Consider the following 72,089-nt stretch of genomic DNA (forward strand, 5'->3'; position numbering starts at 1 on the left):
CGTAGTAAAAGAAAGTCTCAAAAGGAAACTCCGTTAGTCAATATAAAGGATAATATTACCAAGAAGAGCCGTACTAATGAAACTGGTTTTATGTGTGTTCAAGTCTCTTCAAAAAATCCTGAAACTGAGGTAAGAGAGATAAGTAAAGCATGGATGAATAATCTTGATTATTGTCCTGAGGAAATCTATGATTGATCTCTCAGTCTTGTTGCTGAAAATCATTCTCATAGTTCTGTGGATTAGCAAACCTATCCTGATTGTGTATTGAACTCCAAGAGTTTCTCAGAAAAAATCCTACTAAATCGCTCTGTTCAGCTGAGTTCATCTCAGGATCATCTTAGCACATCAATTCAAAAACAGTCCCGTCTGGCTAACCGTTGTATGACGAAAAAGAAAGAAAGTCCTCCCTTCATCAAAAGGCGTTTTCAAAAATGGAGCGGGATTGGAAAAGATCAACAGTCAAGTTTTTTAAAACGGTGATTACATTGTATTGGAAAGTTCTTCATAATTCTCCTTCTCAAATGGATAAGCAGAAACCTAGTAAAATGAGTGGTTTCTCTCTCAACAGGATTTATCCCAGTCCAAACTTGGATTGGAGGCCTTCTGTTCAGTAATCTTGTTGAAAAATGGTTCTTGCGTTTCTTCCTCTTACACAAGAATCATGATATACAAGAGGACTGTGATATAATCTGTGTGTGCTTCTACCAGGTCGTGTTCATAAACGGCTCCATATGTTCAGGTAACTAACTTCTGTTAGGGTTTGGTAAAAAGGGTGTTTCTGGGATTTCTAATCCCTGGTTTCTTTTTAAGCACTACCGCTTCTACGTTCTCATTTCATCTTCTCTACCATGTCCTCCTCTAGTCTTTCAAGTAAGGAAAGTGATGTATTTACGGTTATGTTTTCTTCAAAGAAGATTCGTTTCGACTCTTCTGATAATGAGACACGCTATGACAAACATGTCTCTTCTTCTGATGAGAACCCTACTGTCTCTCATTCTGATAAGCTCTCTTTAACAATGAATCTCGTCTTGGAACAAGTTCGTGCTTTGAAAAATGAACTTGAAGTTTCTTCCAAAAGACTTGAAGAGAAAATGGATAGTCTTGAATCAAGGATTGACCTAATCGAAGATGAGCTTGAAGAATATAGTGAATACGAGAAGAATATTCAAAGTAAGTGAAATGATTTACAAGAGGTTTAGATACCTAGTATGTCTTCTTTTTGGATTAGTTGGAAGAATAACTAGTGCTTTGAATAGCGATGATTGTGACTACACATAGCTATTTTTGTTTCATCTTCTTATGTTTATTTTTTAGGTTTATTTATTTAAATTCTAAAAATATTTGGAGGATGATGATTATTGCAGTATTTTCTTGGTTTGTTATATTGCAAAATTTTTATGGGATATGTATTGTTTGCGTCCGTGAACTCGAAGGTCCCATATTGCGGTCAAAAGTAAATTCATCCATGAATTGGTATTCGTATTGATGAAAGGATGAATGGACTTTTGACATATACAAAAGTTATGCCTATGCAATCATGTAACTGATGGAAAATAGGATTAAATCTTTTGTGTGACAAGGATAAAGTCTATTATGTTGTTATGCATATAATGATGCAAAAATAGAATAGATCCTTGTATGTTAACCACGGTATTGATCTTCATCGATCCATCTTGTTATGTTTTACCGTGAAGGCTCCATTGTGTGTCTTATGTTTAGCACCTTACAACTAAGTCGATTAACCTCGGCTTTGTTGGTTGTTCCGTAAGATGCTATATGTTGAGCATTATGAACTAAATTAATTAACCTTGGTTATTTAGTTAGTACTCCATAAGTTTTCTTTCTTATGTTGAGTACATGTGCGGTTAAGATGGTCATGTTCCATGATAATCTTAGTCGGGGTTCCATAATCTCTTATGTTGAGCCCAAAATAATTAAATTGATTGCTTCGGTGATTAGTTTGGTTGTTTGCTTTTCGATTAGATTAATTATAGGCTCTCTTGTAATTAATCTAGTTGAGTTTTCATATATTCCACAAGCTATTGTGTTGAGTATATGAACGACTACACTATCATGTTCTATTGGTTAATGTAGTCACATATTCCGTAAGGTTTTCCTTATGTCGAGTACTTGAACGGTTAAGTTAGTCACCTCCATATGATTAACATAGTCGTAGCCTGTTGCTCCGTGAGTTTACTTATGTTGAGCACTTTCAATTAAATTGGTCAATTTTGTGGTTTTGATTTAATTGCGTATTCCAATTAGAATATTCATGGGTTCACTTGTGAGTATTTTGGTTGTGTTTTGGATATAAAAAATCATTCTCATGGTTCTTGGTGTCCAAATAAAACTCCTTCTTTTCTTTCGAAATTAAGGTCTCACTTGTTGTTCCTTTGGGAATTACATCAAATGGGGGAGAGTTCTTTTGAACTTGTGCTTAATGGTAATATCTTGCGGGGAGTGCGGATGTGGAATTTTATAGGGGTTATCTTGCGTCTTAAAACTCCTTGATGAATGCTGTTAGCTTCGGATATAAGATTGCATCTAAATTAAGATGATATGTTGTCTTTCTTTTGGTCATGAAATGTATCTTGTGGAAATTTCATTATGAACCCATTCTTGTACCTTTGACAATTTTATTGACAAAATAGGGAAGAAATATTGTAGGTCACACTACAAATACATATGGTTTTCGGATCATTGTGTAAGGGGGAGTGGTTTCCATGATCGAGATGGAGTATTGACTAAGGGGGAGTGATACATATGACCATAGTATTATTATTAAAGTCGTGATGTAATTGGACTTTGATGTTCATAATAATACTATGACACTGTATAATAATGATCGAGAATCTCGATTTCTCTCATTGTTATAGCTACGGATCTTCAACAACGGTGATATTAAACTTACAACCTTTGGGATCATTGGAGTACCTGGAAGGACGAAGATTTCAAGGAACGTTGAAGATTGGATTATGGAATAGGAGTCACAAAAGTTTATCTTTTTTTGTATTCCATATGTATTAATAGTTTTGTCACTAAAATTGACAAAGGGGAGATTGTTAGAGCATAGCTCGGTCAACCTCGCATGCGTTGCTATATCAAGCATGTTTGTCAATGTTAGTGATCAAAACTATAAAGTCTTGATTTCTAGCCTATTAGCTAAGTCTCGGACTAGGATAGGAAAAGTGTAGTTGAGCTCAAGGACTTCATGGTGATTCATCGACAACGACGAAGATCTACACCACGGAACCGTGGAACTTCATCAACAAAAAGGTATGTGAAGACTTGAACTTATCTATCACTCGAAAGTCTATCTATTCTTCTCCTACTTCTTATGAGACAAAAGTCGTATGCTATATAGACTAGATCATATACACTTGATATTTCGAGCTGAGTATTTATTGTTTATCTTTTACTCGAAATCATGTGTTGGTAAAGCGTTTCGCTTTGATCATGTTTATCTTCACCTAGTGACGAAAGTCATGAAAGTTTCAATCACTTTGGAAATTGCTCTGACGAAAGGTCTGTTGTTCTTCACGACTGAATATCGCCCTCTGAGAATGTTTCAATGCTTGAAATGAGAGTTTAGATTATATAACCATGTATTCCTTGAACCGAAGTTTTCGAACTTTGTTGATCAAGAGTAATCGATAGAACTGTGGAATTGGCTTGCCAAGTCCGCGAACCCGGTCCGCAGACTCAGTCCGCGAACTGACGGAAGTTCTCGACCGAGAATTTCTGCTGGGATTTCCAAAACTCGTTTGTGTGCTAAGTCCGCGAACTGGCGGAAGTTCTTGACCCGAGAATTTCTGTTGAGTTTGGAAAACTCAACCGATTAACTTAAGTCCGCGAACTTGTTTATGAACTTAAGAGGTTATGATCTAAAGATGTGCTCTGAACATGAAACATTAATTATTAAAGAATGTTTTATGAAAACCGTGGCAATAATGTTCATGAGCCGATTTTAATCGAATCGAATCATCTTTCTTTCAATTGTGTCTTGTGTAGTTACATAAGATCTCATAGCAATTGAAAAACTCTTAACTAGTTAATTTGAGTCAATTGAACTAGTTATGGTGAAGAAGAACATGATTAATATGAGATGCTCATATGGTTGACCTTTTGGGTTATCATGTTGAACCAACATACGTGTACTCGTTTGGGCATGGTTTTCTCAAACCCAGTAAACGTGTACCCAAGTGTGTGTGTCAAGATATGTCTTTCGATCTAGCGGTTGAGAGATATTGGATTTAATCTAAATCAGGTTTTCATCTAACGGTGGATAGAGTTTTCTTTGTACCTAAGGCAAAACCCTGATTTGAAAGGCTATATATAGGAGACATCTAGCTAGAGAAAAACTTAATCCCTACACGTCTGTGTACTACTAGTGCTCTCGCTAGAGTCGATCTCCATTAACTCTTGAGTTTCTTCTCTAAACTCGAGTTAACGACTTAAAGACTTCATTGGGATTGTGAAGCCAGACCGATACTACTTTTATCGTAGTTGTGTGATCTGATCTTTCCTCTTCTATCGTACGATTAAAATCGATTGATTGGATTGAGATCGTGAGAGTTCTCCGATAGGCAAGATAAAGAAGTCACAAACATCTTCGTCTCACTGTTTGTGATTCATCGACAATCCGCTTGTGTATTCAGGAAGGATTGTAGAGAGGTGATTGATTAATCTAGGCTGTTCTTCGGGAATATAAGTCTGGATTATCAATTGGTTCCTATTACCTTGATTTTATATCTAAAGACGGAACAAAACCTAGGGTTTATCTATGGGAGACAGATTTATCCTTTCGATATACTTTTCTGTGTGAGACAGATTCGTTTATTATCAAGTCTGTGATTTTGGGTTGCAGCAACTCTTAGTTGTGGGCGAGATCAGCTAAGGGAATAAGTACGCAGTGTCCTGCTTGGATCAGAGGCATAGGAGTACAACTTTACCTTGTATCAGTGGGAGATTGGTAGGGGTTCAACTATAGATCAGTCCGAAGTTAGTTTGCAGTAGGCTAGTGTCTGTAGAGGTTTAATACAGTGTGTATTCAATCTGGACTAGGTCCCGGGTTTTTTCTTCATTTGCGGTTTCCTCGTTAACAAAACTTCCGGTATCTGTGTTATTTCTTTTCCGCATTATATTTTATATAATAGAAATAATACAGGTTGTGTGTTCGTGATCATCAATTGGAAATCTAACCTTTCGTTGTTGATTGATACTGATTGATCCTTAGACATTGGTCTTTGGTACCGTCCAAGTTATCTCTCTTTGATAAAGACTCGCAGATGTCTCTTTGATAATAACTCCTTGAGATGCTTTTTATCTTGATTGAGTCTGACTGTCTAGTTGATTCTCTAGCAAAGTATTTCGAAGTTAGTCCATACAAATTGCTAAGCGAAATATTGGGTGGTGTTGTTAGAGCCCCGATTTTTCACTAATATATATAAAGCATATCCAATCCATGGATATACATAACTAAACGTCCTAATTTCACTCCCCCAAGTCCTAGAGTTACTCTAACCTAAGCTCATGATACCAACTGTAACAACCCTACGTTCCACATAACCCCGGCTGATGATTACATAGAAGGTACGTCGTTAATTTTCTGCAACAAGGTACATAACCACAGAAAACTAGAAACACAGTTCCGTTACAATTGTATATGCAGAAGGGAATTTTATTTCTTAACAAAATAATAAAGATGTCTAAAGAATTGAAACACTGTACTAGACTTTAATAATATAATCCACCTTTAAATATGAACTAACAAAAGAAAATTTATAATGAATTCTACCCAAAGTAAGTATCCCCACTGCCTCACAACTACATAACAGAAAATTAAATAAAAGAAGAAGTGCAGATGTCCACCCTCAGTTAGATATCTTCAGAATATCCACCGGAACTGGAATCAATCAAACTCCTTCACGATTCCTAACAACACCTGAAAAATAATCAACGTGAGTTAAACTCCGAGCTAGTTCACTCGATCACTGAGTCATGAAAACATATAAAAATAGTATACAAATATATCGCCAACCCGAATATCATAAGAAATTAATTAAAGTTACAGAAGTCACTGCAAAAACAAACTAAGCCTCCCCGCTTAACAAAAATCCTAACAGTAAAATCCGAAAAGAACTCATTTCTAGTGAAACTTAAACCCCCATGCGATACCTAAACCTATCCGCAATTCACATTATATGGATCCGGGACACATCCACAACGTCTAAAACCCATTTGTATAACTCGTCCGGAACTTATCCGCAATGACTAACAAACATTTTTGTAGCTCGTCCGGGACTAATCCGCAACGACTATCACACATATATATGTACGAGGAACGTATCCATACCCCACCTCTTTATGGGATGAGATCTTTCTCACTTCCTTTAATGGCCTACTCTAAACCACCTAGCTAAGGGTCTGACTACTCAATTGCAATCCCCACTTATGAGTCCTTCAATATTTCAAAATAACAGCAAAATGCTGATGAACACACTAGGAAAAGTCCTTATGTACCATCAGTACCAGTCTCCACTAGCTAACAGCCTAACAATCAAAACTAGTGCTCTCCCTTGCAGTAAGACTTCCTAGAGTTACTCCCAGTTACGCCAACGACATTAATATCCCACTATTACTGTAACTATCTATCTCTACCATTAAGTAATAGTAATCCTTCCTCACTACAGTCCTAAGATACATAGGAATCCCCCTTAACTAAGGGTATGCACTAAGCCAGTGTACTAGTCCCCTGCTGCCAACGATACTACCATTAACGCCACTTCACATACATCCTAAGAGACAACTAATTCTCTCAAGAAATCAGTTTCCTACCGACTAGAAATCTGGCTAGTAACCTTATCACGAGACTTAAATAACTAATCCAATGATTATCCAGGTATTTTTGGAGAAATAAATGCTTACGAAAAAAGTTGTTCGAAAAGTGGTTTTTGGACCCCCGGAGAAAATTACTAAGGACACCCTCATTTTGGGTAAGGGCACCCCCAGGCATCCCAGCTGTTAAAGGCACCCATGTTTTGGATCAGGACACTTCATCCTCTACATTCCAAACATTCAGTTTTGGCGGCAAAACTGGTTGTTTCCTGCAGATTTTTTCTCATCGATTTTGAGAGGAATTTAGCAAGACTCAATGGCTGGATTTTCGTGGGAAGACTTGATTCAATCTAACAGGCGTGTTAGAGTCGTTTGCATCAATCCAGTTTGGCTGGATAATCGAGTTGAAGAAAGCAGGGGAGTACGCGGAAAAGAGAGGATATTCACGGGATTGTACGTGTTTTTATGTGCATGGCGTGAGATGGAAGTGTGATTGACTACATGTGAGGCGTGTACATGACGATTTGGAACTTTCTGGAAGAAGATTAACGCGTGTTGAAGATAAAAATGGAAAAGAAAATATCCTTAGAATATCTTTCTTTACTGCCGAGTTATGAAGATTATTTGGAGTAATGGCGAGGATTTTCTTAGCCCGGTTGAGTATGAATAGACTCTTGGGGTATCACTGAAGAGGGGGGGAGAGATTGGGAGAGTTGCATAGCATCAGAGAGTCGAGATAATCAAGTGGCAGGAAACCACCATTTCTGCTGCTGTGAAGAACACGAAGAACATAAGACCAACATAGACAGTCGTTTACGCTACAGTAATTGCAACACAGCCTGGCAGTCTTAGAAGCTAGAGTAACAACGACAATTACCCGTGGGTCGCAGACTGATAGTTGACAGTCTTATATACTACAGTAACAACGACAGTTTGCATTTATCGTTCTCTGTAACTTTAACCATTCTCATCATTTGTAAACCATTTTTGAGCATAAATGAAATCAACTTTTGAGCGTGTTTTCAAGATGATGATGAGCTAAACACAATCCTTGGGGCGATGGAGGAAGCTGTTGTTTCGGTAAAAGTGACATATCTTATTTAATTAATTATAAGAACTCTATTATGATTTTTGCATTGAACTCAAAATTGATTATATGATTTTATTAGTTAGGTGTATTTTCTCTTGATAGAATATGCTTTCTTTAGTGTTTTGATGTTCTATGCTTGGATTAACATCTATTCTTTTGGAAATATACATGTCTAGGCAATACTATTAGAATCAATTTGAATGTTGAGTTGCATAATTATTGTTTTATTAAATCACTAATATCGACCAATGGTGGAATCCTAGCCACGGTCTCTCTATAATTTTTACAACACTTTTTAATTGAGTTTGTTATTTTTATTTGTAAAAATTAAGTCTAAAAAATCTTCCTTCACAAGTCTCAACGAACCTTTTACTACAACATCATTGAAAATAACCATCAATTTTTGGTGCCGCCGACACGGACTTGTCTTTAGGGTAGAGTTTTTGGATTTTTTTTTGTTTTATTTTATTTGTTCTTCTTTACGTTTTTGAGTTTTTGTCTTTTCCTTACAGAATTTGGAATTGAAGCGAAAGAATATTTTGCCAAAGCTTTTGGTGAATACTTAAAGACTTGTTGTAAAAGGCAAAGCGAAAGGAGCGAAAGAATAAGATTTTTTTTATTTAATAAAAAAAAGAGAGACATTTTTATTTTTCTAGATATTTTTATTTTTTTAGACTTTTCTTTTTCTTTTGCACTTTATTTTTTTGTACTTTGGACTTGGACTTTGGACATTCTTTTTTTTTTAAACCCTACGGAAGGGTAGTATTAAATATTAAACTGTTTGCATAGAAGGACGGCTATTGCGATATCGCCTCGGCCCCTCGGGTTCGTACATGACATAGGAGTCGTGGCCCGAGTCGACTTCAGCGGTTCATCCCCTGTATGGAACGGTAGGTAAGTTTGTCGAAACACTCGCGAATCCCCTGTCAGCGAGTTACTGTCTTCCTTCGTGTGAATATATGTCGAGGAACTGAATACGGCTACTTTAATTTCATAGTAAAGGGCAAGGACTGGCCATACAAGATAAGGGTTCAGATTTCATCACCATTCTCTTCTTTCCCGCCTTAGGAAAACGATACCAAACGCGAACCTAAGCTTAAAATACTGACTAGAACGAGACCTATAGAGTAACGAGCTTAATAGGAAAGTCGTTCGAAAAATATTGGTTACTCTTTTAAGCATACTTCGAAGTTCATGATGGTTTCTGTGAGTTGAATGCGTGACTGCGCCGCCTTGTAATGCGGTGAGGCCTTGGGTATCAAAGCTCCACGCAGCTTCCCTCGCCTCTATTCAACTTACTTTGACTCGGATTGATTCCAGAGGGGTTTTCTTAAATTGTAACGAATTCCCTTTCGAAGGATTAGAAGCTGGTCTAGAAACAATCTAAGTGGAGCCATCATGCTTTTTGTTTGCTAGAAATTAGTAGGTTTGTTGTGGTGAAGTCAGCCTTGTTTGCGTTTGCATAGAACTTCCCTTCCTTTTAGGATTTTTTTTTCTTTTGTTTTTCTAGTGTATGCCCGATGTTATTAGAGAGCGAGCTTGGAAAAGAAACACTCTAGGTCGTTTGATTAGTGATAAACCTAGTAGTTCTTCTTGCGAAGGCGGGGAGCTCGAAGACTCTTCTTTTGAGAACCCCGTTTATGGAAACTTCAGTTTTGAGAATCTGTCTCTCTGTGAAGAAAGTATCCCTAGTACTTCAGCTGTGCCATCAATGACAACTTTGAAAGATTACATGTTCCCAACTAGGACCAATCGAGCTTCGTGCATTAAATTGCCAGCCAATACGGCTAATTTCGAGATAAAACCTAGTATTCTTCATATGATCCCTATATTCTTAGGAAAAGATGATGAGAACCCTTATTTTCATATTAGGGACTTTGAGGAAATTTTTGGGACGGTTAGAATAAAAGACCTTACTGATGAAGTTTTGAAACTTAAGATGTTCCCCTTTTCCTTGAGAGATAAAGCCAAGACCTGGCTGAACAACCTACCATATGAATCCATTGAAACATGGCAGGAACTTATTGCTGCTTTCTATATGAAATTCTACCCTAAGCATAAAACTGCAGCTGTTAGGAAAAAAATTAGTGCTAGTGTGCAACAAGAGGGAGAGTCTCTTTATAGGTTTTTAGAGAGATTCAATGATCTCTTATCCTAGTGTCCTCACCATGGATTTGATAAGATGAAACTTGTAGAAATTATTTATGAGGGTTTAGACTATTCTACCAAATCCATGGTCGAGTCTATGTGCGCTGGTGAGTTCACTAGTAAAAATGCTGATGATGCTTTTACCTTCTTAGGAGTTATTGCTGAAAAATCCCAAAAGTGGGAGTCTTGTGTTGAACCCCCTAAAAGAATCTTGGTTAATAGAAGTAACACCAGTATGGTAGATACAAGTTTTGCGTCAGATGCTAAGGTTGCTGCTTTGTCTAGAAGGTTAGAAGCTTTGGAATTGAATCATGTTGTAGTATTTTTCATGCGAGGTAAATAAGGATTCGTTGCTCGGACTTGTAAAGATGTAAAAATAAATATATATACAGAAAATATGTCACAAGATCAAGAGGAACCAGGACTCAGGATTCCAATGTGTTTCATATTCAAGTGGCTCAGAAATTAATCCTAGGCGATTATAGCTCAAAATAAAACAAATATTAACTCTATCTTTGCCAAATTAGATTCCATAAAATATTACTTGTATATTATAAGCATGGCACATCAAGAATCCCTAGGACTAAGCATGGCACATCAAACAAAATCACAAGTAATTAATTGAAATCATAAATAAATTAAAATCGGTGCAAAAAGTGAATTAAGAATTATTTAAATAACCATATGGATGAAAAACAGCTTCCTCCATCATCCCAGTATTGGGGTTTAACTACTCATAATAATCATGTTCTCAAAATACATACTTGATGCTCAAAATATGATTAAAAGAGTGATAAATATAAAACAGTGAAACTACGACCCACAAAAGGCGTCCATAAATCAACGATAGAAGGCGACTGCTGTAAAACAACGATACTTAGCTGTTGCTGTTAACGCTGCGGAAAATAAGACTGCTCTGTGCAGTCTGTTCTTCGTGTTCTTCAAGGTCCTCTAATGGCAACAACAGGTGGGAATTTCTGTTAATCCTTCTTCATCGCTCCTCTGCATCCCAACCTTCCCCAAACTCTTGATCCCCTTTCTAAGACTCGAACCAACCTTTTTATACCCAGCAAAACCCACAAATCCGAGTTTATGTATGAATATTCTTTTTATTCTCTTCGGTCAACAGTTGAGAGAAAATCTCACTTCAATCCTCTCTGTACGCGTCTTCCGGCCTATTCTAACTCTCCAAACTTCTCCTCTGACTTGAAAAAGACTAGGTACATCTTTATCCAGCGTAAAACTCTCCCAAAATTCTTCACAAAATCTTTGAAAATAAAAAGAAATAATACATATCCCTGTTGAATTTTGATTCACTTCTCCCGGCCATTCTAGCCCAAGTTGATCGGTCCAATTGCTTCTAATGAACTTGTTAAGTCATATCAAGTCCAGCCAAATCAATTTCCGGTGTTGAATCTCTTTAAAACTGCCCAAAGCTTCACGCCCAAAATTTGCCAGGCGCTGCACATAGTTTCTCGCCAAAATTTCTAATTTGAAACGTGAAGAAGGTGGGTGTCCCCCTATCCTGTGCTATTCTCCCTTTAGCAGCTGCCTGGAAATAGGTCACCCCTTAGTAATTAGGTTACCCCTTATCCAAATCGAGGGTCCGTATAGTGATTTTTCTAGGACATTTTCCGCACTTTTGCGGGGTTCCTCCGGGGTATTTCTGGGGATCTTCCGGTACTCTATCAACAGAGGTCCAAACGCCGCATTCTCAGCCAATTTCGCCGCAAAAGCTTATTTCTCCAAAATACCTATAAAGACATAAAATAACCAAAATAAGTACAAAATCGAGCACTAAAAATATATACAATTGAGATCATATTAGACACAAAAATGCGTCTATCAAATCAGCCTAAACATAGGTATCTTGTTGAAACTGATGATAGGATTAGAGCCTCTCAAGTCTCTAGTTGTGGATTAGAACCCAATAACTCGTTTTGGGAAGGTCATGTTAGTGAAGAGCAAGCCCATGTTGTCTATAACAATGCTAGGTTCGAGAACCGTCAGAAGTTTGACCCATACTCAGAGACCTACAACCCTGGTTGGAGAAACCATCCTAATTTTTCTTGGTCCAAGGGCCAGAATCAAGGTCAGCCTAGTAATACTCAGCCTCCGGTTATACTCAGAACCCTTCAGGTCAAACCCAGTTTTAGAACACTTCTGAGAAAAAGATCTCAACCTTAGAAGAAGCTCTTACTATGTTAGTAAAGAACCATGATATATTATCAGCTAACCACCTTAGCTTTCAACAAGAAACCATGCAGAACCATAAGGATAATTCCCAGACTCTTGCTAAATTAGAACTTCAAGTCGGACAAATACCTAAGTACTTAAGTGAGAGAGAAGAAGGTAAGTTTCCTAGTCAAACTCAAGCCAATCCTAGGGGGGTCCATCAAATATCTTTAGTTGGTGAGGAATCATTAAACCATGTGAACTCGATAAAAACCCTCAGGAGCGGTAAAACATCAGACAATAAGGTAGCCATGCCTAGTGAACATACTGTAGTTCCACCCTCTACTTCCCAAGAGGAACCCATAACTGAGGAAACTGAAACAATTTCTAAGGAGTCCAAAGAAATTCCTGATAGGACTATCTTTGTGCCTAGAGCCCCATATCCTCAGTTGTTAACCCCAACAAAGAAGGAGTCAACTTTCAACGAGATAATGGAAATATTTAAGCAGGTGAACATTAACATTCCTTTACTATAAGCAATTAGGCAGATGCCTGCTTATGCCAAGTTCCTTAAAGATCTTTGTACAAGAAAGCGTAAGCTTAATGTTCATAAGAAAGCGTTTTTAGCTGGTCAAGTAAGTTCAATTCTTCTAAACCAAACACGCCCTAAGTATAAGGACCCTGGATGCCCTACCATATCTTGTGCAATTGGTAACCACACTGTCGATAAGGAATTACTTGACTTAGGAGCTAGTGTTGACTTACTCCCGTATCATGTATACACCCAGCTAGGTCTTGGTAAGTTGAAACCGACCAAAATGACACTACAATTAGCTGATAGGTCTGTCAAAGTCCCTCGTGGTGTCATAGAGGATGTTCTGATTGAGGTTGAGAAGTTTATTTATCCAGTGGATTTTTTTGTTTTAGACACCCAGCCAGTTCAGGACCCAAGTGCTCAAATCCCGGTGATTTTAGGTCGCCCATTATTAGCCACAGCTAACGCTGTCATTAACTGTAGAACCAGACTTATGAACATATCCTTTGGTAATATGACCACTGAACTAAATGTCTTTAATGTTATTAGACAACCTTCTGAGAATGATGAATTAGAAGAAGTTAATATGATTAGCACTTTAGTTCAGGATTTAGTTCAGGATAATTGGCATGATACTCTATTGGGAGATTCTTTAGATGAATTTGAGGAAACCATTCTCTTAGACCATATGTGTGATCAATCTTTAGAAGAAACCCTTGAGTATTTTAAAGACTCTATGGACCCTGAAATTAAGGCAATAGTGTTAGGTCTTTCTGAGAGTAATGATAACCATAAGATTGAGGGTGGAGAATTGGAAGAATCTCTTGAGTATTTTAAGGACTCGGAAGATCCGGAAATTCAAGCAATAGTTAGAGGTTTGTCTGTGAGTAGTGAACACCCTAAGTTTGGGGGTAGTGATGGTTCTTATGATTGTCACGTATCCCTAATTAGAGTCCCTAACTTGGAACTCGAGCTTTGTGCATCTGAGATATCACTTGAGTCTAATCAGACTCCGCAACCCGATCCACCTGATACTGTCCAGGAGGTAACTCAGGTATTAGAGACCCATTTTTCGGATGAATCTATTTATCAAGATACACATAAGAAGCTCAATTATGCTACCCAGATAAACCCAGTTGTCTTGACAGAAACCTTAGAAGAGGATGTGCTCCTTCTTTTCATTTTTTTGAACCAGTGTTGTTGTCTCATATTTGTGTTAGCTCTATTTGGTCTCGTGGACCGACAATTGTTTCGACTATTGGTATACGACTTTGGGAGGTGGCAATCCTTTTTGAGGTATTTTATGTATAGCTAGAGACTTTAAATTTAGCATTTAATGGGAGGCACCTGCGCTCATGCGACATGGTAATATCCTTCCTTGTTTCTTTTCCTCAAGCGGTAACAGTTTATCCTTGTTCATGTTTTTAATTTCATTTTTAGAACATTGAGGACAATGTTAGATTTAAGTTTGGGGGTGGGGAAGAAACTTTTTGTTAGCTGCAATAAATAAACTCCAGAGCCTAGAAATTTATGTTTATTAAGGATGGAACTAACCAATCTAAGTGGATGGAAACATTTTGGTTGTAGGAGTTGAGGAACCAATCTGATTAGATGGAAACATCTAGAAGAGTCTATTCATAAAACCACAGAGCTCAGGTGTTAGAAAAAAAGAAAACATGGTAGTTTCACCATATCCTCGTGATGGAAACATCGAAAGAATCCTGATCAGTTCTTTTTTTCTTTTCACCATTGCTAGGGTGAAATAGAGTGACTGATATCAAAAAAAAAAAAAAAATGAGACCAGACCACCAGACCAACCGGAATAAATACAATAAAGTCGACCACTGGTACCCTTGTATATGCCAGCTGAGTTGACCTAGAGTTAGGATTATCGACCACTGGTTCCCTTGTATATGCCGGTGTGTTGATATTAGTCCATACCAGTATCTCAGTCCATTAGGATAGGTTCACCTTAGTTAACATCATCTATGTTTTTCTCTACATCCATCTTCTTAATCTATCCATGTGATTGGTTAACTCCGGTTTATGATGTCCAGAAACTATCTGAGTAGAGCTCTGTCACTTTATATGAATTTTAGTATGCCTGAGTGCAAACTCGTGCACAACAATTGGAATTTCGCATCAGGGCACTTCCTCCTGTAGTCAATAAGTATGCCAACCAATGATATTCTTTAGTGCCTTCCAAGGTTCTGCGTAGATAGCTAGGGTCTGGAGTAATGGTTTTGTGGGTACACCTCTGGTAAACCCGCCCGAGATTAACTCGGTTTTATTTTTTTATTAGTTTTGCTCGAGGACTAGAAAATAATAAGTTTGGGGGTATTTGATAGACGCATTTATGTGTCTAATTTGTCCTCAATGTTTCGTATTGTTAGTACTCGTTTTCGTCCTTATTGTGGTGTTTTTATGTGTGTTTAGGTATTTCTGGAGAAATAAATGCTTATGGAAAAAGTTGCTCGAAAAGTGGTTTTTGGACCCCCGGAGAAATCACTAAGGGCACCCTCGTTTTGGATAAGGGAACCCCCAGGATCCCATCTGTTAAAGGAACCCATGTTTTGGATCAGGGCACTTCATCCTCTACATTTCAAACATTCATTTTTGGCGGGAAAACTGGTTGTTTCCTGCAGATTTTTTCTCATCGATTTTGGGAGGAATTTAGCAAGACTCAATGGCTGGATTTTCGTGGGAAGACTTGATTCAATCTAACAGGCGTGTTAGAGTCGTTTGAATCGATCCAGTTTGGCTGGATAATCGAGTTGAAGAAAGCAGGGCAGTACGCGGAAAAGAGAGGATATTCACGGGATTGTACGTGTTTTTATGTGCATGGCGTGAGATGGAAGTGTGATTGACTACATGTGAGGCGTGTACATGACGATTTGGAACTTTCTGGAAGAAGATTAACGCGTGTTGAAGATAAAAATGGAAAAGAAAATATCCTTAGAATATCTTTCTTTACTGCCGAGTTATGAAGATTATTTGGAGTAATGGCGAGGATTTTCTTAGCCCGGTTGAGTATGAATAGACTCTTGGGGTATCACTGAAGAGGGGGGGAGAGATTGGGAGAGTTGCATAGCATCAGAGAGTCGAGATAATCAAGTGGCAGGAAACCACCATTTCTGCTGCTGTGAAGAACACGAAGAACATAAGACCAACATAGACAGTCGTTTACGCTACAGTAATTGCAACACAGCCTGGCAGTCTTAGAAGCTAGAGTAACAACGACAATTACCCGTGGGTCGCAGACTGATAGTTGACAGTCTTATATACTACAGTAACAGCGACAGTTTGCATTTATCGTTCTTTGTAACTTTAACCATTCTCATCATTTGTAAACCATTTTTGAGCATAAATGAAATCAACTTTTGAGCGTGTTTCCAAGATAATGATGAGCTAAACACAATCCTTGGGGCGATGGAGGAAGCTGATGTTACGGTAAAAGTGACATATCTTTATTTTAATTAATTATAAGAACTCTATTATGATTTTTGCATTGAACTCAAAATTGATTATATGATTTTATTAGTTAGGTGTATTTTCTCTTGATAGAATATGTTTTCTTTAGTGTTTTGATATTCTATGCTTGGATTAACATCTATTCTTTTGAAAATCTACATGTCTAGGCAATACTATTAGAATCAATTTGAATGTTGAGTTGCATAATTATTGTTTTATTAAATCACTAATATCGACCAATGGTGGAATCCTAGCCCCGGTCTCTCTATAATTTTTACAACACTTTTTAATTGAGTTTAATATTTTTATTTATAAAAATTAAGTCTAAAAAATCTTCCTTCACAAGTCTCAACGAACCTTTACTATAACATCATTGAAAATAACCATCAATAATTCCCATCTCAATTCAAGCCATCATCAGTTCAACACCTGCAATATCATCTCAGGCTTAGCACCTTTAGCTCTAAATACCAATGAACTTCATTTCCAGGTACAACTTCACTACAAACCACCTGCAACTTGAATAACACAGCACAATTCTCATTTTCAAGCACGCAAGGATTCAATCACCAAACACAGATTCCTCTTTACTTCGCTGCTTCAGCTGCAATCATGTCTTCACCAGAAACCCATAAAATCATCTACAGTTCAACACAGATCTCCCCTGCAAAAACCCATCTCTTCTTTGAGCTTCAGAAGCAACTTCTTAACTCGCCAATCTCTGAGTCTTCCATTTCTGATCTTCTCGAACATGAATCCAACCAGCATTCACTGAAATCACCAGCAGCTCAAATATTTCATCTCTATTGTTGAACCAAACCCATATCATCACTAACAAAAACCTATTCGATTTCAACTTCAGAAACCCTAAATTTCCTTTCTGAACTTCTCCATATTCACTTCAAACCCTAGCTCTTCAATCAACATAATTTATGAGCATGAGAACTTGAATATGAGTAATACCCATTTGTTATCAGAATCACCTTCAACCTTCCTCTTGATTTCGACCATCAATTTCTTCTCTTACTCTCTGAATCAACATCCCAAAGGCATCCATCAATAGTTTCTTTTCTCTGAATTCTAGATGGGAAATAGGGAAGAGCTAATGATAAGAAGGAATGAATTCTCTGACTTTTAGCATTTGGTAATGGGTAAAAATGATATAGCATCCAACAACCTTATGCACGCCACCAAAATGGCAGCTCCTATGGTTAGTCATGAGCAACTTTCCCCTTATCCTCCACTGTGCTCCGGTAGTGATTGCAATGAATTGACGCTTTCGCTTTTCTTGCTCCAAATATACGATTTCTTCTTGTTTTGCTCTAAATGACTCCAATGCACCTAAGAAACTCAAAAGTAAACATAAGTACATAATTTAAAAGAAAACTAGCATAGAAATCATAAAAAACAAATATAAATCTAGGTGTTTTATAACACCTATTAGCACCTTAGGCCAAATGAACCCCTCTTAGCTAATATGAGGAGTTTTGTAAGCCTAAGTTAGCCAATTTTTTGTGTAGAATATTAGGGGTACAAACATCTCCCCCTATTAATCCATAACCTGTTATGGATTAAGAAGTTCGGGTTCCCCTCTGAATTTGCATTTTTTTAGAGTGTTACATAACTCGCCCCCCAAACGCGTTGTTCGGAGTGTTATGCAACTCACACCTAGGGATGTAATGATTGCGCTGGAGTGTTATAAATCTCTCCCCCAAATGGTTGAGGTGACATATAACTCGCCCCCAGTATGTCGTGGTGTCATGTTGCTCAATGCTCACGCAAGGGTGCACTTCCCTGCTGCATTTTTCTCGCGCATGAACTGAAAAGTTGAGTTTTTCTGATATCTTGAATTCGCGCATGGGACCAATCCTACTATTCAAGATGCGCGCAGAGTCGAGATGTGTACATTTTTCACATGCCTGGACAGGTGAAAATGTTCGCCACATTTGTTGAAGTCCCGTATGATGTAGATACAATTGGAATAGGGTAAAAATGCTCGAACTGTGCATTCACCAAATCTGCGAGGTGTCAGAGAAGTTGCTGAGAGTAGACTTGAACTGTACTGTTTTTCCATTTAGGGCTGACTGCGGGTTTGAATGTCCTCTACAGCTTATAATTAAACACGGACAATTTTGATAAACTGTGGAATACCAAAATAATGCTGAATTAAATTTCTGAACGGAAATAACAAGATAAATACCTACTGCTCGACAACAGCTTCCTCATTAAAACCTTTGCGTGGAAAACCCAGTGGGATAAAACCATCATAAAGGAAAAAGAGTGCAGCACAACAGGATTTGAAATTACTCTTAATGATAAAACTTCTTCAAGTGGAACGAATTCCATGGTTTCCATGGTTTTGAATGTTGAGAACCATCGAGATTCCTTAGGTAGTATGAACCACGAGACGCTGGCCTGTCCACTATGTATGGACCTTCCCAGTTTCCTCCGAGCTTTCCACAGTTCGGTTCCATTGTGGCTTCTCGGGTTTTCTTCAAGACATATTCCCTTGGTTTGAATGACTGTTCTCCGACTTTACGATCATAGCTCAGCTTGATTGCCTGCTGGTATCGGATCAACTGCTGTAAGGATATTTCTCTTTGTTCTTCTAGCAACTTTATATCCAAAGCTAGTATGTTGTCATTTGTCCCAGATTTGACAGCGCGAGTTTTGGTAGTCTTGAGATGTACCTCAGTAGGTATGACTGCCTCTGTCCCATAAGCCAGTGTAAATGGGGAAAATCCAGTTGACCTTTTCGGGGTCGTTTGATAGGACCATAAGACTCCAGGTAATTCTTTTGTCCATTTTCCTTTCGTTTTCTCCAGCATTTTCTTGAGATTTTCCATAATAACACGATTGGTTGCTTCCGCCTGCCTGTTGCTCTGAGTATAATAAGGAGATGAGAAATTTTTGCGAATATTCAGGTTCTTGCAGAAATCTTTGATCACCCCAGAATCGAACTGCTTCCCATTGTCTGATACTAACTCGCTTGGGATTCCAAATCTGCATACGATATTCTCCCATATGAACCTTTTCACATCATTTCTGGTAACATGTACCAATGCCACTGCTTCGATCCATTTGGTGAAATAATCAGTAGCGGCTAGTACGAATTTCACTCCTCCAGGAGCTTTGGGGAGTGGTCCGACGATGTCTATCCCCCACTTACCGGACAGTCAGGGACTAAAAACTGGATGCAATTCGTTGGCGGGCCTTTTAGGAATTGGAGCGTGGTCTTGGCATGGCACACATTTCAACGCGTATTCTTTAGCATCTTTCTGCATGTATGACCAGAAATACCCTTGAGTAAGTATCATGTGCGCTAGACTGTGCCCTCCAGAATGGTTGTCACATATTCCTTCATGAGCCTTCACCAATATCTGTTGACCTTCTTCGGCTGATATGCATTGCAAAAATGGCTCCAAAGCTACAGGTTTGCGGTATAACAGTCCCTCGATCATTGAATATCTCCATGCATTGTTTTTTACCTTTGAAGCAAGTTTCTCATCTTCTGGTAGTTTACTGGTTGTTAAATACCGGATATAAGGATGACGCCAGTCTGAGGCGTTTTCAGCAGGATTGTCTGAATCATCTATCACTGGACTGTCAACATGCATATTGTTGTTGATGTTCTCGGTATCTCCCTGTGCTGGTGTAGCTGCCCTCTCGCTCCCACTAGCGTGTTCGAGAGACAGAACAAAGTGGTTGTCGGAGATGCTAGGTAACTCTTGGAAATCTACTACAACGAAACTGGTGGTATCAGTTTCGACCGCGGAAGAAAGATATGCTAAAGCATCTGCGTGCCTGTTTTCCAACCGCGGTCGCTGCCCAATAGAGAACTGGTCGAACTCATTTTCCATCTCTCTCATATGATCCAAATATAGGGCCATCCTCTCTTCCTTGGCTCTGTAGTTCCCCAGAAACTGGTTAACTACTATCATGGAATCAGTTATACCATCTTCACGTTCTTCCCATCTAACTGTATGACAGCCTTTAAACCGATAATTGCTGCTTCGTATTCAGCTTCATTGTTTGATGCTTGAAAACCCAATCTGGTTGCTTTCTCGATCCTCGAACCTTCGAGAGTAAGGATGACACATCCAACTCCAACTCCACCAACATTTGATGACCCATCAGTAAACACGGTCCATAATGGTTAAGGTGTATCGACCTCCAGTACGGACTCACCCCCAGTTTGATCAGTGGCTGACTCTATGGGTTTTAACAACTCTTCTTCTTCTCCGGCAACCGTTTTTATGTCGTCCACAGGGAAATCTGCTAGCAATGCAGCCAGGGCGTGTCCTTTCTCTGCAGTTCTGGTTTCGTACTTGATTTCATATGCCCCCAGAAAATTTGACCAGATGGCTAGTTGGTTGGAATCATCAGCACATTCCAGGATTCTCTTCAGCGGGTATTCTGAGTAGACTACGATATACCTCCCTTGGAAATAAGGCTTGAGGCGACGAGATGCATGCAAAAGTGCAAGCGCTATCTTGTCAATTTTCTTGTACCGTGTTTCCTCCCTCGTCAAAGATTCACTGATGAAGTAAACATGCTTTTCATGTGGATCCGTAACAAACATCACTACACTTACAACGTTCTCGTTACAGCATTAAACTCTGATAGGTTGTCCAGTCTTTGGACTCACCAAAACTAGGGGTTTGACAAATACTGTTTGATCTCATCGAAAGCTTTCTCGCACTCATCCGTCCAACCAAAATTCACTGCTTTCTTCAAAACATCAAAGAATGGTTTGAATCGATCCGACGAGCGTGAAATGAACCGATTTAACGCTGCTAATCGTCCCGCTAGCTTTTGGACCTCCTTCTTTGTTCTTGGGGATGGCATCTCTCCGATGGCTCTAATTTGCTCCGGATTCGCCTCGATTCCTCTGTGCTTCATCAAGTATCCAAGGAACTTTCCCGAGGATATCCCGAACGAACATTTTGCTGGATTGAGTTTCATACGATATTGCCTCAAGATATCAAACGTCTTCTATAGATCAAGAAAATGTAACTGCTTTTGCTCAGATTTCACTACCATATCGTCGATGTATACTTCCATCGTATTCCAAGTCAGATCCTTGAACATATGGTTTAACAAATTCTGGTAGGTCGCCCCTGCGTTCTTTATCCCGAACGGCATTACAGTATAGCAGTAAACTCCTCTGTCAGTCACAAATGCAGTATACTCTTGATCTTCCTCGAACAAAGGTATTTGGTTATACCCTGAAAAACCATCCATGAATGGCAATCTCCCGAACCCATAGGTTACATCCACCAAATCTATTATCTTCCGTATCGGTTATGGATCACTCGCACATGCTTTATTCAAATCAGTAAAATCGATACAGACACGAATTTTACCATTCTTCTTTGGAACAGGTACCACATTAGACAGCCAGTGTGGATACTGCACTAGTCGAATAAAGCCTGCTTCCAAAAGCTTTTCGACTTCTGCAGTAACTCCATCTTTTTTGATTTGTGCCATATTCCTCATTTTCTGACGAACTGGATGGAACTTCTCATCGATATTTAGCCTGTGGCAGGCTACATTCGGATCTATCCCAGGCATCTCAGCAAAATTCCATGCGAAAATGTCAGCGTTTCCCGTTCGTGTTGCAGGAAGATCTGCCCCTACGAACGTTGTTTTGTGCTTCTCATCTCCAATCAGGACCTCGATCAGTTTCTCAACTATTGGACATTCAACTGCGTCCTCTCCCATATATGATTCTGGAGGGACAGGATTCTGTAATTGTTATTTCTGATCGACTCGCATGATTTGGTTCCCGCTAACTTCTAACTTCTTGTACTCATCCATAGCACTCTCGTGACACTTGTGGGCGGCCATCTGGTCTCTTCTAACTTTCACGAATCCTTCAGGGGTAATAAACTTCAGACATTGATGATATGAGGATGTGACTACACCGATCTCATGCTGTCAGTCTCGTCCTACAATCACATTGTATAGAGCTCGACAATCAAGCAACAAGAAACTGCCTAAAACGTACTTGTCAGCCACTGTTATAGGTATCTTCACTTTTCCGATCGCCTTTGTAACTTCGCCACTAAAATGTATAATTGGATTTTCATCCTCTTCGATCAGGTCGTGTGAGAGATTCATAGAGGAATAGGCTCCTGAAAACAGCACGCTCACTGAGCTTCCTGTATCCACTAGAATCCGGTGTACATGAAACATGCCAATCCAAGCAGTTATAACGATAACATCATTGTGTGGAGCATATACACCTATCATGTCTGCTTCAGAGAACTCGATATTTGTGCACCCAAGCTCCCGAATTTCTGCTCTGTTTCTACTGACAAAATCAATATGATTTGTCAAGTACCATTCTTTTAAATTCCTGAGATTTCTCCTGGTCTCATCTTCCGATGCTCGTCTGATCATTGAATGGATCCTGCGTGACTGACGTTAATCACATGTGTTGTGCCAAATTGTCAAGGACCTTTCCCGAAATTATTTTTCACGTACTCTTGTAGTTTTCCAGCGTCTATCATTCGCTGGACCTCGATCTGTAAAGAGCGGCAATTCTCAGTCTTCTGACCATGGTCCTTGTGAAAGTTGCAGTATTTGCTCTTATCATGTTTATCGCGTTTCTCCGCTGGCACAGGACGAGGGGGGCTTAAATCCTTGCTTATTTTCTCATACAACTCTGTAAGCCGTATGTTCAACGGTGTCATCTTCCAATTATGATATTTCTGATATCCAGTTTCCATTCGTTCACCTTGGTTTTTCTCTCGAACCTCACCTCGATCATTTTGCTGCCCGCTCGAACGGTTCTTCGACTTGTCTTTCCTCCCATCATTTGGATGATTGGACGATCTGTTAACTTCTCTTGTATCTCGAGCTTTGGAATCATCCTGCACTCGAGCGTATTCTTCAGCTCGATCATACAATTCTTCAGCTCGATCATACAATTCTTCAAGAGTTTTGGGTGGTCTCTTGACCAAGGAACCGTACACACCTCTTTCATCATATTGGTATGCCTGTTTGTAAGCTTCTATGACGACTTGGTCGTTGGCACCATCTACATCGGTCAATTCTTGCTTGAAGAGCCGAGTAAATTGTCTGATACTTTCCTCCTTCCGAATTACTAAAAGGAAAAATGTGTGGCATCCCTTCCGATCACGTCTGTTATACTTGTAATGAGAGCAGAATTCTCCAACCAGCTCATGGTAAGTATTAATTGACTGTGCCGGGAGTTGATTGAACCACTTTATTGCTCCACCATCCAGTGACTGTGGAAACATTTTGCACATCAATTCATCGCTAAACTTCCACAGAGTCATGGCAGTTTCATAGTGTAAAACATGCTGATCTGGATCATCTGTTTTCTCATCGAATTCTGGCAGCTTTGGAACTTGAAAATTCATTGGCGGTAGGAATTCTCTGATGTTCAGCTTGAAAGGAGCTCTTGCGTTTCGATGTAACTTGTCTATCCTTTCTTCTCTAGAACGCTTTTCCGACATTACTTTCTCGATCATCTTTCATAGGCGAGCATCTGTTATTGCGTTCACGTCGCCATCAGAGGAACTGTCTTCCTGCTCATAATCTGGGTCCTCTGGAATATGAGATGTAGATTTCATTCTTTTCCTTCGGGGTCCAGTGGGTTCTCTTCCATCTCTGCCTTGCTCCGAACGAGCATAGTAATCGTGCAAAAATTCTCTCTCATCGTGTCGATGTTGAACCTCATCTTCGTCATTCCTGGGACGTTTTGAATAGGTGGTAGTTCTGGCCGCACTCTGCTGAGTTGCAGCTGGCCGGGTCCCTACTCGCCGCAGGCATACACACCTTCGTTTAGGTAAATCTCTAGCGACCAACAGATTTCCCTCTGGTCGATCAAGATCGATCACTTCTCTATTTGAGTTTGCATCTTGTTGGCCAATTCGACTTCCAAGGCGTTTCCATACAGGCCGACTCCTATGGTTCCTCTGGTTGTTCAGATTACCAGACCTAGGTCGAGGCTGGTTTTCGCATTCTAATCTCAGGAGAGCGTTCTCCTTCTCCAACTCGTTCAGCCGATTGAGTAACAGTTCTTCCTCTGTACTAGGAGTCGCGGTGCGTCCATCTTGCAGGTCCTGTCGATCGTCATTCCTCCTAGACGGGATGCCGAACACATGTCCTATGTTTCCTCGAACTTGTTTGTTGTCCCCATCAACATACATTCCTTCGTTATCGATCATTGGTTGTTTTTCCCTTCTCCGATTCAGATCTAGAGTTCTGTCACGGAAACGATCTCGATCTCGTCTACGATCCAGGGATCTGTTATGAGCATGATCTCGATCTCGATCACGATCTAAGGCTTTGTCATCAACACGATTTTGACCCTGCCTGATTCCAGTGGGTACTGCTGGAGCTGACTAAACCTCAATTTCGTGCCTTTCAGATCTTCGTGCAGTCTGTCTGACCACTGCCATAACTCAATTTGGTAAAACACGATTATCTTTCCTCGAAAACCTTGGTCGGAGCCAATGTTTGTATGGTAAAATTACTTCTACCCCAAACACGAATTTGATGATGATTTTGTCGAAAATCGATCCACTGCTTGAATCTCCAATTGAAAAGTGTAGGGGGGTACCTTCAAAATACCCTCCGATGCTTAAGTTAGCTTAGATTTTTGACAGATAATTTTTATAAGGAATATTGCATACTTTTTGGGTTGTGAACCCCTCTATTTATATGATGCGAATTAAAATCTCTTCACATGCCCTGCATGCCTACTGGCATAAATTACATTGATTTTCCATGCATGCCTCCTCAACATAAATTATATTTATTCTCCCTGAATGCCTCCTCAACATAAAGTCTATTGATTTTCCCTGCATGCCTCCTCAACATATTCTGGAATCTTCCAGAACATTCCTCTAGACTATGGAACTAGCCAAGCTAAAATGGCGTAAAAGGTTGGCCCAAACAAATAGGTGTATATATTAAGCCCAAGAGCAATAATTCACTTAAGCCCACAGTGGGGCATAAAAATCCGTTAGGAAAATAGCATGGAGAGGAGAAATCCAGGGCTATGGAATTAAACTATAGATGCGCTGAATCAGGGCTATGTGATTAAGTTGTACCGCGCTGCACTGAAACAGAACTATGGCATTAAGTTACGTCGCGCTGCACTATAACAGAACCAACTGGCCGCCAGAACTGCCGTCGGACCCTGCCGCCGACCGCTGCAGCCGGTCCCTGCCGCCGGCCACTGCCTCCGATCCCTGCCGCCGACCACTGCCGGCTAGAACTTCCTCCAGCCACTACCTCCGGCCGCTGCCGCCGACCAATACCGCCGACCGATGCTGCCGGTCACTACCGCCAGGTTGCCGATGCCAGAGAAGATGACTGGGCCTGGGACAGTGACGTCACACTCACGTCACTCTTTGCTGACGTCATGATGACGTTGCTGTTTGACTGGGCAGTTGACTGTGTATTTCTTGCATGCGTGCACTAGTACAAAAATGATGTTAGGTAACAGTTAGAAACCGTTACAGTAGCACTTCTGTAACAGTTTTGATTTTTTCCATGGTGTTACCAAAGCCCCTGTTACGGAAAGCTTATAAAAACTGTTACAAAATATCACTTCAGAAATGTTACATAACGACTAAAACTGTCATTGTTCGTGGTCTTTCGTAGCAGTTTACCAAAAATATTTTTACTGAATCAGCACTAACGTAACATAATCTTCACAAAACTATCACCGTTCACATTTTATGGTAGAATATTTGGAAATAAACTGTTGCTACTATTAGAGCAGAAGTAACAGTTTTTAGTTAAATTGTATCATAATCCTGGGTTATAGTAACATATTATTATTAAAGTGTCATTAGATTTCCCTTTCAAGCTACCTAGAGTAACAGTTCCCTCACAAAACTATCACCATAAGCCACTTGTGGTAACATATTTAACCACTGAGTTATCAACGATACGAAGCTAAAATGAACCTAAAATGAAAAATCAGTGGTAAAAAACATTAAAAGGATGGAACATCAACATTCTATTAAATCTTTAGTTCAATTACAGTACAACCTGAACTCAGTTGACATATAAAATTACTTGCACCTCCTAAGTTAATTCAAAAGTTCAAATCACTATAATTTTCAAATATTCACAGACAAGTTTAATTCTTCAAAACAAATAAACTGAACCGGAGTTGCATTTTCTGAAACGACACCTGCACATGGTACTCTTTTTGGATCACATAGATAAACAATAAAACACCAATATCTACATAATAAACTTCCATGTCGGCAACCCTGGCCACAAAGATGTCCTTTAGTCTCCAAAGCCGATTAAATTTTGCAGAAGTTACAAAGAAGCATCTAGCCTCCTTGAAAATTAAAGAAATGAAAAGAACCTTCACTATGAAGAAAAAAAAAACTAAATGTAAAAATCAAATATATATGTACCGAAAGCACGAGCATCTGCAGTTAATCAAGCAAAGAGATTTACTTGACTGGAGGAATTAATTTGACTAGAGAAACCACTGTAGTAAAGGACTTTCATGTACCATAATCCCGAATACGAATTTAATAACTTACATATAAGAAATATTTATTACTACATTAACTTCTTCCAAGGTTTTGCATCCCTTTAACCAACTTCTTGGATCCAGTAATATAATAAAATACTTCAAAAAGTTTCAAACAAGTTATATGCTAAAACCAGGTTAAGCAAAAAGTTTGCAAACAATAAATATATAAGATGTTTCCAGGACACACATAGTTGCATACATATACTTTTAGTAAACTAGAACACTAAGAAGTGAGGATTTATCCATGATATGATATGATTTCCCTTAGGTTGCCAAATCTCATTAGAATCCACCCATATGAAGTGCAAAAACACAAACACGTGCAAAAGTATGCACATGTTTCGGTTTAGATATAAAAGTGATAAATGTTTTTATCTCCTCAACTAAGATACTCCTGAAATGAAAGGAAGTAGACTTACTTGTACAGGAACGTCAGGATTTTAAAGCTTAATTTGAAAAGCCTTGGAGTCTCAATTTATAGAGTATTCTTTGGAAATATCAGGCATTATATGCAACTTCTTATCAGCTATGTGGGGGGTTCGATGATAATTTTTCCTTGAACTGATCACCAAGTAAAATTAAATCATTGGTTTAGTATTAGAAGCTTAATTTATTAAACAAAGAAGCATGACTTGTATTAAAAAATGTACAGTTGCTCATCATCTCCTGATTCGCAAAGGGTTCAACAACATTCTTATATCTGTCATTGCTTGAGCTACGTAATTCTGGCAAATATATGAATCTTTCCACAGCAACCCCAGAGAGACACAACCTCTGACTTCTTGCGGACACATTGCAAAAAAGGTATAGTCTTCAAAATCGCATTCATGGGTCACATGAAAGGGGCAAAAATTAAGAAAACTAACATCAAATAGACGCTATGTACAGAATATATCAAGTCAGGTCTATAAACCAGAGTTCAGAGCCTAAACTTAATAATTGAAAAATGAGAAAAGAAGTTTAGGAACCAATTATAAAAATGGAAGTTGCACCAGCGTTCACTTAGATTAAGATGATTGGAATGACGAATACAGTACCTTTGCTTTAGCATTACCGAATGGTTCCTGAGATACTCCAGCATAATTGTTCTACAAAATCGTTAACTAAGAGACCTTCAGCTTGTTAAAAAAGAGAGCAAACCAACCTCAATAGAGAAAATAAGATAAAACCAAATTATAAATTAGGGATTTCACTAAAAAACCCAAAATCACGTACCTAGTAGTATATGAGAATCACATGTTTTAAATCCTTGGAAATCAGGTGACGGAGGACCATAATTTTCCCTCAGAGGAAGAAATCAAGGAAAATAAAGATGAAGTTCATGTGGTTTATAATTTGCACAGAGTGAAGGCTTTGAACAAGAACAAAATCGAAAAAATTATGGTGTGTGATCCAGAGCAATTGAAAACAAAAGATGAACCCTTTATCGAATCCAAATCAAAAAATCTCAGAGAAAGAGAGATAGTGAGTGATCGAGATCCCTATGTCGAACCAAAAATAAAGACCTAGAATTTTCTAAGAGAGCGAAGCGTAAAATTAAAGAGATGGGATCTTCCTGTAGATAGATTGGTTTTTTTATTTAACGAGAATAGAAACATGGGTGATGAAATTGAGAGATTGGGTTACAGGTTCTTCTGGAGCTTTCAGCGGAGCTGAGAGGTGAAGCCGAGAGGTTAGGGAGAACTGTATTTTTTACGGATTCCCTTGACATACATATCGATTCTCATTTAAATCATAACCGCACAGTAAATGGACGGCCGTAATTATAAGAACAGCTCCTAATTAGATAACAGGTTTATATAAAACCTGTTACAATATCCCGAGAATAGTAACAGTTTGCAACTGTTATCATACACCGAGATATAGTAACAGGTTTCTTCAAAACCTGTCATTGTACGGCTGTTCAATAACGGTTGAAAACGGTTACAGTTGTTGGTCATTAACGATGACAGTTTTGATAATAAACTGTTACATATGCTTTACCACTAACTATTTTTTAACAGTTCATTTGTGAACTGTCATCGTTTTTTATACTGAAGTGTTACCAAATCCCATTTTTGTACTAGTGGTGGCAGGTACGGATTGGTGGACCTGTTTGACATGGCAGTGCTGATGTGGAGCTTTCTTGCTACTAGGCTTGGAGTTCCTTTCACATGGGCTTGTACAAGGAGTGTTTTGCTAGTGAGGCATAGTTATCCATATTTGGCTAATCAAGGGAAGCACCTTAGTCCCAATGAACCCCTCTTAGCTAATAGGAGGAGTTTTGTAGGTCTAAGTTATCCCATTTTTTGTGTAGAATATTAGGGGTACAAAAAATAGGCTATGACCGGCTACACCACAACTCTCAACAAAAATTAAGATTAATTCATCTTATCTGAAATAGCTTGTAATCGGTTACACCTTGCTTCCAAAACGTAGCTTGTGAACAGTTACACCTTGCGGGTAAGATTCCATCGGAATATTGCCAGAAACCTTAAGCACAAAGAATTTTGTGAACTTCGAGAAAGAAACTGGCTTCGAGATCAAAACCTGGCCATGAGGGGACTACTAGAAGTCTGAGAGTTCACAAAAACGATGAATCCAACCATTCATAACATACGCTATGACCGGCCATACCACAACTCTCAACAAAAGTTAAGATTAGTTCAGCTAAACCGAAATAGCTTGTAATCGGTCACACCTTGATTTCAAAGCGTAGCTTGTGAACGGTTAAACCTTGTGGGTAAGATTCCTTGGGAATATTGCCATAAACATTAAACTCACACAAGTTCATGAACTTCGAGAAAGAAACTGGCTCCGAGATCGAAACCTGGCCATGAGCGGACTACTACAAGTCTGAGAGTTTGCAAAAACGATGAATGCAACCATTCATAACATAGGCTATGACAGGTCATACCACAACTTTCAACAAAAGTTAAGATTAGATCAGTTTAACCGCAATAGCTTGTAATCGGTTACACCTTGCTTCCAAAACGTAGCTTGTGAACGGTTACACCTTGCGGGTAAGTTTACATGGGAATATTGCCAGAAACCTTAAATACACACAAGTTTGTGAACTTCGAGAAAGAAAATGGCTCCGAGATCGAAACCTGGCCATGAACGGAATACAAGAAGTCTGGGAGTTCACAAAAACGATGAATCCAACCATTCATAACATAGAATATGACCGGTTATACCACAAATCTCGACAAAAGTTAAGATTAGTTAAGCTTAACCGAAATAGCTTGTAATCGGTTACACCTTGCTTCCAAAACGTAACTTGTGAATGGTTACACCTTGCGGGTAACACTCCATGGGAATATTGCCAGAAACCTTAAACACACACAAGTTTGTGAACTTCGAGAAAGAAACTGGCTCAGAGATAGAAACCTGGCCATGAGCGGACTACTAGAAGTCTGAGAGTTCGCAAAAACCGATGAATCCAACCATTCATAACATAGGCTATGACCGGTTATACCACAACTCTCAACAAAAGTTAAGATAGTTTATCTTAGCCGATATAACTTGTAATCGGTTACACCTTTCTTCCAAAACGTAGCTTGTGAATGGTTACACCTTCCGGGGAATATTCCATGGGAAAGTTGCCAGAAACCTAAAACACACACAAGTTCGTGAACTTCGAGAAAGAAACTGTCTTCGAGATCGAAACCTGGCCATGGGACTACTAAAAGTATGAGAGTTTGCAAAAATGACGAATCCAACCGTTCATAACATAGGCTTTGACCGGTTATACCAGAACTCTTAAAAAAAGTTAAGATTAGTTTAGCTTAACCAAAATAGCTTGTAATTGGTTACACCTTTCTTCCAAAACAAAGCTTGTGAACGGTTACACTTTACGTGTAAGATTCCATGTGAATAATGCCAGAAACCTTAAACACACACAAGTTGGTGAACTTCGAGAAAGAAACTGGCTCCGAGATCGAAACCTGTCCATGAGCGGACTACTAAAATTCTGAGAGTTCGAAAAAACGACAAATCCAACCATTCATAACATAGGCTATGACCTGTTATACCACAACTCTCAACAAAAGTTAAGATTAATTCAGCTTAACTGAAATAGCTTGTAATCGGTTACACCTTGCTTCCAAAACGTAGCTTGTGAACAGTTACACCTTGCGGGTAAGATTCCATGGGAATATTGCCAGAAACATTAAACACACACAAGTTCATGAACTTAGAGAAAGAAACTGGCTCCAAGATCGAAAACTAGCCATGAGCTGACTAATAGAAGTCTGAGAGTTCGCAAAAATGATGAATCCAACCATTCATAACATTGGCTATGACAGGTTATACCACAACTCTCAACAAAAGTTAAGATTAGTTCAGCTTAACCGAAATAGCTTGTAATCGGCTACACCTTGCTTCCAAAATATATCTTGTGAACGGTTACACCTTGCGGGTAAGATTCCATGGGAATATTGCCAGAAACCTTAAAAACACACAAGTTCGTGAACTTAGAGAAAGAAACTGGCTCCGAGATCGAAACTCGTCCATGAGCGGACTACTAGAAGTCTGAGAGTTCGCAAAAATGATGAATCCAACCACTCATAACATAGGCTATGACTGGTTATACCAAAACTCTTAACAAAAGTTAAGATTAGTTCAGCTTAATCGAAATAGCTTGTAATCGGTTACACCTTGCTTTCAAAACGTAGCTTGTGAACAGTTACACCTTGCGCGAAAGATTCCATGGGAATATTGCCAGAAACCTTAAACACACACAAGTTTGTGAACTTCGAGAAAGAAAATGGCTCCGAGATCGAAACCTGGCCATGAGCGGACTACTAGAAGTCTGAGAGTTCGCAAAAACAATGAATCCAACCACATAACATAAGCTATGACCGGTTATTCCACAACTCTCAACAAAAGTTAAGATTAATTCAGCTTAACCAAAATAGCGTGTAATCGGATACACGTTGCTTCCAAAACGTAGCTTGTGAACGGTTACACCTTTCTCTAACACTTCTAGATTAAATATGATGATCAGTCAATCATGAAAGATAATCAAATGAATCTGATTTTGTTTCAAACTTTGCATTAAGCCACGGTTTTCAAACTTTGCATTCCTTAGATCATAAATGTTTTAGTTCATGAGTATGAACATCATACAATACCGATTCTAGAACTTAACCACTGTGTTCGCATACTAGGTACGCAAACAAGAGTTTGGGACCTTATCAGCTAATTCTCCCAAACCTTAAACAAACCCATTTCCGTCAACTTCGAGGCATAAACCTGGATCCGAGATCGAAACTTTGCGGTAAGTGGACTACTAGCTATAAGTAGAAAACTTTGTAAGAACGATGAATCCAACTATACATAGGAAAGATTCCTTTGGAATATTCCCCAAACCATTTTGAAATTTCAAACATGTAATGCCACGTGTTACATGTGCAGAGTTGGATTAGACGAAGAAAACATATGCGCGTGCTAACGTACAACATACAATGAACATGCTTATGAAAGTTTCTAAATTGGTGTCCAATCGTACGGGAAGAAGTGACACCTGAGAAAGAGTTAGCGTATCATAGAGTCTTAGGGGTATTTTAGGAATAATACGTAATATTTGTTCTGATTTGAGTAATCCAACAAAGAGAGGGAAAACAAAACGTAGGGTAAAATTTTACATAACTAGACTCCAAAAGTGATTTTTTTTAGCAGAATTGAGAAATCTGTTGCAGAAATGAGTAAATTTTTTCGTATCCCTACAACAATCTTTCTTAAGAGTTGTGGAAGGGGGTTGTAGAAAAATTTCACCATAACCATCCATTTCCATCTAAAGCCGTCCATTTAATTTATTTATTTTCCTTAATTTATTTCTAATAATCCTATTTTTTAATATAACCATCATAACATCATAACCATCCATTCAATTATTCCTTAATACCTTCTAATAATCCTATTTCCTCTTCAACCGTCCATTTATTTTCTTTTTTTCCCTTAACATCATTCCTTCCATATCCATTCCTTCCTTATCCTTTTTTCCCCTCTTAACTTCATCGTCTTGAACAGAGCAGCGTCTTCATCTCTCCCTTCATCGATCTCGGCTTTATCTTCTCATGATATTTATTCACCAAATTCATCGTCATCAACAAGTAATCTTACACAAAGTTGAAGGCTGAGGATGAAATCCCCCCAACCTCATTTTCCAACACATTATAATTTTACTTCAACAACTCTTATAAGTGTTGTTATACGTGTTTATTAAAAAAAAACACAAAAAATCAAAAATTATGAACTGTAAGGATGGTTGATGAGCTATACTTCCATGCATTAGGTTCATGTTCGAATCTTCCCTTTAATATTATTTTTCATCATCTTGTTTTGGTGTTATTCAACAACTCTTGTAAAAATTGTGATAGCCTTAGTCACTACATTTATGGAACAGAGTTGTTATAGCTAAATGTCGTCACAACTCTTTTTCTTAAGGAGTTGTCGTTTGTTTTCTTAGCGCAACCCATTGGTCCTAAGGGTTGGAAGTGATAATATACGACAATTCTTCATTTGAAACCAGTTATAAAACATAAGACTTTCTACGATATTTAGCAAAGAGTTGTATATTTTTTCTGTAGCGATCAGCACCAAAACCACTTTCGCCGCCAGCAAACGCAATTTCTATCAGCAGCAACAACACCACTTCCACCACCGTCGCCAAAGAATAAAATTTTTGTATCTGGACGAACATGATGATCTTTAGAACGAACGAACAAGATGATCTTTAGAATTCTTCGTTTCTCCACCAAGTCTTACAAACAACAACGGAAACAAACAATTAAATCAAGAAAACAGAAAAGAGGAAAAAAATGATGAGAAAAAAGAAAAGAGTTAGAGATAAATCACCTTGAAATAAACATGTTCATCACAAAACAAAACCAAATATTTTTTTGAAACAAACCAAATAATAGCCACCACCACCTCCAAATAATCCTTATTTGCGACCGTTACTAGAGACTGTGGTGGATACGGCGGAGTGGTGTTCACAGTGGAATATAAAATCTACAGAGATAAGAATGTGGTGCTTTTCGTTTTTTTTTATAAAAGAAAAATTTATTGATCAGGTTGCAAAAGAATTTTAGTCTCTTGATAAGAGTTCACAAAATTCAACTGGAAAACTATCAAGACAGCTAATATTGGATGTTGTTACTCTGATAGACTTAGCTACAATATCCGCCACTTGATTATCATCTCTACTAACGAAAGAAAACTTACAATAATCAAAACTATGACTTAGATGTTTAATCTCTTTAAGAAGATTTCTATTATCCCATTGTATTAGAAGAGAATTTTCCAATAAGGACTGAATGACAAGCTTAGCGTCTGCTTCAATATGGGTACGACTTAGCTTTAGTTCCTTGGCCCAGATTAAATCTTATCGAATCGCCCTACATTCTCCATTTTCAGGACTTAGTGCTCCATCTGAGTATTGCCCTTGTATTCCTTGACAGGTACCTACAAAATTCTGAAGAACAATCCCCGTACCCAATCGTTTAGAATCATGACAAAATGAAGCATCAATATTCAGTTTAAAGGTGTCTTGTCTAGGAGGTTTCCATCATGGCACAACAATTAATGAGGTACTAGAGTCATGCATGGAGATAGGGTTATGCATGGTACTAGTGCTTAAATAAGAGGATAAATAGTAGTTGATTTTGTGCACAGTGTTGAGAGGATTGAGAGATACTCCCTGGAAAACAGCATCACACCTATTCTTCCAAAGGACCCAAGTTTCAATCATGAGAGAAAGAAATTTTCTTTCATTAGTAGAGCTAAGATTACTAGAGAACCAGTTTTCGACCTATTCTGAAATACTATCAAATTTGTTTCGTTCTTCCTCTATGTTGATATTAAGGTTCTTCCACAAAATTTTTGAGAAATTTCATTCTATCAGTAAGTGTTCAATGGTTTCATAATGGGAACCACACAACCCACATTGAGTATCTAAAAGAATCCTGTAGGACAGCCAACTTAGCTTTGGTTGAGAGAATACCATGAATGCTCTTCCAAGTAAAAAGTTTGATTCTGTGAGCTGCACTGCATTGCCAAAGAGATTTCCAAACTGAGGTATGAATAAGCCGACCATTAATTTAGATGTCTGCATTAGTCATAGTGAGAAGCTTCTAAGCACTTTTGACTGTGAATTTACCATCTCTACATGGGCTCCAGATCATAACATCCTCTTTAATTAAATCCATGAAAATTCCTTGTATTTGCTGAGAACTAGTTTGATCAAACAACTTTTTAAGAAGATCCACATTCCAAGAGTTTAAGTTAGGCAGAAGTAACTCTTTTACATCTTGATAAAATCTGTGAAGGTCATTCATTGGAATTGGGGGGTTGAGGATTACCTGGAATCCATCCAGCCATATCTTAGTCTTTTTCCCGTTATTGACTTCCATGAAGTAATGTTGTTGAATAATAGCTAGACCATTAGTAATCCTATTCCAGATACAAGAACCATTTTTTGCTTCAATCTTTTGATGCAAAATATTGTTCTTTTTGAAGTACTTGTTTTCCATTATTTGAGTATAGAGAGCATTCTTTTCATTAAGTAATCTCCATGCAAGTTTTGTAAGTAGAGCCAAGTTTAGCTTCTCCAAATATCTGAAAGCCATACCACCTAATTCCTTAGGTTTACAAACTTTGTTCCATCCAATGGGGTTTAAGCCTCTGTTGGATTTGTATCCCCAAAAAAATTTCCTTTGAATGGAAGTAAGCTTGTTGAGAACCTGTGTAGGTATCTTGAAAGTGCTCATTTGATAAATTGGGATAGAGTTGAGTACATACTTCATCATAGTCCCCCTGCCTGCTTGAGTAAGAGAAGTAGAAGACCAAGAAGTGTATTTGTTTTGAAAGTTCTCTTCAATACCTTTAAAGGATTCTTGTTTAGAATGACCAAGGTTCACTACAAAAATATCGACTTTTAGCCACAGGCATCTTTCCATGGATTCGCGTTAGTCGTGGCTATTGATGGTATATTTCCACGACTTAGTCTAGGGCGTGGCAGTAGATCGTTCATCTTCCACGGCTCGTACAGTATTTGCTTCGGGATGAAAGTAGACTCATATTTGTATGCCGTGAACGCGTTTATAGAATTTTAGTCACGGCATAGTAGGCTGTGGTAACTGGTGGGCTTTAGCTATGTTAGGAAGGAAATGCCCATATCTCGCCGAATGAAAACTCCTCCCACAATCTTAATTGGAAAAACCTAAGTAAACCTACCCACTTCTCCTTCTTCTTCTCCTCTCAGCCCCCATTATCATTCTCACAAATCGTATAAACCAACTTAACCATACACTACAAAATAGAAGGCCTCTAAGGACGGCCAAAAAGCGTCCCAAGAAGCCCTAAAACCGTCCCAAGAAGCATTTGTGACGGTTTTGTGTTCGTCCCCTATTCTACCGTCACTAATACTTTTTTGTCATACTTTCTTTTAGGGACGGCCTAAAAATAGCCTTAAATTAATTATCTCGTGATCCATAGGGACGGCCAGACCATGAACGTCCCAAATAACCATCTCTAGGGACGGTTTTGAAAAAATGGCCGTCCCTAGAAGCCACCTGTTTTGTAGTGATAATTACCATTAAAATCAAATCAAAACTAAACCAATTGTTCCGAGTTTTCTTTCTTCTTTTCTTCTTCTTCAACGACAACATGGATAATGAGAAGATCGTGTTACAAACCCTAGGTACTGAAATATCTCAGGATAAAGGATATCTCCTTCTCTGTTTGCTTCTCTCGAAAACCAATTTTATGTCTGGGTACTTCCATGTTTATTATGATTTTGTAATTCAATTTTGAAATCTAATCTGTATTACATGGGGTTAGTCGTGGGAGAGTTTGAGATATTTTAATGGAGTTAGCAAATCCCCTGTTAGTCGTGAGAGAGTTTGTCAAAATCTTTTAAAATCTGTGTTAGTGGTGAGAGATTTATAGGGGGTTTCTAAAACTACCTCAAAATCCCTTAAACTCCCTGTTAGTAGAGATTTGATTAGACTCTTTTAAACTCCCTGTTAGTCGTAAAACACTAGAGTCATAGGGAGTTTATAATTTGGGGGAGTTTGAGGGAGTTTCATGATGTTTTTGTGCTTGGACAAAATCTCTCAAAAAACAAGAGATTTCTGAGGAGTTTGGGTTAAACCCCCCAAATTGCCTAAACTCTCTCACACTCCCTCTAAATCCCTAGAGATTTAAATACATTAAAATCCCTAAAGATTTAAATACATTAAAATCTCTCAAACTCTCCCACGACTAACCCCCTGTTAGTTTAATTTTTCTAATTTATAGATATGATATTTCGTAATTGATGGAATTGATGATTAAAGGGAGCATAGGGGAAAAGGGAAAAGAAAGTAAGAGAGAAGTTCAATAGAAGTGGTGGTGGTGGTTTTTCTTTTAACTTCATCAGAAAAAGATGAATATCCCAAAGATTGGTAGGATTTTCTAGAAAGATTACTGGCATGGGTTTTCATTTGTGTTATTCTATATTGATGGGTTGTTCTTATGATTTATGCTGATCTTGTGTGTTGTGTTTACTGATAGAACATAGACACTGTTTGAATCTAGATACGAATCTTGTTTGTTGTTTGTTGTTCTTATGATTTATGCAGTGTAACTAGATTTGAATCTACTGAGGTTATATATAGAAAGTTTCTAGGTAATGTATTCTTAAACGAATTTGTTTTTACGATTATTAATATTCATATGGTTCATTGTCGTATATTCGTGTAAAAGCATTTTAGATCTATTCTTATCAAGGGGATTATATCTCCCCAGTGAGATCGAAGGACAATCACATTGGAATTCATGTATTCTCTTAATAACTCTTAACAAGCTCGTCTTATAGTTGATCAAAATTTGCAGATGCTCGTAGGAATGGGATAAGAACGATTTTACTAAGCAAGGAAATGATTGCAGGCATGAACTGTTTCAGTTTGGAAATGAGTTTCAAACATTCCATAACTCTTTATGAATGCTGTTGATGCTTCCAACTTCTCGTGTTGCAGGTTTTGGTCGAATCAGTGACTTAGTGAGTTTGGAAAATTGGTGTGGCTGATCCAAAAACCAATGAACTTCTGCACTTCATGGACTTTTCTATGTACAAGCCCCTAAAATTAGCTGACTTTTTCGATCATATTTAAGTGACATGGTGTTTCATATTCAAGTGGTTGGTTCTGTTTCTCTTTATAACATATTTTAATGGGCAGATGTACTTACTCATTGCAGTATGATTTTGAATTAGATCATGTTCTGAAACACATAATAATCTGGTCTTACTCATCTCTAATTTTTATTTTCATATTTACAGCTAATCTTCGACGTATATCCAGTTTTCTCTTTAGTCCGCAACAAAGTAAGGTTTTTTCTGCTTCTCGACTTTCATTTCTAAACATCTTCGTTTTGATCATGTTAGTACTTGTATTTTTTTAGTAATGGTGTATCACTTTGCATGTATCAATTGCTTACTTTTGTAAGCTTACATTACTCGTTAATCAGGGTTCTTTTTTTCCCCCTTTTTTGGGACTGCATTTGTTATTTTTTTCTAAATCTTTTACATGATTATGATGTCAGGTATATGTAAAAATAGTTGTATGATTAATCTTCCTTATTATTACTGTAGAAAGAGATAGAAGGACTTTATGCTGTTATAATCATCATCATACATAGGAGACAAACTTGAACTAGATTTAAATATATGCCTGAATTTTAGGATCCCATGGATATATTAAATTTTCTTTACGATGATACTAATGGCTAGTAAAATTAGGTTTCCCAACGGGAACACATCCTTGTCTCATATCAGAGTGGTAGACCTGGTCCTGAAATTGTAGTACCTAAGTACCTTGATTCTCCCCATGTGAAGGGTGCTGTGGGTAACTAAATGGTGTTGCTCACTGAACTAGCAGGACCGGAGGTCAGTTATCCTACCATCAATTTTCAGGTCCAGTTAGTAGCTTATTACTTTGGATAACTAGGTTATCCATCATGTAGCCTTGGTCATCATATTAACAGCAAAAATATGTGCGCTACATCTTGCTAGTTAAGGCGATCAGAATGGTTACTGTTACAATTTGAGATTTACGTCATCAACATCGACATAATTGTATTGTTGTTAGATTTCAAACTCTAGTTCCTACATGCAAAATTCTCGTGTTCAATGAGACACAACAAAAAGCAATGTTTATAGGGACATGGCTCATGTACTTTAGTGTATATAAAACCTTAAAATTCTCTGTGTAGTTAGTTATGACCTATGTTTATGTAAGAGCAGATCATTCTCATAAGATTGGTTGCTTTGGAATTGTATCATTTTATAACTAGTGATGGTGCCCTAGTAAGTTGTATGCCTAATTAAACGTCGAATGAATGTATTGTTTACATGTGCAAAACTGTATCGTACTCTGTAAAAGATATTTGATCATGATTTTTAGATCATCTAATGCTAATTGATTTACCTTGATTTCCTCATTATCGACGATCTTTTTGTAATGTTCCGATGTTTTACTTTTTCTTTTTAATTATTGTTTTGCGTCGCAAGTTTGTCATATCTCAGTCTGCAAGGAGAAACCAAAGGAATCTGATTGCCCTGCCATCGAGGATTTCATTATTACGCTTTAGATCTTATGGTTCTGATCTTAATTATCTGTGCATATGTTTATGTTCATCTTTAATCTTCATTTCATCACCTCCTGGGGTTGAAGAAGGTTTTCATATTTACAGCTAATCATGGACGTTTATCCACCTTTTTGTTCAGTCTGCAACAAAGTAAGGTTATTTCTGCTTCTCAACTTTCATTTCTAAACATCTTCACTTTGATGAACATAGTACCTTTATTTTTTCGTAATGGTGTATCACTTTGAGTTTTGTAAAAATCTTAGCTCTAAATCTATGGAATGACTAATGAGTCATGTTTATTTTACAGGTCATTCCCTACTGATTTTCTAAGACTGAATGAAGATATCATGTCACCTCTTGCCGGGAAGACAAGTAACTTTATACTTAAGAGAAGCTATATTTTTGGGAACACATCAAACTCCTTAGTAGGCCAATCTGCAAGTAAAAGAATGTCACATCATCCATCTGTTTTACTCGTTTTAATTTTATTTTTAACGTCCAACAATTGTTTGTTGAAAACTAGGTACTCGTATTGAATTTCTGCTGTGTTTAGATTTTCTTTGTGTTGCTTCCAGTTGCTTGAATGTAATAAATTTTGACCCTGTAATTCTTTTTTGAATGAATAAACCTTATTGTTTGAATGATTGCAGCGTGATAGATCTTATTTTCATTTCAGTTTGAGACTATTAAGTAGCAAATATTATAGCTGAAATGCTCTTCTGTAACAACATAATGGTAGCAAATAGTTGAACCAACATCCACATGCTGGTAATATTCGTGGCAAATTACCACAAACGTGTGCATCCTAGTTTTTAATTAGTCACGGTGGGATCCGTAGCAAATGGTCTTGTACTAATAGAGACGGGACCGAAACCGTGGCTGCCGTCGTGGCAAATAGTATTAGCCACTGGACTATTTGTTACGAGGAGCTTGCCGTGGCGAATTATCTTTTGCCACGGATATTGGATCAACTGCCACGATCTTTTGGCGTGACTAAAACTCAGTATTTTTGTAGTGGATGAGAGGTGAACCTAAGTATCTTTCTTTGGATGACATTGTCTTAACACCAAGAATTTGAGTAAGTGTTTCAGCAACTTCTGGCTTAGTGCTTTTACTGAAGTAAACTGATGATTTCTCAAAATTTATAAGCTGACCTGATTAAGAGCTAAAGTCATTAAGAAGCTCAAGGAGATGATTAACTGATGAAAAATTTGCCTGACTGAAAATCAAGCAGTCATCTGCAAAGAGCAGATGATTGATGGCTAGTGAATGAGCAGCCACTTTAATGCCTTTGATGGTGTTGTTCAGCTGAGATTGTATGAATTGTCTTGACAGAAATTCCATTGCTAGAATGAACAGATAAGGTGACATTGGATCAACTTGTCTAACTCCCCTTGTAGGATGAAACTCTTCACATGGTGAGCCATTTAGAATGACAGAGAGTGAAGTAGTGCTATGCATTGATGAACTAGAGTGCAAAAATATCACAGAAGCCAAAATACCTCAAAACTTTGATGAGAAAATGCCATTCAAGCCTGTCAAAGGCTTTGGACATGTCTAGTTTGAGTGCAAACCAACCTATTTGTCCCCTTTTTTCTTCATTGAATGAATTATCTCTCCTGTGCAATAACTTTATTATCACTTATAAGCCTACCAGAAACATAGGTTGCTTCATAAGGAGAAATGATTTTTCCAATTAAGGGTTTCATTATGCTTACTAAGATCTTTGAAATGATCTTGTAGGAGGTATTACATAGACCAATTGGTCTATAATCAGCTGCACAAGTAGTTTTCTTCTTATTGGGAATTAAGGAGATGTAAGTTTTGTTGATTTTCTTCAAAATATATTGTCTCAAAGAATCTTTTAACTATTCTGCATACATCTTCTCCCACTATGTTCTATTGGCTCTTATAAAATCCATCCTGAAAACCTTCTGGTCCTGGTGCACTCCAATTTTCCATAGATTTGAGAGTACTATGGATATCTTGAGTGGAAGGAATTCTTGTTAAAAGAGCATTATGTTCATCAGTAATCAATGTAGGAATAACTAAGAATAATCTCTCCTCCAGAACAGGATTGGTGGTGGTGCTGATGGACTTGAAATAATCGGTAAGATGCAAAGAAATTTCTTCTATGGAATGTAACCAGTTGTTGTTGTGATCTCTGATAGAATCTATGTTGTTCCTTGCCTTCTTTCTGTTTGCTTTGATATGGAAGTATTTGATGTTGGTATCCATGTCTTTAATGAAATGATCCCTGGATTTTTGCTGATAGAATTCACTCTTCATTCTGTGATGACCTTCTAGTTCTTTATTGATGTAGAAGATTTTATCATGAGTCTCAGCAGTGAAAGGTTGCTCCTGGAGAGTATTGAGTTCTTTTTGCAGTTTGTCTACCTTCTGGTTAATGTCACCAAAGTGTGCTCTATTCCAAATAGATAAATCTCTTCTTGTTGTTTGTAGTTTTTGAGTAAGCCGAAATCCTGGTGAGCCAGTAACAGTAGTGCTCCATGCTTTTTCAATTAACAGGAATACAAGTATTATCATTTAACCAAGTTAAAAAGAACTTAAATGTTTTCCAGCACTTGGGGATATTATCATCTGTGATTAGTAATATTGGGTTGTGGTCACTACCTACTTGAGTAAGATGAAGTAATTTAGAGTTTGGATAATAAGTACTCCAATCTCCATTACCTAATGCTAAATCTATTCTAGATCTTTTAGCACCAGTTCCTAGATTATTACTAGTCTAAGTGTAATCCTTTCCTACAAAACCAATATCTTCTAGACCAATAGATCTAACAATATTGTTGACAAAACCGTCTGAAGAAGAAGAAGAAGGACTCTCAATATTTTCCAGTAAGTGAAAATTCAGATCACCTAGAACAATCCAAGGGGTGTTGATTTCTTCACCTATCTTTTGAATAAAATCCCACTGCTCTTTCTTTTTGTTGTAATTAGAGAACCCATACATACAAGTAAGAACGAACTCAGGTTTACTTTGGTCATATTGAATGACTAAATTGAACATGTTGAGACTAGAGTAAACTAAGTCACATGTGAATCCATTTTTCCAAAGAATCACTAGGCCACCTGAAAGTCCTATCGGTTTTATAAATGCCTGATTTGGGAACTGATGATGGGAAAGAAGGGGTTTTCTTTTTAGTTGACTGATTTTGGTTTCACTTGGGAAAATGATGGCAGGGTTTTGGGTTCTCATTAAATCACTCAGATGGTTTCTGGTGGTAGAGGATTTGAAACCTTGAACATTCCAAAAGAGTATTCTCATATTGACTAAGTGAGTTTTGATTAGATAAGTGGTAAAGGAATGGGTTTGATGGGCATCTAAAAGAAGAAAAACTATGAAAAACTTGTTTATGAGGAAACAAACTTTTAATTGCATGCAAGAATAATGATAAACGTGAAAAGGATTCAGACAATCTAAATGAACTAAATAAACAACTAGAGAAATAACATGGGAATAAATGCGGGTGGTGAGGTTCAGAATTTTATGTAAACTAAGACCAAAAATTAGAAAAAGCAATAAATAAGCATGGAAATTAATGAAATGAGAGATTAAAAGCAGTACGAAAGTGTGGGAAAAAAAGAGAAATAAGAGTTACCTGACTCTCCACCGATGCATTTCCAGCTTGTGTTTCTTGAGTTGTGTACATGTGAGCTATTTGGTTCACTGTGAGGTTATCGTTGTTGGCATTGGTGGGCAAGACTGTACCATCAGTAGAGTTCGAAGATCCCTCATCAGAGGTTCTAATTCTTTTACCTAGTCTCATAGCTTCTTCATTGTTGATCTCCTTATCTTTGAGAAAGTTATTCAAATTTAAGGGGTGCGACAAAAATGGTATTCTTAGCGAACTTCTTTTGAGTTTTCCTTGAGACTGGAGAATTCATATTAGTGCTCGAGGTGATAGTTTTCCTCAAGTTACTAACCTTTCCAAAAAAGTAAGGCTTGTCATGCACCTTTACTAGGAAATTGTCAGCTTCATTACAGGCGACCTTACAGTGCTTGATGACGTAACAGTTGGTGCAAATACCACTTGGTTTCCTTTCATAGTAGAACTTAATCCATTTCGATAGTCCTGCATTGGTAATTTCCTTCACCCCTCTTCTTAAAGGATCAGTAAGGTCAATATTGACACATACCTTGACAGGATCACTCCCATTGGGAATGGCATCCTTTGGTTCAATGGAAACTACTTCTACCATGATTTCACCGATTTTAGTGAAAGATGCAACGTTTATATGTCCCGGCAAGAGAAACTTCAATTGAATACAAAACTATTGAAATTCCCAATGCTTTTCAGTGTACACCATACTTGGTTTATAATCATGAGCCACCAAAAGCTTTTTGTTGATGTGCCAAGGTCGTTTATTATTAACAGTATTGAGTAAATCCCAATTATTAAACTTGAAGATGAAAATATTAGGTCCAATCTCAACAATTCGAAGGCTTTCTTCAGCAATGAATGACCAAGTAAATTTGATGTACTTTTGGACCAGATCGTGATTCATTCTTCCTTCAATAATGACCTTCCCAATCGCAGAGGCTTCCCATTCTTTCTCTCCTTCTTCTTTATTTCAGAGTTATTGTTATTTTGAACAACAATCATTTCTTCAGTATTACCAAGAGCAAGTGTAGCCTGCTTGATTTATTAACCAGTGAACCAACTTCATTGTTTGCTTCGTTCTCCATTGATAACCAAGATAGAGTTTTAGGTTTTTTAGGATTTTGGCTGAGGAACTTTTCTAGAGATGAGATATGAGGTATCTTGATTTTAAATCTAGGAAGGTCAAAGTTCTTGTTTCCTTTTTCTTGGATATTCTCAGTAAAGATAGCATTATTCTTAACAGAACTAACAAGGAAATAACAGTTGGGAATAGATATTCCGGGAATAATGAGAAGCCATAAATCACGGCTGACTTGGTGATAATGGTTTTTGAATTTTTTTGAATGGCAACAAGGGCGGGATGAAACCCTAAGTAGGGAAACTGAGTTGAATTGGTGAACAATTTTCGTATACCAAACGCCATTGATAACCTCACAGATCTTCCATACTGTCAAACGATCGAGAAAAACAAGCTCGGCAAACACCTTGAACACAACCATACAGAAGGCAAACGCCATTAGAGAAACTACAAGCTGCATAAACATTTTTGGATAGAACAAAAAACGTTTAGTTAGCCATGAAAAAAATAAAGAAAAACAAGAATATGTAAACCAATAATCAAAGTAGCAAATTAACAAGAAGAAGTTAGGCAGATAAAGTCATTAGAGAAACAAAACCACAAGGAAATGAAAAAAGATTAGTGAAAATGGCTAAAAGATTGATCGGTAGAGAGAAATGTATGCAACTGAGTTAGACTAGCATTTTTCGCCCGATTTATGTGGTGTTTTTCGTTGTTAACAGTAAATTATGACCTAACTCCAACTCTTGGAATTTTGCATCGTAGAATTTAAGTCGGCTGTCATTAACACAACAAGGAAGTAAAGATGATTGCATGTAGCCCAAGGTGGTTGCTATATGGAACGGACACATAAGATAGGAACTTCTTCTTTTCTTCTCCCCTCTCTCCTAACAAAAAAGTGAAAAAAACAATTCTAGAACTTCTTTTACTTCTTGTTCAGATTTAGTCCTCTTATGTTAAATCTGAGCAAGGATTCTTAGTTTTTATGAATAAAAGTAGATTAGTTTGTAGTTTTAGTTTTGTTTTTGTAGTTTTTGGTGTTTATGGACACATTTCTTCGCTAATTGGGCGATCTTTTCGTCATCTTTAAGACGATTTTCTCTTCGCTCTAATAGCGATTCTCTCAAATCTCCATGGTGTTTCTTGGATTTCTATTCTCGATTCATCAAGGACATCAGTGATTCTGCTCGGATTCTCTTTGGATTCATCTTCAACAAGAGGGATTTAGGGCATCCGGATTCGTTTGGATCTATAAGATTTTGGAAAAATTACTCCATTTTACTCGGAGCATCTCTTATTGAAGAAGATAATTTCAAATGGTCGGAGTTGATTTCGGTTCACACCATCATTCGTCAATACTGCTGGGTACAAAAATTGGTTATTTTTGAAGTGCATGGCTCTTTCTCTTCGCGGTGTATTTGCAATTAATGTCGTCATTTATATTTGGTTTTTGATTATCTTGTATTTTGGTGTTTTTGATAATCTTGTAAGCAATCATGCAATCATTATTTTGATTTGAATAAATTGAAATGTGATTTCCTTAGAAAAGAAGATAGGAACCTGACTTCTTCAATATTCCTTTGAATTTGGTCAAATGTGAATTTTAGGGAATAAATAAAGCTACCACTAAAAAATGAAGCTACCACCCCACCTGCAAGTTCGCCTAAACAAATTAAAAAAATTCCAAGTAAAATCAAATACAACGTAGTTGTAAAATTTCGTCAATAATGTAGTTCCTTCACGGTTGCCACCACCAGCACCCCATTATCGTAAAAATATCCTTTCAAAATGGTAATTTTTCCAATAATTTTGTGCCACTATGGCACTGGTTCTCCCAAATTTTCTTTCACAATCTCACTACAGTGGTGTTTTGTTTTTTTCGGTCATCCCACCCCACCATGGCAGCCGTGTCCTAGTATTTTACCTTCGGTAATAAATTTTGTTTCGGTTGCTTCTATACAAGATTGATGATTATTAGTACATATAACATTGATGATTAGTACATATGACATGACACGTGCGCACGACAGACATATGTACTCATTTTTACCAAGATGTAAACTTCACTCCTGAGACTTGCATTATGCTATTTATCCACCATCAAGTTACACATATCATTTTCAATGATTTAATTAACAATGAAATGCAAATCTTTTACATCCAGTAGCATAATTCTCTGGGCCGATGATGAATTTAGGCCCCTGCTAGCCACTTGTTTCATTAGTATGAATGACTAATACGCCGAAAGTATGGTAATAATCAGGTTGGGCAATTTTTCCTCGAAAATTCTAACATATATATCGGTGAAAACACCCAAGTTAGAATGTAGCCCATTACAACCTAGTTTAGTACTACTGTAGCTTTTAGAAAAATGATCTTTTTGTTGTTCTGTGTTGTGCTGTAGAAAAATAGCAAGTAGTTGTTTGGGAAATTCTGATCTTGAAAAGTATTGTGATTTTAAAAACTAATAAAATTATGTTTGGTAAATTGTTATAGGGAAAATTGGGAATACGTCCCATTTTCACTAATTCGTTTGGGGATCTATCACATAATACCAAATGATAAACACACTTGTCAGTGTATTTAGTAATATTTATGTGATTATAACAGAGTGCACAACCTACGTACCCATGCTCTCAATGGTCTCCTCTCAAACAACTTTGGGACTGACATTCAATATGTCATTCATATTCCTTATGACCTGAACCACACTCCACAGGAGTTTGGTTTCACCATAAGGATATGCACTATACAGAACCCTGAGACTTGCAAATTTTTCTCTGCACTAACTTTTGGATGCTGCAGGAAACAACATTGATAGCAGAGGATACCCAGGCCACTCTGGAGGATGGGAAGCAACAGGAGGTGCAAACCTAGCTTTCAGATGGGCCAAGGAAAAGCAACACATGAACATTGAAGTACATGCTGAATCAAAAGGAAATTCTACTCAGATTTCACTATCTATATCATCAAGAAATTCAAGAAAGATTTAATCCCAGTTACTATGATCATCTAAGAAACAATGTTGAAGATTATAGCTCAAGAATCAAGCCTATCACTTTTGTGTTAAGTAGTCTTAAGTTAATCCACAGACTTTATAATTTGGAAGCACTTAATTTAGCTATCTTATGTAAAAACAATGAAAGCAGGCTTATCATAAGCACTGCTACCCCTTTGTATGGTCCTTAGTTTCTTTTTCTAAGGTTTTTCTGGCAAAAAAAAATAAAAAAAATTATGGAATCTATCCTAGTGAGAGAAGAAAACTGTTAACTAGTTAATATTCCACGTGCGCGGGATAACAAGTGTTGTGACTTTACATTTCTGCCCTTATTGTTCAGACAATTAAATGATAAGACCATGACTTAGAGGTATAATCTCGCATGAACTGCAAATAAATTGGGATTTTGTGCTCCAGTGCGGATACATAGAAGCACCAAGACGACACTACGACAAAGAAATTGGTATTGCAACATAATTAAACATCTGTAACTATATAGTTGGAATTCGACTAGTCATTGGATTGATTCCAGGCGCGATACATGTCCGGAAACGGGACAAAATTTGATTCTATGAAATTAAATGAATGTGATAGGCGGATTTTCTAGGGAAACAATCGAAAGTGGGCATATTTTCTGTAGAACTATGTATTACAAATTTACAATCAATCAATATCAGTACTTTCAACCCAATCAAAGGATTAAGGTTGTTGATCCCTAATCTTAGTCTCAATCACGGGCATATAAGAAGAACACCATACTGTTCTGGGGATTAATAATCACATCAGGGAGAAGATGGTTTTTATCAGCTGATGATCGTGGTTAGTATTGTTGTAATAGTCTTGCAAAGAAGATGGTAAGAATCGTGGTTACACCATACTGTTTTGGGGTTTTATAATCAAATCAGGGAGAAGATGATTTTATTATCAGATCGTGGTTAGTATTGTTGTAATAGTCTTCCAAAGAAGACGGTAAAAATCGAGGTTACACCAACCTGTTACTTGCTTGGATGCCATCAATAAACTCAACTCACTGTTGGGTGACCGATAAGGACAGAACTGTAACATCACAACACTTGTTGTTCCACACATGTGGGATATTACCTGGTTAACAGTTTTCTTCTCTCGCTAGGATAGATTTCTTAATTTTATAAATTTCTTAACTTTTTTCATCATGGGATAGATCCCCAAACGAATTAGTGAATTAGTGAAAGTGGGACAAATTCCAAATTTTCCAATTGTTTTATGATGTATTGTTCATATAACTAATGACAAAAGTAGACAGCCCAAAATTTTGTACTTTCATATGCATCCCAAAATCATCAATAAAAGTAATATTTTATAAGATAAATCCAAATAATTTCTAGTAATTTCATTGCCTTAAAAGAAAAATCTATTTAAAAATTAGATATTAGTACAGTACTAATTTATTTTAAACAAGAAGGATAATTACGCATTCATCGAACTTTCAGCGATTTGATCTCTCAAAATTTCCATTTTTTTGATTCGGGGCTATTAGTACTGGAGTCATGATTATTTTCATCTTCTTCTTCAGTAACATTATCATACTCCATGTGCAGCATCTTTGAAATGTCTATCACCAATAGCGGGTCTTTATGTAGTTGTTAGTGTGACCTACTAGAGGCATGTCTGTGGTTGTGACCAACTCTTTCTTTTTTAGAAACTATTTCGAGGGGTACTTATGTACTTTGCTAGGAACCCTAAATAGGGTTGATTTCTTTCTTGTATTATTAATTAATAAGACAAGACCCAAATTCTTTTTCCCAGTTTTTCTCCCACAGCCGTACACTTCATTCCCCTTCGATTTTCTTCCAACGCATAAAACCAATGGTAAATAGTATGTTGGTTGAGAAATTCCATTTGATTCTAAGATTTATACGCAAAAAATTGAAAGCAAGCTGACGGTGGTGATATCTTTTCATATTGCATATCACATGTAACCTTACTGCTTGATCTTATAAAGTTGTAAGTATAATGCACATCTAATGTACATATGACTTGATGTTTCTTTACGTCGTGAGTTTTGTGTACATATCGTCATATCCGTACTTTAGTTTGAGAACTCATAGTGTAGATCTTGTTTTCTCTTTGTCGATTTACATTGTACCTTACAGCCATGTGACTTATGATTTTTTTTTTCCTTCTAATTAACACGTTAATGAGCCTACTCTCATGGTCTTTTTTTTTTTTGATCGGTTCTCTCAGCCTGGTCTTAGAAATTTCTATTGTGAGATGAACTTTATCATCTGATCTTAGATCCAACTCCCAGGTTGAACACCATAGATCCTCTATTCCGAAATAGTACTAAGAAATAAAAAACAGAAAATATAAGAATGAAAAATCCTTGACATAATTTTTATAAACTTTATCTTAGAATAAATGGTTCGACAACTAATCATCCTACGGAATTATATATTATGGTATTATCAATGGGCTATTTCGTAGTCAAGCTCAAATCAAAGAGCCTCTCGCATAAACTCGAGTCCCTCACTACTATGAAAGAGATCTATCGAATTAAAGAAAATCGAAGGAACTATAATCTCTTTTACTAATAATCCAGATACACCTTTAATCTCTGTCACTCATTCTGGTGGTGTGCGGCAGCCTCCTGCTGCTCTGCCAACTCTGTCTGCTGAGCTGTCAACTATGTCTGCTGATCTGTCTGTCTCCTGAAGTGTCAGACGATCCTGATAACGTGTCAAATCAGCCAGCTGTCGTGTAAGACTAGACTGCTGAAGTCTCAGGCCTTCCAGCACCCGCTGGTGTCTCAGCTCTGCCATCTGACGTCGCCCTGCCAGCTCTTCCTGCTGACGTGCCAGCTCTGCTGACTCCTGCTGTTGTGCCAGATGCTCCTGCTGACGCGTCAGGTTTGCCTCCTCCTGCTGACGTGCCAGGTCAGCCGCATCCTGTCGACGTGTCAGATCTTCCTGCCTATGTGTCAGATCTGCCTGTTGTAGCGTCAAGTGTTCCTGCCGACGTTGCCAAACTGCATGCCGTCGTGTCCATCAGTCCTGCCGATCTTTCAACACCGCCTGCTGACTTGTTAACTTTGCTTGCCGACGCGCCAGGTTTGCTTCTAGACGCGCCTCCATTTCATCCCTATGAATCTGAGCTTCGATACGGATCATGGACCACAGAAATCTCCTCACTGTTTCTGTAAGTGTCAACCCTAACATGATCCATGGGCTGGTAAATGTGTGGGGAGATTGTCGGGCGGTCCAGCCGATCCGTCCAACGAAATCCAAGGCCACAAAGGCGTAATACCACAGCACAATGTAAATGTAATTAAATTTAGACAAAATAACTCTAATCTTTTTTATTAACATGTTATACTGTATATGAATTTGGGTATTAGTTTCGGTTCTTACCCATTTCTGATTAACTATTATACATGAAGCGACATTTGGTGCACCATTCAACCAAGTCCAATTCCTGAAAATATTTGAATAAATGACAAATAAGTAAATGGAAGAAAAAATATTCTAAGGTACTGATTATTATAGGACAGAAATGCATAGACATTAAATACTTCGTTAAAACAAGTAGTAGTATGTTGTTTCAAGGTTGCTATTAGCGGTCGTGTACTAGAGAGCCATGTCAAGGGTTAATGCTATTGTTCCAATCGTTTAATTGCGTGTCTGACCGCTTTTCCGCCTTCCTCCTTTTCTCCGCAACCACAAACTTTTCTCTTTCTTCTCCATTATTAACTCTTCTTTTCTCTATTTTTTTTTATACCAACAAAATTTTTATTGATTAAACTCTTCCAGACACTTAACAATGTCTGGAGTAAAATTTGAAACAAAAGAGAGACTTCTAGCTTTTCTTGCTAACTCTTTTTTTCTCTATGAAAACAGATATTTTTCCATGTCGAAGAATCATTAGATCTTATCTTAGTGTCTCCCTTAAAATCCTTATTGAAATTTAAGGCAAAATCAAATTAAAGTAATTGAAAGCTCATTAATCCAAGAAATTGAAAACCTGTAAGAACTTGTTTTTATTCTGTGCACCAAAAGATTATTATCCCTCCGATTTGATTTTCCATGATAAATAAGCTTTTGACTAGTGGCTTGGTATTCACTGATTTTGTTGGAAAATAAGAAATCAAAGCTCGGTTCTTGAGTATTTCACGGTACAACCAGTTCAAATCGACAGATTAATGAGATTTGTTAATTCTGGATCTTGTTCTTTCTCTAGATACTATTTGATCAACTCTCTATGATTGGGGGATCCTTAATTATGTTACTGGTTCTATTTGGGGTTTGTACTGCTTCAAATCTGATGTCCTTGTTAAACGATACATAGAATAATACAGAGATTAGTAGAGATCTTTTTCACAAAGCAGAAGTAGAAGAAGACAGAGAACATCGAAAATTTAAGAGATCAAATTTCTTTTTTGAATTAATCAGAGATTGAGAAACATTATGCGAGAATTGGTATGTTAACTAGATCTTGCTCTCATAGCCATCTGTCCGCTGATTTAGAGAATTTTATGAAAAATCAACACCATTTTCGATGTTTAGTGAATTTCTGTTCTTCATTGTTCTTGGGCTGTTCTTAAAGTTTTAGAAAATTTTGGTTTTTCGATCTGTAAAATTTGGTGGTGTTTAGACAGTTTGTTGTGAGGGTGATTTGGATACTAATAACACCAGACATACTAAGGGGCAGCCTCATTTAATTCAGTGTAACCGTGTGGCTTACTCCTCCGATTCAGAGGGTCTGGTACAGTATACTCCCGTGTCTATTACAATACCTAATACCTATAATAATTACCATTTAAAAAATAACTTAAATAGTACTCCCTCCGTTCTTTTTTAATAGGCCAGTTTCTATAAATAAAAGTTTCAAAAAAATAGGCAAGTTTCCTAATTGGGAAAATCAAATGTTATTTTAATTTTTGGGACCACTTTTCTCTTAACTTCTTTTGATGACAAGTGTCATGTGGACCACTTCACTTTACTTCTTTTGCTAATAAGTGTCATGGGGACCATTTCACTTCACTTCTCTTATTGACAAGTGTCATGAGGACCACTTTCAATGATTAGTTCTTTTAATTTCCTTAAATTTCACTAAAAACAAAACTGGCCTATTAAAAAATAACGGAGGGAGTAATAGTTTATTTTGAGTAGTAAATAAACTTACCTTGCATCCCAGTCGACTGCGAGGTCCCATGCGAAGCACAAAGCAGTGTTCGCAAGTGCAAAGTAAAACCACCATGTACCAAATTGTGCTCTCCAATTCTTCTCCTCCTTTATCAAAAATTTCATTGATGAAAGGCTAGTTACCACAATAGTGAGCCCATGTTTGAATGCTGTAAGATATGTAACACAACCAATGTTACTCCAATAGTAAATATTTAGCGGGTAAAATACATGATTAAATTAGAATATAAAGTATACAAACCATTGAGAAACTGAAGCCGTTGATTTTCCCTACTATAGCCAACCATCAAGCTCTGAATGAGTCGATATCCAAATGGAACACAAGTCACGACTAGGCAAAGAATAAGGCGTAAATGTGATTTGGGTCCAAAAAGTGATGCTTTACCACCAAGAAGGTACACAATGGTGAAGATGGCGGCCAACATGTCCGACAGCACCTAAAGATCTCATCATACAGTTAAACTTGTTCCATAGAAAAACTTTCATGTTTCAACGATACTAAAGCTTTACTTCTGTGAGACTGTGATAACATGCATCAAAAAAATTATATGGGCTACAAACTCGATAACTAAACTTGGGCTTAATACAGTTTTTTCATATTGGGCCGTGAACATGGAGAAAAGATTGGACCTTTTAGAAGAGATAAAACTATACCACAAGAAATTTCATAAGAAATGTTAAACTTTAATGGGAAAATTGTTTTCCATGGGACTTCCCAATCAAAATCAAATCTTGCATTAATAATACTTTAAAATTTGTATGGAAATTAATAATACTTTAAAATTTGATAAACCAATTATACCTTTCTAAAGAGCAAGACATCCCACATTGTTTGACATTGAGTTGTAAGAGAGGTTTTGTTCGTGACATACATTATTACCACATATACAAGTGGTAGAATGTAAGCGGCTATCTGGAAAAAAAAATTCCAATACATATTGTTAACAATCATTTTACAATTACATATATTAAAAGTAAAATTTGAAATCATCGAAATTCTAGAGTCATACCACCACAGGAATTGATCTATTTTACAAGAAATGCCAAGCCAACAAACCAACATCACAAACGACCATCACTATCGCCAAGATCAAACTACGAAGTGGTGTGAGAACCTGATCATCGCCAAGACCCAACGCTTGACGGTAATTCACATTGTAAGTCTGAAGAACCCACAACAGCACAGTCCATCCAACAACTCCTAGTGTCTAAAGACAAAAGTATAAAACATGATAAGTGACAAATTCTTGTGATCAGAGTGTATTCTTGATCCAATTATAACTAACTTTGTAATTGCAGGAAATCCTACACTACACTCCTCACAAGATTTCAATAACATTCAACTCATTTTAGATTAACAATCTTAATTTTATTGATGAATCTTTGAACAATCTTACAAGAAAAGATAAAGGAATCAAGAATAACCACTGCTCTAGATTTTCTCTCTCCTATTTACTTGCTTCTCATTCAGAAAAGATATTTCCATTTCCTTTACAACTGAGCGGCTATTTATATGGAATTACATAGTGGATGACAGCTAATATGTCCTTTATTTTCGGATATGGTTTGCGACATTCTCTCGAGCTTACAAATGTTAATCTCGCAAACTCTCTAATTTTCGCAGGACCGTCACATTTTTCTCATGACTTAGTTGACGTCATTTATTATGTCATTTCTGAAATTGTTCTGCGACGTTGTTGTGTTGTGTTGTTGATAATTTCGCTAAGGCATTATTGCTGCGAGATTCTGATCCTACATCTTGCCTCTTCTCATATCTTCTCTGCGAAGTAGAGAACGATGTGAGAAATACCGCAGCTGTCCATCTCTTCATATTCTGCATTTATCACACGTATCCTTTCTTCCATCTATTTCTTGACACGTCTTCTGTAACCGCTGCTTTTCAACCGCTTACGTCTTTTCGCATTAATGGTATTTATTTCTTCGAGTAAAAAAAAAATCTTCTTTATATTCTTCTTACTCTTCTTTCCATTTTCTTTTTACTTTCTCTCCTCTTTTTACTTTCTTATCTCTGCAACTCTATTTTTCTTCCGTAAGTTCTGCTACTGTAATTCTTCCCTCTTCAATCTTCAATCCTTTTATCCATTCCCATACTCTATATTCAGAAATGCCTCCAAGTTGCCTTAAACATGAGAAAAACTTAAAAGACATTCAAAAAGATCTTGTTAAGAAAGGTTTCACACTTTCTACCATTCCTGATGAAAGTGCCAAGTCAATTCTTTCTATCAAACTTTTCTCTGATCAACATTGTGATGATTAATCAATCATAATTTTGCGAGGTCAAATTCTCGCAGGTCTCCCCATTCCTCTTTATGACCCAGATATTCCTCTGTTCTATGAAATTCTCGCTCACTCGGGATTTTCGCGAGCTACCTTCCAATTGAGTGGGGATTGCATCCGTATGATGCTGGAGTTCGCTAACCGTGGTGCTGGTAAAGGATCTCCTTACTCCAAAGAACTTAGGGATCCTAAATTCGCAGACTTGGAGATAATTGCTGAAAAAGACACAGTAGCGAGTTTCTTTGAAAATTATGAATTGATCTCCATGAAGAAAGAGAATACTCGCTGGGGTATTCGCTTGAAAAGGAAAGATAATATTTATGAAGCTAAAATACTCATGCAAGACATTGATTGGCACTCTGGTAAGAACACAACTCCTCGCCAATCCAAAGATGATAAATGGTGTGTTTTTCCCTTGATGCTGAAAGGACCTTACATTGCTGGGTCAAATGTTCTTCCTGAGAATCTCACTTCCTATCAACCTTGGCTATTCTCTTGGCCCGAGAAGGAGAAAGAGGTATATCTCTTCCAGTTTCACCCACTTTACATTTCTTTATTTATCTTTATTTTATTTTTTTTGTTCGCTGATTCTTGCGAAATCCTACAGATACAGAAACTGAAAGATAGCTATCACAGGACTGGGAAGGCTAGTACCTTGTTAGCTCTTCGCTCATACACAAATGAGGTAAGAAATATTCTCTTATGATTTTAAACAGTATATTTTTGCCTCTATTTCTTATTTCTATCTGTGTGTGAAGATTATTGCTGAAATAGAAGAGTCTGCCAATGTTGCGAAGACTGGTGATAAAGGTAAAGGTGCTCTTCGCAGGGAAAAACCAATTGCTACTCCTTCAAAGAAGAGAAAAACCCGTTATTCCTCTCCTTCAAATATTCCTTCTCATGAAAATTCCTAGAGTGATGAGGATGATGAGGATAATGATGACCTTGCTACAAATGAAGATTTTCCATCTGAATCTTCTATGGCTAAGCTCTCTGGCCTCTTTTCTGATTCTTTGCAAGGAATGGGAGATAGTAAATTCGCTAATACCTGCAAATCTCTCACTACAATTTGCGATGTTCCTTTACTGGATGGTGATAATTCTCTTCGCGGAGTTTCTAGATCGATTACTCCTAACTTCCTGCATTCTCTCAATAGTCTGGTATGCTTTCGTATTTTTACTTCTTCATTACTGTGACTCAAAATCTCTTTCTATTTTAATATTTTTTACATTTTATCGCAGGCTGGAAAAGCTTCTTTCATTGTTGCCTCAGATCTGGAGAGGAGATGCGAAATTCTTGAAAAGAAGAATCTTCAATTTCGTGCAAAGAATGAGGAATTGGAAATTGAAGTCAAAGATCTCCGCGAGAAGAACAAACAACTAGAAATTGATTCTTCTTCGTACAAGAATAAAATCTCTAGTCTTCAGCAAGCTAATAATCAACTCTATGGTATGTTACTTTTCTCCTTTCCCTTCATTCATTCATCCTATTATTTTATCTTATTTAATTGATCCATTTTGCAGACATTTATGGTCTTTCTGACGAAGCTACCATTCTTCGTTAATTTCCTAATGCCTTGGATAATGATACTCTTCTTGAGCTTAATAAATCTTTAAATAGTTTCTCAAATGATAAATTTCATCTCTTTCTCTGAATGAACTGAGATCCAAATTTCGCCTCTTAGAGATTGACCATAGATCTAGTTTAGGCTTAGCCAACCGATTTAAGCGTCTCTTTCTTAATTCTAAAGAGAAAATCAATGAGCTAAGAACCAAAATTAGCGGTCTCGATGATAAGGATCGCATCTCTGATCAAGGTGCTAAGGCTTTGGCGAAATTCCAAGAGACCCTTCTTGAAGTTCAACTTGAACGAGATGAAGCTAACCGCAAGAATACCGAGCTCTGCGAAAGAGAAAACCAAATTCGTTCTCGTCTCTTTATAAATAATGAGGATGAATTCGCTTGGGCTGAAAATCTTAGACGATGAGAAAAGATTTAGGTGTAAATGTTAGTCTCCAAGTTGAGCATACAGCCTTGATTAGAGATATGATTTCTGACAGAGAAGGTTATTAACTGTTCTTCTTCACTAATCTTTTGTTTCTTATGAATTTTCATCAAGTTATTAATTGATTGCCTTTTGCTCGCAGATTCTGAAAGTAGATATCGCGAAAGAATTGAGGAACTTGAAGCTGAAAAAGAGGAACTCGCAAAGAATCTTTCTTCTCGCAACGACAAGTATTCTAGATTAAAGAATCAAATCAAGATCACTGTTGCGAACTTTAAGAACGATGCTCTGCATTTTCGCAATCAAACTATTCAAATGGTTTGTGATGACCATAGTATTCCTCATCTGATTATCCTTGTCTCTTGGAGGAGATCCCAAAGAACATTCCTAGTCTGACTATCTGATAGCGAAGCTGATGATGAAGAATCTGATGGTGATGAAGGTTCTGATGGAGATAAAGTTCTGATGCAGAAAAGGGAACAAGTCTGATGAAGATGATGAAGGATCAACTAAGAAGTAGTCTTTGTTTCTTTCTTTAATCTTCTGTAATACTTGTACATTTATTCCTCCTTTCTGTATATTTGCGAATTCTTTTGGTTCTTCATATTCCTTAATATATGAATTTCTTTCATTTTGACCTGCATTCATTAAAACAATTCTTCCTTGCAATATAGTTAATCAATATAATCATTAATTTTTTAATTTTTGCATAAATCTATCTTGTGGAGACAAATAACATTTTCTAATTTCATTCATTCCCATACTTGCCTCTGTTATTTGTATCCAAATGAGAGATTTTTCTTATTTTGTGCCTCAACTTCGCAGTTGTTTATGTTTAATTTCGCAATCATATGCAAAGTGAATTTTGATTCTTTTCAAAATTTCATCCCTGTGTTGTCTTATTTTGCCTTCCTAGTTAAAGGTCTTATTATGCCACATCTTGTCATTGCGACAAAATCGCAGGACGTCCTTGCACTTTCATGCAAAAACCCATTGATTTTTCCTTAAATTTTTTCTTTTGTATTATGGCCTCTTCAGGAATGTTACGACAATATAACAGGCCTAAATATTCTTGCGAAAATAAAGGCCCATTACATTGTCGTCTTGCGACGAAATCGCAGGACGTCTTCGTACTTTCATGCGAAAACCCATTGATCTCGTCTTATTTTTTTCTTTAGTATTATTGCCTCTTCAGGATTGTTGCAAAAATATGACAAGCCTTAATACCTTTGCGAGTAAAAAGCCTCATGACATTTGCGTCTTAAGACACTTATCAGCTCCCTAATGGAGGGTGCCGCCCTTATCTCCCCCTGGTTTCCCCTTCAAGGAGGCGTACTTCTACCATACAAGGTTAGATCCTCCCATCCAGTCTTAAAAACAACCAGTCGTTTTCGCAGCCTCTTATCCCTTTTACCTATATGGTTTATGGTTACGAGACTGCGCCCTAAGTGGGGTTTTCTTCGGGCCGAGTGCAGTATAATCCAAGACTTGTCAAGAATGGCAAGGTACGCTCCAGACGCCACTGGCACTATTGACTCAACCGTGTACCTCGGCGCCCTGATAAGATTCTGCACTCCTTGGGAGAGTTCTTATTACCTTAGTCGCCCAACCTAAGTCATATGCTTAAGCTGAGAATCCAAGGTGCCTCTCCCAGAAGGGCTTTATTGACCCCAAATCTCTATGACTTAGGTTCCGGTGGCGGTGTAGCCTTTCCCTGAGCCATGCAACAGGTACCCCCTTATATGACGTACTTTAGGTCTTATATTTTCCTCTTGCGAAATTGTATTCGCGAACTAGGGTGTGCGCCATAAAGGTTCGCCCCTTTCTCTTTTGTCATTGTTCTCTGATTGTCTTTTGTAGAATTCATTATCTCTGCGAGATTCTTGCACATCATCATATTGTACTTGCATTTCGCAATCTCAATTTTTTCATTCAATAAAATGTATTTTTAAGAATTTTATTTATTGCGAGAGTGTCGCAACAAATCAATCATTCATACATTACCTTTGCTATCCTCCGCTTCTTTGTTATTTTCTTCTATTGCTTCCTTAGTAGTGGTATGTTCACCATTTTTTATTCTGAGCTAACATTAGTTTCGCAACATCTCTTCTTCTTTTCTTTTGATTGCATCCACCACCAACCTCTCACTCCAGTGTGTCTCTTTGATTTTGTGTCGCCAACTTTCCTTCTTATTTGCTCTTCCTTCGCAGGATTCTACCTCAGTTTCATAACACCTCTTTCCTTCAACCCAATCTCCCTTTATGATTCTTATACCGCTGGAGTGAGGGAATTTGATGCACTGGTGGAAAGTTGAAGCTACACCTAGAATCCCATGTATCCAAGGTCGACCAATTAATGCATTGTAGGGTGATTCTACATCAACGACACAGAATAGGATTTCAGAAGATATTCCCTTCAACGGAATTCGCATAGTAACCTCCCCTTTAGGCTTGTTGGCAGTACCATTAAAACCATATATCTTATATGTTGATGGTATAAGATCATCATCTCTTCCTCCCATAGTTTTATAAGTATGATAAAATAAGATGTTCACAGAGCTTCTAGTATCGATTAGAATCCTATTAATTTCCCATGGATCTTCAGCTTCATCATCCTCATCTTCTTTCGGTTTTGGATTAATTTATAATTTTACCACAAATGGATTTTCATGTACCTCTACACCTTCGGGGACTTCTTCTGCGGTAAAATAAATAGTCTGTTTCTGCCATTCCTCTAGTGGCGAGATTTTCGCAATATTCATAATTTCTCTTCCATCATTATCTCTTGCGAACACTCTACTCAAAACATTGTCATGAAAATCTTCAATTGTCTTGTATGAATGTACGATAGAGTGACAGAATAGATTCTTTGCTTTTGCACCAACTTCTATGAAGAATGTTTCCTTCTTTTTCATCGTGTTTACTTTGTGATGCTCTGGTGGTGGTGGAAATGGTTTAGATTGTGGGTTCCCTACCAAAAAGTGGTTTAGTTTTCCTTGATATATCATTCTCAGAATAATTCTTTTTACATTTATGCAATCATTTGTAGTATGTCCATGAAAATGATGATAAGAACAGAATTCATGACTTCTGTGGTTTGGAGGTGGTTCTGTTCCCATGTTCCATGGTGTTGGTATATTCTCCATCAAAATTATAGTTTCCCATATTTTCTCCACACTTGCATTTAGAGGTGGCATCTTTATTTCTTCCCATACTACCTTGTGACCTCCTTGTCCTCTATTATAGTTTTGTCTTTGACCTCCATAAGTTTCTTGCGGCTGATCGAGTATTTGAATTTTGTTATTTCCACCATGATTGTAGAAATTTCTTTCTCTTTCATACTCCTATTGATCTTGACTTCCCATAGCCACCAGTTTCTGTTGATTGTTTCCCATCACCTTTTCTTGTTGTACTTGCGAAGTGCTCGCCACCGTGTTTATTAGTTTGGGTAATAAGCTTGCATTTGTTGTTTGTGAACTGGTGTTCGCAACCGAATATGATCCCATTTCATTTTGCCTTTCCTCTAGAGCAATATATTCTTCCTGAAGTTCTAACAATTCAGTCATTGTGATTGTATTCTTGACTCTGAAAAATTTGGATATACAATAGGTTGGTTGCAAACATAGCATTGATAAATGATAAGATAAGATATCTCTCATCTACACGGCCAGACATTTCGCTACACATAGTCCTCCATCTTTTAGTTAGGTGCTTCAAACTTTCGCCCATCCTATGTTTTAATCAAACACGTCTTCAATACCAGGTCGCGAAGAATTATTACTTATATATGCCCCAAGGAATGTAGTCTGCAAATGATTAAAGGATGTTATTGTATTCTTTGGTAGACCTTCGAACCATTTTAACGCCTCCCCTGTTAAGCTGGATGCGAAATACTTGTATAATACGGCATCATGATTTTCCCATTGCAATATGCACCTCACGTAGGGTTTAATGTGTTGAATTGCACAAGTTGTTCCATCAAAAATGCTGGTTAATGCGGGAAAATTGCATTTCGGAGGTATTACTCCTAGTTGTACTTCCCTTGTAAATGAGGTTTTCGCAGCTTCTTCTATAGCTTCATCTAACTGTCTTCTTCCTACTTCTCCTCTATTATTTAGCATTCCTCTCATTTCTTGTAATTCTTTTAAGATTTGTCTATTTACATCTGAATTTTGATCCGTTGGTCTTTTTAATTTCGCCTTCCTTCTTCTGCGTTCATATCTTTCTTCTCTCGCGAAATTTTGCATTTCTTCTTCATCTCGTCTTCTTCTGCGATTCTCCTCCTCATCTCTATCTTGAATTCTCATATGATGATGTCTCTCACTTTCCTCTTCATGATTTTGCTCATTTCTTATTAATTCCATTCGCTGTCTTTCATCCATCTTCTGTACTCTATCATACTCTTCATTGATATTATCGTTATTCCGGTTTTCTGTACGCCTTCTTTCTCGATTGTCGTGATTGTTCTGGCGAATTGTCTCCTGAAGCTCTTGTTCTTCCATTTCCGCACTCAATCTTTCACGTTCGCAAATTAAATGTGCTTGTTCAGCATAATGTCTTTCAATTTCTTCTTCCATCGTTTGTTGGTTTCTTTGAGCTTCTCTCTCATGTAAAATTCTTCTTCCTTCCTCTTGATTCCCTTCGCCATCTTGATTATTTCGTCCCTGACGGTGTCCATTCTCTTGATTTCTTTCATTTTGCCTATCATCAAAAGTTTCATTTTGTGGAATGTAACGATCATCAGTTCTTTCTCTATTTTCGCGATGTTCTTCATTAGGATTTGATATTTCTTCTTGAATATTATTTTCGGCATTAATTATGGGTGAGTTTCGCCTCATCTCTCTTCTATTCGATCTTGAATATGATTTTGTAATACTTCTCGATCTTCTACTTTGTAGTCTCATATTTTTCATCCTCAATTCGTGATTTTCTTTGTTAGATTCGCACGTTCTTCTGCCCCAGCTCTTCTTTCTTCATGTATTCTTCGTCTCAACGTTTCTAACGCTCTAATTTCCTCATCTCCATGAATTATTCCTTCATCTGCTTCTTGATTTCTCTCTACCTGTCTATGGTTTCTGTTTTGCTGCTCTTCTTCTACTTCTTCTGCTGAATTTGATTGCCAAGTGTGTATACTCAGCCTATCATAATCTGTATTCCTTCCTTGTATTAGTGTTTGTTGAACTGGTGGTTGAATTTTATTTTCTCCATTATTTCTCATTCTATTAGATTCTCCCATTTCACTTCTTTCCCTTCCAGCAATTCTCTTGCTTCTTCTAACAGTAGTTGGTTGTTCTGATGTATTTCTTCTTCTAGCCATTTCTTCAATATTAATGAATTGCAAGAGATTATGTAAAATTCTTAATCGATCACCCCAAATTTTCATAAATCTCAATATTAATCTTCAATTTTTTCTAGAATAATCTTCAATCTTCAATCCTCCCTGTTTCTAGCGCCATTATGTAGTTGCAGGAAATCCTACACTACACCCCTCACAAGATTTCAATAACATTCAACTCATTTTAGATTAACAATCTTAATTTTATTGATGAATCTTTGAACAATCTTACAAGAAAAGATAAAGGAATCAAGAATAACCACTGGTCTAGATTTTCTCTCTCCTATTTACTTGCTTCTCATTCAGAAAAGATCTCTCCATTTCCTTTACAAACTGAGCGGCTATTTATATGGAATTACATAGTGGATGACAGCTAATATGTCCTTTATTTTCGGATATGGTTTGCGACATTCTCTCGACCTTACAAATGTTAATCTCGCAAACCCTCTAATTTTCGCAGGACCGTCACATTTTTCTCATGATTTAGTTGACGTCATTTATTATGTCATTTCTGAAATTGTTCTGCGACGCTGTTGTGTTACTGATAATTTCGCTAAGGCATTATTGCGAGATTCTGATCCTACAAACTTAAAATGATAAATGAAAGAACATTTACTGTGGCAAGGGGCGGATAGAAAAGGTCATATGTCTCCCGACCTGCTTTCATGGCCTAGAAAATTTTAACAATTTAATTAGCTATTGTTGTACTTGTTATCACTAAGATTTGAACCAACTATGCTCATGGACAACAAAAGCGTTTGCACAAACAACAGAAGCTCAGGAGGTCAGGCCCAACAAACAATGTGCCCTGCCATACAATTCTCATATCTTGTACTTACTGCTTTACCAGTAGATATAGGTCCCTGCTTCGTAAAAAGTAATATATGTCCCAATTAAGTGATTGCTCCAAAATCAAACACTACATCGATAGTGTCAATTAAATAATAATGTCAGATCTATTGGTTCAGGATTCAGAGTTCAAACATTGCAGTGACTAAAGGGAAAAAAAAAGGAAGAAAATCAAATCCATTGACCCTCTCTATCTCTTTAATACGAAATTCAACTTTAGTACGAGATTCAAAGAAAGAGAAAGAAATCAAACAGCAGTCACTGCTCCTCCAAAATGAATTAAGAACACCCATTCATGTTTGATTTCGATATACTGTACAACGGTATCTTGGTTACCTACCTAAAAGTCATCCCCTCCCTACCAATTAAAAAATCATACCACCAAACACTTGTTTGGCTTTTCTAACTTTTATGGTCTCGACAGATTTGTTCGACTTTTTCAAGCAAAGGACATAAATTATCATACAATTAAAAAAAGCATTAAATTGACAAAACGGAACCGTCAAAAGCACACACGAAAACGGAATTAAATCTCATTAGACAAAGATAATCATTACCCTGTCCCTTTCAATTGATTGGATCCATAAAACAACAAACCCCTTATTGTATCCCTTGACAACGACTACTGAGAAGCACCTTTTTCAAGCTGCTGTAAACGGAACATCCATATCAGATCAATTTGTTTAATAGAGTATAAAATAAACAGTACCCTAGCATTAAACTTACTCCCATTGATGACACTTGAGAAGAAAAAACTAGAGCTGAAGTTGGTATCATCATCAACAAAATCAGCTATGAAAGGAAGGAATGAACTCTTACTATGTAATGATGATTAAAATGTTTCAAATCCTTGGACCAAATTCTGATTATACTTGAATGGATTTAATGGTAGTAGAGAGAGGATTATGGAGAAGAAGAAGAAACGATTGCTAGAGCATTTTTGCTTTTCAAAAGAAACATTAGAGGAAATGGGATTTGAGGTGTAGTACTACTAGTACTAAATAGACAAAACAGGGTTTTTTTCTTTGATATTTTGTCCGAAAACAGAACAACTAACTCACTCTGACCATTCTTGGGTATGACACTCCTTGAATGTCAGCTACCAGATTGTTAACAATTTCATCAGGTGGATTATTAAATCAAATGCCCTCATGAAGACCTTCAGAAGCTTTCTTTGACAAGGTGTCAGCAACAAAGTTGGATTCTCTATATTGATGAACGAACACAAGGTCTTTAAATTTCTCCCTTAATTCTTCAAAATCCTGGATAAATCCCCTGAGGTACCACGGAGGGGTAACTTCGCCTTTACATAGTTGAATGGTGTACAGAGAGTCGCATTCCACTTCAAGTTTCCTGATTCCAAGTTGAACAGCAAGTTGCAGACCATCTCTTGCCGCCCAAACTTCAGCCGTATTACTCCCATTCTTATATATATGCTTTGCATAGCCTGACACAAAAGACCCAGCATCATCTCTAACCACTCCTCCATACCTGCATAAAGAGAGTCAGTAGAAGGTCCATCTGAATTTAGTTTATAATATCCAAGTTTAGGACAATTCCATTTGACTAAAATTTCACGCCTACAAACAGAACTTTCCTCTTTATGTATGATAGTGGAATAAAAGTCTCTTGCTTTCCTTATAGCCAGAGCTAGAATTTTAAGGGAAACAAACCTTTGATTTTCATGGTTTTGCATGTTTCTACCATTCCAGATGCCCCACAACACAAAAGAAACAATATAACACCATTTAATACTTCCAACAGATCCATTCAAAGATATAAGGTGTTTTAAGAAAGTAGGTGACATCACTTCAAGATCAAACCTTAAACTTGTTATGTCTTGTAACTTTTTCCAAATAGGCGAAACTGTTGAACAATTGAAAAAAAAAGTGATAAACAGTTTCAAAATCACATTGACATAAAGAACATCCTGGGTTAGAAGCAATACCTTTCATGTATAGAGATTCATTAAGAAGAAGTTTGTTGTGGCAAAGTTTCCACAAAAAGAATTTGATTTTCTGTGGGCATTTTATGCTCCACAGAAATTTCCAGTCGGGGTTGGCATTACAAGTACCAACCCTCCCTGAATTTAGGAAATTATAAGCTTCTTTAACACTAACCAAACCATCTTTACCATGAGCCCACACTTTTTTATCCCTCCTTCCATCACTAGAAGCAACAGGCATAGCATATATACTTTCCTTAACCTGTTCAGAGACGACGCTATCAACAGCCGATAGATCCCACTGTCTTGTACTTGGGTTAATGACATCCTTTACTTTAAGGAAGGGAACAGTTACATTTTCCATGTTAGTAATAGCAGACAAAGGGAGTTCATTGATCCAAGTATCATTCCAGAAATCCACTTAATTACCATCCCTAATACACTACTTCAAACTATTTTTGATGATGTCTTTCCCTTAGACTAAGCTTCTCCAGCTAGTGGAGCATTCATTCTTAGTCCTACTTGTCCAAAAATCATCATCTCTGAAATGTTTAGCCTTTAAAAGACAAGAAACATCAGAGTCTGGATTTTCATTGACCCTCCAAGCCATTTTAGCAAGTAAGGCTAAGGTATTTAACCCCAAGTCTCTTATCCCTCATCCACCTTGAACTACATGGATACAAACAGTTTCCCAATTAACATTATGCATCTTTCTCGAGTCTTTATCTCCATTCCATAGAAAATTTCTCCTAAATTTGTCAATCTTCTTTACTAGGCCTTTAGGTAACTTTAGCATAGACATGACATGATTCGACACAGGATCAAGGACAAACTTAATAAGCACTGACCTCCCAGCAATATTCGAAGACTTAGATTTCCACCCTTTCATTCTATTGCTAAGTTTTTCTAACAAATCATGAAAAGTCTTTTATGACACCCTACCTCACTGTAAAGGTATACCTAAGTACTTACTTGGCGTTGAAGCAACCTGGACTTTAAGCGCTCTTGCCATTCCCATGATAAAACTTCTGCCCATATTGCTAGAAGTCAACAATGTCGACTTAGCATCACTTATCACCTGGCCAGACCATCAACTGAATTTGTCTAAAATCTGTCTTAGGTTGCAAGCGTTCTTGTAATTTACTTTTAAGAAAATTATGATATCATCTGCATACAAAGAATGGGTAATCATAGGAGCACCTTTTGCAATAGTGAAACCCTGCAAATACTTCGAGTCAATACCTGGTTGTAAAAGTCTTGATAAATCTTCAAGACAAAGAATGAAAATAAAAGGGGACAAAGGGTCTCCTTGACGGATTCCATTACTCGGAGTGAACTCTTCACTAGGGGCGCCATTTATAAGAACTTGAAAAGCAACAGAACTTATACAAGTCATAATCCAGAGCACAAACTTATCAGTAAAGCCCACACATTTAAGAATTTTAGCAATAAAAGGGCAACCAACCCTATCATACGCTTTATCAAAATCAAGTTTGAGGGCTATCCAGCCTTTGACACCTTTTTTAGTCTTGAACGAATGGACAATTTCGTTACAAATTATGGTCGAATCAAAAATGGACCTCCCTTCAATGAAAGCATGTTGGTTCTTTGAAACAATTTTACTCATAACCGGCCTAATCCTATTTGTGAGGATTTTGGTTATAATTTTCGTAGCATAATTGCACAAACTAATAGGTCTATAATCTTTAACACATGTCGAAATACTTTTCTTAGGTATCAAAGTTATAAACGTCCTATTTAGTCTGTGGTCAAGCATACCATGAGAGAAAAAGTCTTTAACTAGCTTGATTATACTTGGGCCAACTATATTCCAATATTTATGAAAGAACATCCCTTGAAGACCATCAGGTCCCGGGGCTTTCATCGAACCAAGTTGTCTCATAGCATTCTTAGTTTCCTTAATTAAAACCTCTCTAATGATGCAAATGTTTTCACTATCAGATATAATATTTGGGAAAAGTCTCTTAATTTCCTCATGGTCAAGGCTAGTAGTTGTAGAATTGCAAACCAAGTAGAAACTTTGTCCTTTTGTATCTTTTCATCTTTCCAAAACTAGGTCTTTAAAGCCCAAAGTCCAGGTGGTCCAACAAGCCCATGTGTGTGAGAAACCTATGTAAAAATCTTGCCAAAAATATGTCGCCGGAAAACTGGTGTAGTGCCGGAAGTTGGTCGTAAAGTGGTCGGAAAAGTAGCTCAGGTGACTGGCAAAGTCCACCCGGTCACCGGTCAAACGAGTCAAATCGGGAAGTCAACTGAGTAAGCTCGGTCAAACTCAGTAAGTCTGGGACGAGTCATGTGTGTCAGCTCTGAGTCAGAGTCTGACTAGACTGATTAGGCTGAGTTGCTAAGGCATGAGCTGTTGCACAAACCAGACTCAATGTTGCACCATCATGGTGCATTACGACTTCATTGCCAGCCATGATGGTGCATGATAGTTATTTCAGAAGCATCACTTCACCAGCTTTGTCCCTTAATCTTTCTTTCAGCACCAACAAACCCCAAAGGAAGTAAACCATGTAACTGCAATTCATCTCATTGCATCAACATCAGTTCATTGCAGTGTATATCCCAAGTCCTTCTCAGCTTCAATTCCACAACTCCGTCATAACCTTATCCTACTTCACTTCAGCTGCAACTCACCAGTTTGTATCAACCACTTCTAACACACACCATCATTCCTTCAACCTAAAACATACATCTAATTCAGTTCTTCCATTCAGCTGCACTTGCTTCGACTCATTCCATCATTGCCTCTCTGCAACTTCTGTTCAACCGTCACTCACTGAAGAATCTCAGAAACAACAAGATGATATTTCTTTAGCAAACATCAAAGAACCACACAACAAGAAGCCACCAGCATGGATGGAGGATTATGTAGCATTTGCTTTCATTGCTTATGGTGATGAGCCATGCACTTTTCAAGAGGTGATGAAAGATTCCAACATTGAAAAATGGCAAGCAGTTATGGATGAAGAAATTAATTCTCTACATAAGAATGAAACTTGGGAACTAGTAAAGTTGCATTAGGGTAGCAAAGCAATTGGTTGCAAGTGGGTGTTTGTGAAGAAAGAAGCAATTCCAGGTAAAAATAGCATACAGTATAAGGCGCCTTTGGTAGCTAAAGGTTATGCACAAAAGGAAGGTGTAATTACAATGAAATATACTCTCCAGTTGTAAGACATACTTTAATCCGTACCTTGTTAGCTATAGTGGGATCCTATGACTTGGATTTAGAGCAACTCGATGTCAAAACAGCATTCTTACATGGTACATTGGAAGAGGACATTTATATGTCACATCTCGAAGGATATGTTGTTGCAGGTAAAGAAGAGTATGTATGCAAATTAAAGAAATCATTGTATGGGCTTAAGAAATCGCCTAGACAATGGTATAAGAGATTTGATACATTTATGAAGGAACAAGGATTCACACATAGTCTTTATGACAGTTGTGTGTATACAAAGAAGTTACAAGATGGTTCTTTAATTTTTCTACTCCTTTATGTGGATGATATGCTTATTGCTGCGAAGAGCATGGTGGATATTGAGAGGTTAAAATCTCAATTAAGTAAGGAGTTTGAAGTAAAGGATTTGGGGGCTGCTAAGAAGATACTTGGAATGGAAATTCAAAGAGACGGAAAAAATGGCAGATTGTGTCTTACACAAAAACAATATCTAGAAAAGGTTCTAGAGAGGTTTGGTGTACAAGATTCAAAGCCAATGAGTCTACCTTTAGGTGGACATTTGAAGTTGTCCGTAAAGATGAAACCAAGTACTGCAGCTGATGAATAGTACATCTATCGTGTTCCATATGCAAGTGCAGTAGACAGTTTAATGTATGCAATGGTTTGTACTCGTCCAGACATTGCACCGGCAGTTGGTGTTGTGAGTAGATTTATGGAAAATCCAGGGAAGCAACATTGGCAAGATGTGAAGGGTATACTGAGGTACCTAAAAGGAACAGTAGATGTTGGTTTGGTTTACCAAAAAGTTACTAATGAAGAACCTAAAGTCTGTGGGTATGTAGATGTTGATTATGGTGGAGATGTTGATCGTTACAGGTCAACAATTGGATATGTTTTTACTTTGGCTGGCAGTCCTATAAGATGGAGGTCTTGTTTACAATCAGTTGTAGCTCAATCAACAACAGAGGCTGAACTGATAGCTACAAATGAGGCCATAAAGGAAGCAATTTGGCTTAAAGGATTGGTTAAATTTTTTGGAGTCGAACAAGAATGCATAAGCGTGCATTGTGACAGTCAGAGTGTTATAGCATTGCTGAAGCATGAAGATTTCACGGAAGGGAAAAGCATATAAATATTCGGTATCATTCTGCGCGAGAAAATATAGAAGGGGGAGAATTTTCAGTACCAAAAATTCACACGAAGGACAATCCTGCAGACATGCTGACAAAGGTGGTACCATTGAGTAAGTTCAAACATTGTTTGAACTTAATCAATACTTTATCAGTGTAGGCACCGTAAGGTGCAATATGGTGGAATGATGTACGTGAAGTGAAGAACAAAGAAGTTAGTTGGAAATTATCAACAAAGGTGGAGATTTTTGAAGTTTGTTAATAACCTCCAGTATAAGAACGTGGTCTGCAAGATAACCAAAACTTGGCAGTCAAGTATTTCTTAAGTTAGGAAACATGTAGGAGTCTAGACTTAGTAAATTAATAGAACTTAGTCGGTAAGTATTATTCTTGGCCTGCAAGTTCTGTCAAGTATAAATAGGTTGGTTTCTGTAGAGGTAAATAATAGTTGAGAGAGTTTTTCTTTAGTCGGAAGTTTACACAATATAGAGAGTTTTTACTCTTGCAAGGGTTGTGAGACTAGAGAAACAAAAAGGGGCTAAGGGTTCTTGTAATTGTTCTTCAACTCTTATAATAAGAGGTATCATCATTCTACCGTGGACGTAGGTACGCCGAACCACTATAAATCCTGTGTTCTGTTTTGCTTTCGTTATTCTTTGTTTTGATTGCTTGCCTGTTAGTTATCTGTGTGTGCTTATTGATCATGTGTGTGAAAGAACCTAGTAAGACCACAACAATGTTCAAGTTTCCATATGGTACTCTTCCCCTTTTTAGTAACAAGACTTTTTAGTTAAAAGAGAAAGGATACCCCCCCCCCCCCCCCCCCCCCCCCCCCCCCCCGCAGTTCCTCCTACCACTACGCCCTGCAGTTCCTCCTACGACGACAATGGTTATTCGGTGCCATTGTTGCTTCACAAACAAATGAATCGAAAATAAGTAACAGAAAATAACCATCCCTGCTTTGCTATTAGATGTTCTGTAAGAATCGCATACGTATGCTCAAATCTTAGCTGCCTTGGAGGATTCACTCACAGCCAGATTCTGTCATTTGTCTTTCAGTTCCATTAAAGTATTAATAAAAAGAAGTCTTTTTGGTCTTGTTCTCCTTCGTCTTCTAAATCTCTTTGCTGGAAAAGTATCTTACAGGGCAGAGACGTCATTAAGTATTCCTCTCGTGTTCAGATAGTTCTATGATTAATCACCCTCTAACGGTCAAAGATGTTAAATATAAGGATGGGCGCGTCTGTCTCTTTTCCCTAATGATCTCTCCCCTTATGTGCGTTGCAGAAAATTCAATCTATCGCAATCTCTATTTCAGCTTTTATCCTAGATACTTCAATGTAGCAACCTAGTAAGTTTGGTGACACCGGCTTGTAAGGCCTGGAAGACCATTTGGCGACTGAAATGCCCCCAGAAAGTCAGATCTTTAATGGTGTAGTTTCTTTCCCATAATGAGGTTCAAGTTGTAACTCGGTATTTATGTGTCCACTTTGTCAGTCTTTTTAAGGCTGAACTCCATCTTTTTTTTTCCGGGCTATATGGGATAGCTAGTCTTGCTTCTCTGTGGAATAATAGGTTCCAACTGGAGGAATTTTGCACGATACTGCGTGAACGTCAATTAACTTAGCAGAAATTGGGACCATTAGACTTGGATACTCTTTAGTAAAATTTGGGAATGACTCCACGTCTCCACTTATGCACGCCTTTGGTATCTGAAACACTTGGTAGATGATATCCATTTTCTTGTACATTGTTTTGGAAGTTTTGTTCAATCAAATGCTATAAAGAAGCGTTATATCCATGAGACCTGGATTGATGTACTTCTCCATATATCATCACTACCAACTTCTTGGTGATACATAAGGGGGAGCCACCAAATCCCGAGAAAAAAAAAAACATTTCGACAGTGCCCCTAATTTTAACCCTTTTTGCATACAGATTTCTCAAAACCATACATTACTGCTGATTATCGATAAACAAATGTGACCTATATCAAACACGCTTTTACATGTCTTTGGCCGATAGAATGATATAAAAAGATAACTTTGTTAACTCCAAATATAATGGAAAAAAAAAACCTGGTGAAAAACCTAGACATCAAGAATTTGACACTGGCAGTGCCCATATTCTAAAGAAGAACGATGTTTATGATAGCGAGACATAAACATGGCGTGTCTAGCCACAATACCAAAGAAGAACGATGTTTATGATAATGAGACATGTTGCTATCCCTGCAGCAATAGTCGTACGCCTGGAGCAAGCTGGTTCACCGTGAAAGTCTATCCGAAGTTTATATAAATTTTCCAGAGAAGATCCATTCTTTTCAAACGCAGTTACAAGCTTGTAATAAATGCTCTCCAATTCAGCAAAAGTTTCTTGTGATGGAACCGAAAGATCAACCGTGTCTACTCTCCAACTAATATACGCCTTACAGGTAGTTAAAATTGCTTCTGCGCGATTATGAAAATGCTGAGCAACATATTCTTCAAAGCACTTTGGAGGCTTATTAAGCACAGAAAACATTGTTTTCCAGTTGGATTTGTAGATTTGTTCATCAAAAAAAGCTTCTGGTTCACAAGTAATTGCAGTGTGGTAAAGGATTCTGTGATACAAAAGTAAAAGTTCTAGAACTGTTGATGTAGAAGAACTCCAAGGAATTTTTTTCCTTGCTAAGGGCTCCAAGGAAATTGCATATGATATATGCCTATTCATGGATATAACATCAAAACAGCAGTAATGAATTTTTGGAGGTATATTAGGATACTTTGAAGGGAATTGAATGTCGAAAAAAAAGAGACCATCATGGTAAGCACTACCTTGTGATCCAAGTGATCCAATAATTACAGCTCGCAATAAATCAGGTCTTTCCCTGTTAGCCCTGACCAAGATTGAATTAGGGAGTCGTTTCTTGAATATGTCCCATTCTTCTGATATTTTATTTCTCAATTTGTCACTGTACTTCTTCGAGGTATGATTATAATAGTGATGATCACTGAAGGATGATGCTTCTTCAATGATATTGTGAACACACAAA

At 37.5% G+C, this 72,089-nt stretch overlaps 4 protein-coding genes across 4 annotated transcripts; all 4 read right to left on the reverse strand.

Moving 5' to 3' along the window:
- Window positions 1–18,565: 18,565 nt before the first annotated feature.
- LOC113272079 lies at window positions 18,566–20,838 on the reverse strand. Its single transcript, XM_026521985.1, has 3 exons — window positions 20,445–20,838; window positions 19,507–20,235; window positions 18,566–19,410 (listed from the first exon to the last, which is right to left on the reverse strand). The coding sequence occupies exons 1-3, from the start codon at window positions 20,836–20,838 to the stop codon at window positions 18,566–18,568; spliced, it is 1,968 nt and encodes a 655-aa protein (XP_026377770.1).
- Window positions 20,839–22,711: 1,873 nt separating this feature from the next.
- On the reverse strand, window positions 22,712–23,743 carry LOC113272080. Its single transcript, XM_026521986.1, has one exon. It carries the CDS (start codon window positions 23,741–23,743, stop codon window positions 22,712–22,714), a length of 1,032 nt encoding a protein of 343 aa, XP_026377771.1.
- An 11,173-nt stretch (window positions 23,744–34,916) lies between these two features.
- LOC113272081 (uncharacterized mitochondrial protein AtMg00310-like) lies at window positions 34,917–35,741 on the reverse strand. The gene has a single exon (XM_026521987.1). It carries the CDS (start codon window positions 35,739–35,741, stop codon window positions 34,917–34,919), a length of 825 nt encoding a protein of 274 aa, XP_026377772.1.
- A 5,569-nt stretch (window positions 35,742–41,310) lies between these two features.
- On the reverse strand, window positions 41,311–41,958 carry LOC113272082. Its single transcript, XM_026521988.1, has one exon. It carries the CDS (start codon window positions 41,956–41,958, stop codon window positions 41,311–41,313), a length of 648 nt encoding a protein of 215 aa, XP_026377773.1.
- Between the last annotated feature and the right edge of the window lie 30,131 nt (window positions 41,959–72,089).

This window comes from Papaver somniferum, chromosome 4 (assembly GCF_003573695.1).
Source record: "Papaver somniferum cultivar HN1 chromosome 4, ASM357369v1, whole genome shotgun sequence".
Taxonomy (NCBI): Eukaryota; Viridiplantae; Streptophyta; class Magnoliopsida; order Ranunculales; family Papaveraceae; genus Papaver; species Papaver somniferum.

Coding starts and splice junctions, on each gene's coding strand:
- LOC113272079 (XM_026521985.1), bottom strand. CDS start 20,838: ATGTTTGTTACGGATCCACATGAAAAGCATGTTTACTTCATCAGTGAA. Junction 20,236..20,444: donor AGCCACTGATCAAACTGGGG/GTGAGTCCGTAC, acceptor GCTGTCATACAG/TTAGATGGGAAGAACGTGAA. Junction 19,411..19,506: donor TAAAGAATACGCGTTGAAAT/GTGTGCCATGCC, acceptor AGTGGGGGATAG/ACATCGTCGGACCACTCCCC.
- LOC113272080 (XM_026521986.1), bottom strand. CDS start 23,743: ATGTCGGAAAAGCGTTCTAGAGAAGAAAGGATAGACAAGTTACATCGA.
- LOC113272081 (XM_026521987.1), bottom strand. CDS start 35,741: ATGGAAAGATGCCTGTGGCTAAAAGTCGATATTTTTGTAGTGAACCTT.
- LOC113272082 (XM_026521988.1), bottom strand. CDS start 41,958: ATGATAATACTTGTATTCCTGTTAATTGAAAAAGCATGGAGCACTACT.